Source organism: Pogona vitticeps, chromosome 1 (assembly GCF_051106095.1).
Source record: "Pogona vitticeps strain Pit_001003342236 chromosome 1, PviZW2.1, whole genome shotgun sequence".
Taxonomy (NCBI): Eukaryota; Metazoa; Chordata; class Lepidosauria; order Squamata; family Agamidae; genus Pogona; species Pogona vitticeps.
Genome location: NC_135783.1, coordinates 39,787,831 through 39,859,919, shown reverse-complemented (window position 1 = coordinate 39,859,919; position 72,089 = coordinate 39,787,831). Strand labels below are relative to the sequence as shown.

The 72,089-nt window shown below is 42.5% G+C and overlaps 2 protein-coding genes and 1 long non-coding RNA gene across 6 annotated transcripts; 2 read left to right on the top strand and 1 right to left on the bottom strand.

The window, feature by feature from the left end:
• Nucleotides 1-24,851: 24,851 nt before the first annotated feature.
• On the bottom strand, nucleotides 24,852-27,144 carry LOC140706887 (uncharacterized). Its single transcript, XR_012086806.2, has 2 exons — nucleotides 26,139-27,144; nucleotides 24,852-25,785 (listed from the first exon to the last, which is right to left on the bottom strand). It is a non-coding gene; the product is annotated as an uncharacterized LOC140706887 (long non-coding RNA).
• A 6,746-nt stretch (nucleotides 27,145-33,890) lies between these two features.
• Nucleotides 33,891-45,625, top strand: YPEL5 (yippee like 5). 4 transcript variants are annotated; one of them, XM_020793113.3, is made up of 5 exons: nucleotides 33,891-34,057; nucleotides 34,220-34,290; nucleotides 34,664-34,827; nucleotides 41,894-42,065; nucleotides 43,520-45,625. In XM_020793113.3, exons 4-5 carry the CDS (start codon nucleotides 41,925-41,927, stop codon nucleotides 43,742-43,744), a joined length of 366 nt encoding a protein of 121 aa, XP_020648772.1. In that variant the 5' UTR covers nucleotides 33,891-34,057; nucleotides 34,220-34,290; nucleotides 34,664-34,827; nucleotides 41,894-41,924; the 3' UTR covers nucleotides 43,745-45,625. The 4 variants fall into 4 exon arrangements, with proteins under 4 accessions (XP_020648772.1, XP_020648774.1, XP_020648773.1 ...); XM_020793115.3 differs by lacking the exon at nucleotides 34,220-34,290; XM_020793114.3 differs by lacking the exon at nucleotides 34,664-34,827.
• A 4,406-nt stretch (nucleotides 45,626-50,031) lies between these two features.
• Nucleotides 50,032-64,855, top strand: LOC110078687 (ankyrin repeat domain-containing protein 9-like). Its single transcript, XM_078383015.1, has one exon. It carries the CDS (start codon nucleotides 54,942-54,944, stop codon nucleotides 55,833-55,835), a length of 894 nt encoding a protein of 297 aa, XP_078239141.1. The 5' UTR covers nucleotides 50,032-54,941; the 3' UTR covers nucleotides 55,836-64,855.
• The last annotated feature ends 7,234 nt before the right edge of the window (nucleotides 64,856-72,089 follow it).

Sequence of the window (72,089 nt, the reverse complement as noted above, 5' to 3'; positions counted from 1 at the left end):
ATGATGCACATTTTCTTTTCTGGTCCTTGTATTTTCTGGTTCTTCAATTGCTGATAGAATTTTTCTTGCGCTTTGTTTGATGCATAAATGTTCACCAACAATATTTCTTCTCCATCTTTAAAAACTTCCACCATTAATATTCTTCCATTTATTTTTATTTATTTATTTATTAAATTTATACCGCCATCTAGACCAAAGTCTACTCTGGGTGGCTAACAATAAAAAATGGAATAAAACAATATAATAAAATAAAAAGCAGCAATAGTAATATAGTTCAAGATGGGGAAAAGAAAAAAAATCTGTTGAGGCATAGACTAATTTAATAGACCCTTTCTTCTTTTGTTGATCAGAGGCTCTAAAGACTTTGCCCAATTTAGGGTTTTCTAACAACTTTTTATCTACTTCCAAATATGGGTCTCTTGAATAGATATAATTTCTACCCTGGCTTTGAAAAGTTTATTAAAAATTTTCTTTCTCTTCTGGGGTGAGTTCATCCCTTTAACATTCACTGACAGTAATTTAATTTGTTTAGACATCTGCACGGCTTTTACTTAATTGTATCCTTGGTTTTATCCTTGCCTCTAGTTCTTCTCGGTGAAGAACTTGTCCTTTACGTTCTACTTCTTCTGGTTCCTCTTCTGAGTTCTCACTGAAAAACTGTAAGTCGTCTTCTATCAGCTTCAGTTTATGTTTCATTTCTTTCATAAAATTCCTGGCCTTCATTTTACTATTCAGATTAAATCTTCTTGTCTCCCAGTTTAAAAAAAAACTCCCTTGGGTATTAATATTTTAGTAAGGAAGAAGTATTCTTTTCTTTTTTTCCACATGCTCCAAGGCACCTGTTTCAAAATATTGATCTTAGTCCCTCTGATTGTCATGTCTTTTTCTCTGTTGACTTTCAATATTTTCTCTTTCACTGACCTTCTCAAAAACTTTATATGGATTTCCTTTGGTAGCTTATTTCTTCTTGTGAAAGCATTCTCTGCTCTATAGATTCTCTCTATTGATTGTTGCAGCTCTTCCTGGGTTATCCCTGTTTATGTGGCTAATTCTTCCTATATCAATTTCTCTAAGTCTTCTGATCGCTCTTCTTTGTCATGAGTGCAGCCGAAGATCTGGAACCTGAAGGGTTAACTGTGGCTGAGGAGAATGCTGAGCAATTAGAAATACAAACACCTGAATCACCTTCAGATTCTCCTCCCCCAGTAGACAGGCTGAGGGCCAGGCTTCGGGGAAGACTTATGACCAAAAGGTCAGATGATCGCTTGAAGGCTACCCACAGAAACATCCGATCAACTAGTCCTGAGTACTGACAGGATGTAAAGGCTTCTAGCAGTTCAAGGGGCTGTTTTACTATATAAACAGCTCTCAGATGGCTGAAAATCCGTGGAAGCAACAAGTTAAACTTCTGGCTTGCATCCATGCTCCTGGCAATCTTGAATCGTGTTCTCTGGACTCTGACCCTGGACTACGTTGTGCGTTTTGGCTCTGGACTCTGACCCTGGACTACATTGTGTGAGTTGGCTTTGGTATTTGGACATCGGCTCTGCATTCCTTGAATTCCTGACTTTGGACTGACTTATTGGACTTTGCTGTTGTAACTCCCAGGAACGTGACATTCTTCCACATTCTGTATTCAGGGAAATATGAGGCTTTGTCCATTTCTAAAATCAGAAGATGTTCCTGATCCTTATTTTTTTCTTCTTTAATATTTTATATTTCTTGTTCTGCTTCTGTTAATCTCTGTTCCACTTTCTCAAGTGCCTGTGTGAAAATGTCTATCTTCTGATTGTTACTTTCAATTCCAACTCTGAAATCTGTTCTAAGTTCTTGCATTTGTTCTGAAAGTTGTATAATAATATTAGTTTGCATATCCTTCATTGCATTTTTGAAAGGATCTTGGTTCATGAGTTTAGTTAGGTTCAATGCCGAACCAGGTGATTCTTCCTTTTTCAATCTTGTAGTCATCTTATATCTATTTTACCAATTTGTGGGAGGAAAAAATAATTTTTTTAAATCATTGTACTATCTCACATTCATTCTAGATCCTCAATTTGCTACATGTTTTACATTTTAAGGTAAATACCCACACGTAATATAATTCAGCTTAATAAAACTCCTCAATTTGCTTATGTGGATCTAAGGCAGTGATGGCGAGCCTATGGCATGTGTGCCACAGCTGGCACGTGAAGCCCTTTCTTCTGGGACCTGACAAATCTTTTGAAGTGGCTGCAGCTGGGATTCCCCCTTTCTCTTCCTGTTCTGGGTCCCTTAACTTCCTGTCCATCCCCATGATTCTCCCTTTAGCTTCCTGTCTGTCCCCATGATTCCCCCTTTAACTTCCTGTCTATCCCCATGATTCCCCCTGAAACTGCCACTTCCTGTTCCGGTTCTGGCTTTCCGGGCGGCATGGCAGCCACTGGTTTCTTCCTCACCCCCTCATTTTGGGCACTCGAGCCAAAAAAGGTTTGCCTCCACTAATCTAAGGTATAAATCTCAGTTATTATCTTGTCATAACTTGACCACCAGAGAGCAGTAGTGTATTCAAAATTAAAAGCTAATTGTTATTTTGTGCCAAATAACACCAGGGGTACTCAGAGTACCAAAGTTCCAGACTAAATGCTGCCTTGTCCCATTTTGACCACTGGAGAGCAGCAGAGTGTCCAAGATTAAGACCTGTTAGGGAAAAGAAGCTAATTTCTTCCTGTCTGGGAGAGCTGGCTTGGGGGGGGGGAGAAATTCAGGATTAAAACAAAAAAGGCCCAAGGCTCTTTCCAGCACCTTTGGAAATATTCCAGACAAGGTATCCAATATAGTATCTTGTAAGGGGGGGTCAGAGAAGATAAGCTGCATCCAGTTCTTCACACCCAGTAAATCAGTCAAAAATGTTTCTATGCTGTCTTCCTCCTAGCAATCTAGAAGGTGAGAGGGATTAAAAGCAAAAGTTCAGTTTGAATCCGGATCTGTTTTTTCCCCCTCCTTTTAGTGTCTAAGATTCTTCCTTCTTTCCAGCTGTATGTTATCAGGTGGCCAGACAGTTTAAACACTGCATTTAAAATGTTATTTTCCTTCTCTTGGGCTGGGGGGGGGGCTGGGAGGGTTAAAGCTAAGAAGCTTTGAAAGTTTGTCAGATGATCCACCCCTCCCCTTTTCCCCCCTCTGCCGATGTTACAGCTAGAGCTGTTACACATTAGTTCTTTTGATCCTCCATGTCAATTAACAATCTCTCTCAAGGATTTTTCGCCACCTGAAAGGCTTTACCATAAAAAGAGGGCTTCCATGCCCTTCATCTCCTTCTTCTCTCCTTTTCTTTAGAAAGGGATTCCATTTGTGAAAATGTTTAACAGGTTGATAGTTCTTATTTAATTAGTTATATCTCTGTATATATTCCATCAGGGCTGGAGCTCAGTTAATCACTTACTTCCTTCGTGATACCAATGTTCCTGCATGCCCAAATCTCCTGATTCGGGCATGCTACGCAGCTAAATCACCAGAAAGATGGCACCAGCTGGATCTTCTGTCTAGGGAGAGAAATCACCCAGAGAGTGGGTTGCAGCCCATCCCCCTATGATCCCTCAAACCCTTGCGACTCAGGGGGGGTGTTCTCCCACACTTCCTTGCCTCCGATTTCTTCAAGGGGATCTTGATCCACTGTATACAGTAGGTATTTCTTGGAGCCCTGAGAAGTCCTGCTGCTCCCGCCGCTCGCCCTGCCCCTCTCCTAAGAGTAGTTTTTTATTACATGCAGGAATCTTTCAAACAAGAACAATAATGGGGGAGCATATTCCCACTTACAGTGTAAAGTGCTATGGGCCATTCTCTTATTTTATATTCATTTATTCATTTGTTTATTTACAAGATTTTTAGCCGCACCAGTGGTCTCTGAGCAGCGTACAATATTAAAACTTTAAAAACATTAAAACCATTAAAAATAGGCAATATTATAATAACCCCATCTAAGGCAAGTAAATGGTCCTTTAACCTATCTGGTGAGCACCTACCAGTAGCACTTCCAACTTGTCTGGATTGAGCCTCAGTTTATTGACCCTCATCCACTCCATTATCGAGTCCAGACATGAGTTCAGAATGGTGACTGCCACACCTGGATTGGTAGAGAATGAGAAGTAGAGCTGGGTGTCGTCAGCATATTGTGACTCCTCAGCCCAAACCTCCTAACGACCTCCCCCAGTGGTTTCATATAGATATTGAATAACATGGGGAACAGTATAGAGCCCTGAGGAACCCCATGAAGCAACCACCATGTATCAGAGCTACTGTCCTCCAGCACTATCTTCTGGACTCAATCAGCCAGGTAGGAGCGGAACCATTGTAAAATGGTGCCTCCCATTCCCATCCCAGCTGTCACATACAGCACTGATGGTACCTGTCTGTCATGGGTTTGGAGGGAAAGTTCCATCCTATGGGGAGTGGAAGGCGGGACATCAGGGGGGAGGAGCTGTACTGTATATATTTGGGGGAAGTCCTTCGTAAGAGAGCTGACGTGGAGTTGGAGTCTGTGGGTCAGACTGAGTACAACTGTTCGTCAGATAGTACATACCTGATAGGTTCAGGTTTCTATCTAGGTAGCCAGAACGGATAGGTTCAGGGTCTGTGCGTTACCTTAAAGTGTTCCGTGGGAACCAATCTGTTGTATGTGTATGATTGGGACTATACCAAGTTCCAGTATCCTATTTACCTGATCCTTTTATTTACCCTGTTTGTTTTTTCAATAAACCTTGTTCTATTGTTTAGTAAAATCCATTCCTGGCCTGGGTGACTTGGGAGAGCGAATGGTTGGTGGCAGCATAACTACAGGGTGGGATACTCCAGTAGGTCTGGGGTTGCTACACCAGCCAATCTGCCTAGAAGGACACCATGGTTGATGGTGTTGAAAGCCGCTGAGAGGTCCAGGAGAATCAACAGGGATGCATTCCCCCTGTCTTTTTCCCGGCAAAGGTCATCAAACAGGGTGACCAAGGCAGTCTCTGTCCCATAACCCAGCCTGAAACCCAATTGAAATGGATCTAGATAGTCTGTTTCAACCAGGAGAGCCTGGAGCTGCTCAGACACCACATGTTCCAACATCTTGCCCAGAAAAAGGAGGTTCACTACTGGTCGGTAGTTGCTCACTAGACCTGGGTCCAGATTAGGTTTTTTTAAGAGTGGGTGAATCACTGCCTCCTTTAATGGGGTGGGGACTACTCACTCTCTTAATGAGGAGGTGAAGACCTCCAGTATCCAGGTGTGAGTCGCATAGTGGTGGTGCAAACCGATCCAAGCACCCTGTCCACATCCTTGGGTCATAACAACTGAAACTCATTCAATAAATTATGACATAAGTCCAGAGCACTGGAAACAACCATAGGCTCTGCATCAACAGTGGAGTCCGACTCTTTGCAAATCTGAGCAATTTTTCCCTCAAAGTGTGTAACAAATTTGTTACAGCGAGCCACTAAGCAGTCTGGGACCTCCACTGAACCATTAGGCTGAAGAAGGTCCTGGACCACTCAAAATAGTTCTGCTGGACGACACACTGAGGAAGCAATATGGCTGAAGAAATGCTGGTGTTTCACCAGCCGTATCACCACAGAGTAGGCCTGATAATGGGCTCTAAGCTGTGTTTGGTCATAGTTGCAGCAATATATCCTCCATCTGTGCTCAAGCCGTCTCCCCAACCATTTCATAGCCAGAAGCTCTTCTGTGCACCATGAGGCATATAGGCTCTGTGGGCAGCGAGAGGGCACCTAGGCACGATTGTGTCAACCCCCCGGGCCATCTCCTTGTACCACAAAGCGACCTGGTTTTCGACAGGAGCACTGACCATGTCAGTTGGAAACTCCCCTAGAGCATTCAGGAATCCTTCAGGATCCATAAGTCTCCAGGGGCAATCATTTTAATTGATCCCCCATCCCTGCAGAGGGTAGTAGTGGCAGAGAGTCTAAGCTTTACCAAGAAGTGGTCTGACCATGACAACGGGGTCAAAGATAAACCCACCACACCTGGATCACCATCCCCCCATCCAGTTGAGAATAATAGGTCAACCGGCAGCAACCCGGTATTTTTTCCCTCTGAAAATTCACCCGAGCACAGATCGGATGTGGGAGCCATTTGGCAGTGAGCTGTGAGCAAGCCCCCCCCCCGAGGAGAGGAGAACAAGCAATATGGTGTTGAAAATATGCAACAACAAAGTAAGTTGAAGCCTTTGATTTATGAACAACCCCATTAAGCTGAAAAAGAAATCAGAGTGAAAATATTTGGCCGAAAGAAAACAAGGAGCGGCGAGTTTTGCTTACCAGCCTGCTTCTTCAAAAATGAAACTGACTCTTAAACAGCAGGCTGGTTCAAGGCCTAAAGAGAGACAGTGAGATGGAAAAAAAATTGTTTCTGAAAAAAATCCCAGAGTGAAATACCACTGGACAAAATTTAAGAGACTGAAATTTTGTGAATGCTGTTTAGCCTGGACCTTTCTCCCTAGACAGTACGGGACACTGATAATAGAAACTTGTTAGATTTTTGAAGAAGAAGGAATAAGCTTTTAGAAGCAAGAAAATAGACTGAGAATCATCATCGAGACAATGTGGGTGACTGGACTGAGGAGCTAGGAAAACCAGGACTGGAGTTTTTTTAATTGAATCTTTGGATTAATGGAAAGAACATTAGATGGATTATAAGGACATCTATTGGAGAGACTGCCCCCCTGTGACTGCTGTTTAGTCTGTATTTTCTTTGGCTGGACTATGTGGGACTCTGATATTAGAATTTTGTTAGGTTTCTAGAGAAAAGGGGATATTTTTGCCATGGTTGTATTTTAAATTAAAACGCTGTACTGCAGCTAAAACTGTGCTCACGACCTGGGGTTCAAATCCCAGGTAGCCGGCTCAAGGTTGACTCAGCCTTCCATCCTTCCAAGGTCGGTAAAATGAGTACCCAGCTTGCTGGGGGGGGGGCAATGTGTAGCCTGTATAATTAAAAAATTGTAAACCGCCCAGAGAGTGCTTGTAGCACTATGGGGCGGTATATAAGTCCAATTAATAAATAAATAATAAATAAATAAATAAATTGTTGGGCTAAAAGTAGATTTATATATTATGATATCTGTGTAAGGATGGGAGGAAGAACCTAGGGGAGGTTTATGATTTGGTTTGGTTTGTTGATAAAATAGTGGAAACTTTGGAAAGATATTTGAGGGTTGGCCACTTTGGTGAAGGATATAGTATTATTTATACAGACCCTACTCATTGGAAAGATCAAAATGGTCTCAAAAAAATTAAAATATCAAATGTCGGGGACTTTGTCTGCCCAATCTCAAAATTTGGGAATAGTGGCACAAAAATCAGACAAAGCATGGCAGATTGCCATGCAAAAGATAACAGCAGGATTTCAGCAAGTAAATGAACATCTTAGCCAGATAGAAGATCGGATGAAAGAGAAGTTATCAGATGTTAAACAGTTAAATGAAGCTACTAACTCAAAAACTGCTTTTATTGAGTACGATACCAGGTAACATAGATGGGATAAAGAGTTACCCAGTGAGCTATTTAGCTACTACAGTCAGAAAATGTTATGTTAAAATTGGACTGCTGTCCTGAATTCATCCTTCTCTTCCAAAAATTGGAAGAAAGCGGAGTTACGGAAACAAGAGGAGCTTACTGAGAAAATATGGAAAGCGACAGAAATGGATATTATTTCAGACGTGCTAAATGACTGTCCAGTTCAAAAGGAAATTGAACGATTATTTTATTTTACAAATGGCTTCGACTTCCTGATAGTGATGGAGTAACGTAGATGTAAACTAAAACATAACTGTAAGTTGATAGCTGCAGGGTAATCAAATTGTAAAAAAAAAAAAAAAAGCAGAATGTTGATATGTTATTGAAATATGAATGGATTGGATTATTGCATACTTTGTGTTCTCCTATCCCCATAACCCTTTCCCTTTCCCCTCACTTCCTTTTACCTTTTGTATTCCCTACACTATTCTTAGTTGTTAAAAAATAAATATTAAAAAAAGAGACAGAGAATACTAGGTCAGGTGTATGGCCTTTCTCATGAGTCGGGCCGATGACATGTTGAGACAGCCCCATGGTTGTCATGGTGCCATGTGTGGGAGTGCCATCACCAAAGTTGCTAAGCCACATTGTCGTTGTAGTGAAGACATACTCTCCTAACAAGATGCAGCTGCTTCTGAGAGACATGGCTACCCATTCTTCCTCTTTCTCATAGTGATAGGGAGCTAACTTCAAAGCCTTTCTTTGGGCCAATCTTAACGGAATTATGTAACCACTGTCCTATTTGAACTTTGTCAACTATATGTATACTGTCAACTATCTGTGAGCTTGTAAGGTTAATAAAACACAGTCCTCCTGGGGCAGGGCAGTCATCTTATTCTTATTCTTCTAAGACTATCCCCCATCAGGAGCACTGCTGGCAGACATCCTTGTGTGTGTGGCTGACTTCTTTAACTTCTCTCTTTAAGACTATTTGCTTTCTTAATCATCTGGTGATCACCTAGCCTATCAGCCTTCTCATTTCGTGACCCTACAGCCATGAAGTCCTGAGCTTCCCCTGTTAAGGTGGCCTCGGCATAGAGGTTGAGGTCCCCCAGTACCAAACGTCTGGGGGTCCTCACCACCAGATCCGAGATCACCTCCGTCAGCTCACGTAGAGAGACTGTTGGTAGGCAGCAGGGTGGGTGGTACAGCAACAGAATCCCCAGTCTGTCTCTTGAGAGCAACACACAATACAGGCCCTCTAGACCAGGGGCCCCCAATGGTGCCAGTCCGTGGGTTTCCTTGAACTGGGCCCCAGACATTGATCTCCCCCCCCAATGCACGATGGGCGTGTCACGCTTGTTGGTGGGTATGTCATGCTTGTGGATGGGGGTGTCATACTCACAGGGTGGACATGTTGCGCTTGCAGGTGGGTGTGTCACGCTTGTGGGCATGCGCAAAAGAGTGACACACCCCTCCAGAAGCACGGCATACCCACCCCGCAAGTGTGACATGCCGTTCCGCAAGCACGACACAGACACCTGTGAATGTGACATGGCCACCCGTAAGCACGGGGGTGCCCCTGCCCCCCTCCATGCACAGAGCCCGCACTCCCAACCAGTCTGTGGTCTGAAAAAGGTTGGGGACCGCTGCTCTAGACCACTTCCCAAGGGGACAGGGAGTCTGGAAAAGTGGAAGGAATCCTTGTAGACTAACACCACACCTCCTCCCCAACACTCCGGGCAACCGGAAAAAGGATGTCAGCTGACAGCGGCCCAACCACAATCCCACTGTCTCTCACACAGTAACCTGTAGAAGGGAGATGGTCTTCGGCTCTCCTGAGCACAGGAATGCAGGAATTCTATCATTTCACTGCTTACTGGACTAATTCCCTAAAGGAAGTCGCAGGTTTGCATTAAAAAGACCTGAGCAGGGCAGCTGAAGACAGGACAATATGGAGGTGTCTCATTGATAGGATTACCATAGGTGAGAGGTGACTTGATGGCACACAACAACAATAACAGAATTGCTGCTCATTCCCATGAAGTCTGGAAAAAAAAGTCAGCCTTCACTTATGTGTTTATTGCAATTTATAAGAGATCTACATTTCTCCAGCCAAGCTTTTAGAGATGGTGTAGAATAAGAGAAAAATCAATGCTATTTTAGATCCAGTGCTGGAGGCATTCAAGACAAAATTGATCAACCATCTGTCAGACCTGCTTTGATTTAGATTCCTGCCTTGAGCAGGGGGTTGGGGTCAATGGCCTAATAGGCCCCTTCCAATTCAGTTATTATATGATTCTATGTTTCCTTATTTATCTGCCTTTGTACAGGAAGCCAGGGAGATCTACATACATACACAAGATGTAGATATGCCTCTTCTCCTAATCCTGATAATGCCCCACCTCTGAAAAAGGTATCACAGAGATCAACACCATCTCTTATCTCCTGTCATCTCTGGTGCCATCTTTCCTTGGCTGCCAGACATCAAAGAAGATGTAGCTTCTGCAGTAGAGAAAGCATGGCTCTTGTAGCAGCCACTCCATCACCACTGCCCGCCAACATATGGACAATCTTCAGAAAACGGCTGTGCTGGCTAAGGGGTTCTGAGAGTTAAAGTCCTAAAATATAACCTTCCCAAGTTTTGATACCAGGTCAGACTGGTGGTTCTCCTAAAAGTGTACTGTTTAATCTAGAATGGTTCTCCAGGATGGTAGTCAAAAGCCTTTTGCATTAACTGCTGATTGCTTTAAAAAAAAAAAACTAGAGATGCCAGGGATTGAACTTTTGTCTTTTGTCTCTGTTGCTGAGCTACGATTTCCTCCATAGATGTCTGTAGAATTTGTCAAACTTCCATTTTGAAGAGTACAACCCCTAAAACAGTGGTGGTGAACCTTTTTGGGCCCAAGTGCCCAAACTGGAGGGGGGGACACCCCTTGGCAGGCCGTGGCAACAGTGGTGGAGGAATCGGACGTGGCGTTGGCAGAACTGGAAGTGGTGGCAGAAGGAGGGATCCTGGGCACGGAGGTGCCTCGAGACCCCACTCTGGATCCACCGCCAGCACCAGCTGCTCCAGATCCTGGCCCACCGCCCGTCGAAGCTCCAGCTCTTGAGGTTTGGCAGCGGAGGGGGGGAATAGCGATCCAGCGACTTATGGCTCGCGTACCCGCAAGAAAGGGCTCTGCATGCCAGCTGTGGCGCATGTGCCATAGGTTTGCCAACACTGCCCTAGAACATTCCACTCCTAGGAAGACAATGGGCATTCTGGGAGCTTTAGCCCAGAACACCTCTGGTTGTCTGCACATTGTACTGCTGTATGAATATATCCTATTAAACAGGCCAGCTCCTGCTCCTAAAGGGATTGATAGAGATGTGGGTTTTCCTTTGTTAAAGCTCAAGCTAGTTTAAAAGGTCAGTTAAAGTACCATGACTGCATTTCCTGTCCTCAATTTTTCCCGAGGTTCATTTTCTGTATGGCCTTCAGACAAAATACTTGCAACCAATAGCTAAACATTAATGTTTTTTCCTTCCTTCTCCAGAGTGTTCAATTTTTATGAAGGGTGACTATAACTGCGTCAGAAATAATCAGATTCCAGAAGGATTCAAGGTTGTGTGGGCTGAGAGTTGCAAGGCACTTGTCTGGAAATATGTGCTTATTGTTGCCTGCCTTTCAGTTGTCTTGAAAAACAACAGAACAAACAGTGTACTATTCCCCAATACACAATGACTCAACAATCTCTTCCACCTCCTCCTCTCAATATGTTACTAAGTGATGCATCTCCCAAAGTGACACCATTATTTCATTTGTGCACGGATTGGAGGCAGAGATTTTTCAAATAAAGCATTTACAGAAATAACCAGCAGCAACAATTTAAAAAAAAATCATGTGTGGGTAATTAAGAAACACTCAGCTTATGAGCAAACTGTCCTTTACTGCTACTTCTAATTTATTTAATTGGAACTGGAAAGAGCCATCTAGGAGGATTATCGGAATGTTGATAGAAAACTGAGCTGGAAGGAAAATGCATTTCCTTCTAGCTCAGTTTTCTATCAACATCATGGGGGGTGGGGAAGAAAGAATTCATAAGAGCCAGCTGGGAGATGTACTTAAAAATCTGATGCAGTTGAAAGATTAGTTTCAGATATGAATATGGATTTCAATGTTTTAGTAACTCTATTACAGAAAAAGTTCAACATTGCAGAGAACAATACATTTACTCTCCAGATCTGATCTTCTTTTTAAAAATTTCCCCCTTTCACTATGGATAAGATCTTACAATAAAGACAACTCATTAAAATTTGCAAATTTAGAACTCCTGAGTGATTACTCTGTTGCCAAATTTTGAATCTGGTAAAATCATATTTTGCCATGCAAAAGAAGTACAGAGATTCACAGAGGAGAATAACTACAAAGTTCCCCAGAGCCCACTCCTTTCTCATTAGTTGGCATTTATGAAGAGTGACTCAATAACTCATTCTGAGACATTTGCAGGAGAAAGAATTTTAAAAAACCCGTGCCTTTGTTTACTTACCGTTGCTTGAAATTAAAGACCTGTTTTTACTGCACACATTCTCAACTAATGAAACAGATCAACAGCAACAAACATCTGCCACCAACTGATGAAAGAGAAGGATAAAATACTCAGCAAAGATGCACTCTCTTTGAATTCAAAAGCTGTAAAGAATGATTGGTTAGTGCTGGATGGATACACAATCACCACAGGCCAGAAAAGTCCCTGCCACTCACTCAAACCACAGACAGCATTTAAGGTTGCAAATCCAACAGATTGCAAGAATGACTTGAAAATGTTACTTTTCTGGACTACAAGTAGCCATATTATTATGAGATTCTGGGAACTGTAGTAAAAAATGTACCATTTAAAGCTCTTACATGTAGGTGGATCAGATGTCTATAAGCAGAGTTTGCTGGACTATATCTGGCTCTACAGCCAGAGGTTGGGAGTTCAATTCCCCCCTGTGCCTCCTTGACAAGGGCTGGATTTGAAGATCCATAGACTCTCTTCAAACCTGGTGGTTTTAAGATTATAAATTAAATTATTCATTAATTTAGAACTAGAGGCAAATATCAAATGCCTATTCATCAAAGGAGCAACGTACTAACAGAATATCCACTGACTAGGAGGCTAAAGAAGGAGAAATGTTTGAAATGCCTCTTCCTTGTCTACAGCCTGGAAATCCATTGCTTCACTAGGAAGAGGATTAGTCATATCAAAAGTTACCTAGAATTTGAAGAATGAAGTGCCATTTGCAGAAATGCAAGAGGAAGAAAAACTGGGCTGAAGAAGCTGTTTTGAGGAAACATTTTCCAAGTTCTGCAGAAGTCAGCAAGCAGAACAAGAGTACTTCTTAATCATAACCAGAAGGGAATGCCTGTTCATACAGACGAAAGTAGGTTAGATATAGTCCATTAACAGTTTTCGCATATAAATCAGTATCATTTCCTTTAATTAAGTATGGTAACATGCAGGGAACTGATATATTTTCTGTATTTCACACCCACAACTGGACAGATGAGCCATCTGGGCTGACCAAAACTACGAGACACAGTGGCTTGAACCCTACTGCAGAGACATATACGGGAAGATGCAGAAATGGCAAACTAACACTTGTGAATGCAAGATCTTCTGTAGTGATTGTATACAGGCTGGGACATAGCTCATTAATGAGGTGCTGACCATATTCCTGGGTGCTTGTGCATTCAGGTATGCAGCCAGGAACACAACCAGCACCTCATTAATGAACATTTATAAGTCTGGTCTGTAGATAATCACTACAGTAAGATCTTGCTTGGCGTACTGCCTTTTGTTTGGGGTACCGCATAAGAGAAAGGATGCTGTACGGCTGCAAGAAAGCTGAACTGCACTTAAAATGAACCCTGAATCAAGGTGACTACTTTCTCTTCTGCAGGGAATCCTATCACAAAGCTCCAAACATCTGCTACAACTTGGCAGTGGCACAACAAGCTTATTATTATATTGTAGTAAATCAGCCAAATACTATTGAACAAGAACATCATTAAAAGTATTGTATGCATTAGGGAAGTAGCTCGCCCGAATAGCCAGATGCTTTCTAATTAGCAGCTTTCATTATCCTTGACCTTTTTGCTCACTCAGGTGGACACAGAGAAAAGAAATTATCTGCTCTGTTTTAACATGATGAGAGTGTCAAGTACTCATCTTCATCACAGATAGTGTTTGTTGAAGGAAGGCCTGAATATCTCAGGATTTTGGAGGAAGACTCATGCCAGCTATTCTTGTCACTTCTCTACACATAGCAAAAGCCCTGCACAGACAACTAACAGTGCACACACACAGTTCTCTCTCTCTCTCTCCCTCTGTGTGTGTGTGTGTGTGTGTGTGTGTGTGTGTGTGCGTGCGTGAGACACACACACACACACACACACAGAGAGAGAGAGAGAGAGAGAGAGAGAGAGAGAGAAGTATTTTTATAAATGAATGTGTGCATCAAAGGATCAGTTCCTAACAGAAAGGGAACAAAAAGATATCCAATAATAGAAGAACGTGTAAAACCCATATGTTTCTATCTGCCAATGGGACGGGCGACATTTGCCCCCCCACACACACATACACAGCCCAAATGTGGTAGCCAAGCACCCATGGGCCCCCTCTAATCTGAATTTCTAAAATTTTATTTTAAAACTTTTGGCTTAGAAAATCCCATGATGCCCTCCAAGGGTTATGGAGGAAAATTCATTCCTGTTTTGAACATTCCTCAGAAACTGGGAAATCTACAGACAGATATAGCTATGCCATGGGTGTTCCCAAAATGCTATATACACAAGATTTTTTAAGCAATCCTTTTTTCTATGGAAAAAATAACAGGATGGGGCTGTGGAAACAGATGCAAGCCTCATGAATAAGGGGTGTCTAGACCCTGGACCCCGGTCCACACCCAGTCCTGGCCCCAGCACCTGTTCTGGAGGACTTGGAGATCAGGGATACAAAGGGCTCCACTATAGAGCAGATTACAAGATCTATTATTCGAGGAGACATTTACCTGGACAATCTTCAGTGAAGCTCAATACAAAAGGAATTTACACATGCACACCCAAAAGCCACCTGTGACAACTGATGTAGGACCCTCTATGAGGACAATGTTCCATATGTATGGTTCCACCCATTTTCTACTCATAACTCACTTCTCCTGAGAAGAGGAAGTCATATAGGAGAGCCTCACTGACTGAAAGCAAGTAGAGTCGTATATGGGAGCAAACTTCTCCTCATTAGTACAGGTCTCAAGATGTGCAACTCTTTAGTCCAAAAATCTTGAATTAAGTCTACAAGATCTGCTGAAATCTGCAAAAATAGAGGCTATGGCTTCTCAGTGAGTTTCTGTTCATATGGGGGGGGAGGTTTCAGTATTTTCTGCATATCAGGACTGTGGACATGATGATTAGGTCTATCTGGTTTTATTGGGCTCATTCATTTTAAACCCTAGTTTGAATAGCTGAGTATGGTGGCCAAGTGTCCTCCTGCATAGAGGACAGTTCTCCCTTTAAAAGGTTTTCAGAGAACAACCTTCTGATTGAAGAATCCTCCATTTGGAAAGTTGCACGGTGCATTTCAAAGAGCCATATGAAAGGAGTACAGAAGCCTTGCAGTTGCTCATCAACGCTTAGAACCTGGACAGCAGCCTGATGAGGCACATAAATCGCAATTTTTACCGCTATGGTGGAATATATTGTACATCTGTTAAGTATCAACCATTATCAGTTAATTCAGCTTTTCTCAAATTAGAAACCCATCCCACTAAGGGTGACCTGAATATGATTCCCAAGGTATGCGAGTGTTTAAGGATTTTACCACTGGCATTACTCAACGAGTTTTCATGGCTGAGCAGATATTTGAACTCAGGTCTCCTGAATCCTAGTCTGACACCCTATTACACCACATTGGCTGTAGGTGCATTTCTTTTTATGTCTGATGCTACAGTTGTTTACTTGTTGAGTGTTCTTTTACAGATGCCAATGGTTGGACTGAAACTAAAATTTATTTTATTTATTACATTTCTATCCCGCCCATCTAGTGACAAAGCACTATGCTGGGTGGTTATTTATTTATTTATTTATTTATTTATTTATTTATTTATTTATTTATTTATTTATTTATTTATTTATTTATTTATTTATTTATTTATTTGATGATGTTTTTCCTTCGGCCGGAATGGATTAATTGGTTTCCAATGTATTCCTATGGGAAATGGTGCTTCAACTTATGAACGTTTTGACTTACGAACACCATTCCAATACAGATTGAGTTCATAAGTCGAGGCAATACTGCACTAAAAACTAATGAAAAGAAACCCAGAGGGAGCAGCAAACCAAATCCAACTTCAAACTCTTAGATCTGTGAGATTGTCAAAGGGGGAGAATGTTCCTAATGGCTTCTTTGGAAAGCACAGATTTGACATGTTTCCTGAGGGTCAGAAGGAAAGGAGCCTGACATATATCAGCAGGCAACATGTTCCATAGTATTGTGGCCACCACTGAGAAGGCCTGGTTCCTGGTAGTAGTTTTCTGGGCCTCTCTAGGGGTGGCTAGATAGACTGGGTAGCCAGGATAGACAATCTTAAGGAGAAATGCTCCAACAGGTAACAAGGTCCCAAACTGTTAAGGACCTTGTACGTTAGCACCAACACTTTGAATCTGGCACAGAAGCAAACAGGAAGTCAATGCAGGCATGCCAGGATTGGGGACATATGACTGTACTTCAGTGCTCCCGATACAAACCTAGCTGCTGCATTTTGCACCTCCTGAAGGTTCCATGTTGCCTTCAAAGGCAGCCCCACGTAGAGAGAATAGTAGTAGTCAATCTCAGAGATTACCAACCCATGGACCAGTATAGTTAGCAATCTCCTGTCCAGAAAGGGCCACAACTGTGCAAACTGCTGAAGACTCTGCCACAGCAGAGATTTGATCCTCCATCGAGAAATGAAGAAACAGTTAAGTAGTATCTTCTCATTGAACACACACACATCATAGCCCTTCTACCGGAATGAAACGATAGGAAGCAAATCTCCCCATTAGTGGAAACATATTTTGGCTTGTGTCACAGCCGGCCCTCATTTTTCACAGCAGTAATCCTTCCACAGGTACAAATATTCCGTTAACTGTTTTGGAAAAAAAATTCCCTCAAATATTAAACTTACAACAAGCAAGAGGTTTTTTTCCTTGTGAATTTTTTTGGAGTAGTGATAAGATGCAGAGCTGTAGCTAGCAATTACCACACCGAGAGTAAACAGCACAAAATGTACTTCCAAATCAACTCAGTATTATTTTCACATTGTGAAATGGCTGTGAAAATAATACAAGTGGTATTTACAGTACTGATCACCTTGCCAACATCTCCCTTCTCCAGAAGGGGATCAGCAGCATTGTCAGATCTGCAAAAACACATCAGAGATGTTTTTAAGAGATAGCTAGCTTTGCATACCATATACAGTATATTATTAAATGGATGGTACAGGCTAGAGGTCTGTCTTACTGAACCCTGAGTAGACACACCCTCCACTATCTAGCCCTGGCATAATTGACATTTTTGTTACCTTCTCCTCCTGGCAGCCAGGTGTATCTTGGCCTTATCCTATGCTAGTAGATCAGGCTGTTAGGCCCATCCCTGAACTCTGGGTTTGCCCTCTAAATCTGGTGCCCTAAGGCAAAGCCCCACCTGCCCCATTCTACATATGGCCCTGATAAGCAGAGCTGTCAAATTCCTTTCCACAGAAATCCTAAATTTCTCATCCCCAACTCCATCCCATATTACTTTCCTGCACATTTTATTTTTAAAGCAAGAACAATGAGTTATTCAAATTGATGCATGCCTACTATTGATTAAAATGGGTTTACAAGCAGTTTTGGAACAGGGGCACTTTTAATTCATTTAAGTGTTGTATATATCCCCCCCCCAATGCTCTGCTGGTCTGAAAAAAGGAAAAAAAATCTGATCACACTTGCCTCCAGTTCTTTGTTTAATCTAAGAGGTGTGGAATCACATAAATCTTTTTTTTAATTGATGAAGTGATTTTTTTCACACAGCTTTACTTAGGAATGCATATGTGGAAAACCTGCCTGTATGCATAGGGCAACAGTGACATCTAGTGGTCAGAGTATAATCCATATTCTCATTGTTCTTTCTGCATCTTCGCATGAAATAACAGGAATGAAGCAGTTGCTTCAATGAGCCACGCATTCAGGAGAGGGGCAATGTTCCTCCCTCCTGTTTCCATTTCTGTGTTCCCTCTAGCAAAGGGCATTTGTTGTTAATGCATCTGGCATATGGAACCTGTGTAGATGTCACTGATAAGCAGGCCTGTTAGGGATGGAGCACTGGAACAAGAGCTGCTAGATAGCTCAGTGATTTAGGCAGCCAGAGGCTGGGAGTTCAATTCCCCACTGTGCCTCCTTGACAGGAACTGGACTCGATGATGCATAGAATTCCATTCAGCTCTGCAGTTCTAAGATTATTATTAAAGGTAATACTCCGACAGGTATATCATAGGTGTCTATTAAATTAACATTTGTAAATTTACTGAAAATATACAGTACATGCTCAAAATGAGTTAATTTATTATTTCAGTCCTCAGAAAGGATAACTAAATAAGAGCATGTGTCAAAAGGTTCGTAAAGTGTTTTAGGTGGTTCACCGACGTAAGCAGGAACGAGAGGAGTCTGTGGTTCTAAAACAGAACGATTTTTATTAACTTGCAACAAAGGAGTATCAACTATAACTTCTGTAGGTTCCAAAACGTCCCAGTCATGTAACTTCTTCTCAACTTGTCCATATGGATTTACTACATAGTCTTGCTTCAAAACCGGGGAGCCGGTCCAAAACGCTCCTTGTCTGTGGGCTTCCGAAGGGGGGCACTTCTCACGGGGCATATGGTCCCACAGCAGGGGTGGCGAGCCCAATCCCTCTCGGTCGGAGGTTTGTTGAAAGTCATGTCGGGACGTACCACCTTCCTCCAAGGACCGTGTCCCCGTGGGAACACCACCACTGTCCATTCTGTGGTCTCTTGGATGGTGATGCCTCCCTGTTTCAGTGTGGGGTCTGGCAGTAAATCACTGACCTTAAGGTTTTGGAAGTCCTCCAGCAAGTTCTTTACTTCCTTTGCCTTAGATTCCTCCTTAGAATCTCATTTCGCGCCTGTTACCACTTGAAATCCTGCTCACTCGCTCCTTCCTTTATATCCTCTTCCCACACGTCAATCCATTGCTCCTCCCCTTAACCCTTCCTCCTCTGACAAGCAAACCTCCGTTTTAACCCTTTCAAGTTTACTTCCTCCTCCTACATCACTCTTTTTCACTATCTCTCCTTTGACATTCACTTCACTTAGAGGAGAGGGCACACTCGCTGCCTCCTGACCTTCACAGCATGTCAGGCTGAAATGTTAAGCCAGGGATCTCCAACCTTGGGCCTCCAGATGTTCTTGGACTTCAGCTCCCAGAAATCCTGGCCAGCAGAGGTGGTGGTGAAGGCTTCTGGGAGTTGTAGTCCAAGAACATCTGGAAGCCCAAGGTTGGGGACCACTGTGTTAAGCAGTTTGAAGTTATCCAGGCAACACCCTCTAAAGTGCTTTGCCCAAAACAAAGATATTTACTTTGAGGTGGCACTTCTCACATACCTCTGGGTTTAAGAAAGTCTTCTTCAAGAAAGAATGCATCACCACTCCTTGCAAGGAAGCATACACCACTCCCTCCTATAATGGCTGAAACTCTATTGCTTAGCATAGTAAGTCACACTAGATTAGGCCCATTGAATCAATGGAGGTTTGGTTAGTCAACTCCTCCATAAATTCCATTGATTCAAATAGATCTACTCTAGTTGAAACATCAATACCAGGCCTATTTTGTCTGTGGCCCAATACGAAAAGTACAGACCTTCAGAACTGATTGCTTTGGCATATGTCTCTCTCCCCCACCCTCCAACCTTCAGTCTAGACTGCTGTTCTGCTAAATCACCCTAGTAGACAAAGACAGGCCAGAGTAACCCTGCCTAGGTCATTCATTCAAGTGTGAATAATATATATCACTCTTTCACAACACGTTTCACTAAGTGCTTAAGTTCTGCTGAACTGGTAGCTTTCTTGAAGCCATTTTTCTGCCCAATGCTCATAGTTAACCCTACAGAAAATTCACTTCTTTTAGCACTATCAGCAAGCCAGAAAAAGTATAGGGAACTATACTGCCAGGTTGATGGTTTTTGTGTATTTAGAGACCTCTTGGCTGGCCTACTCCACAATGGCTTCTCTGAATGGAACATTTCATTCCTTCGCTGTCTCTGTGGACTCACACATATGTGGAGTTACATACTATATATGAATCTCTTGGTCCCAGTACAACCTGTTTAAAGTTTAAAGTTAGCTGGTTCTCTGTTCATCCTAATCTCCCTGCCAGTGGTGAGCCTTCCCACCCATTACCACTCCATGAGACTTTCTGTACTCTTCAAAAAGTGTGTGGGCCGAGGAGCTAAAATGTCGTTGTCAAGCATTGGTAAGAGTCACAATGCCCAAGCCTGCAAACACAGCACTGCTTTCACACCACAGGATGAAAAATCTGCAACACTTGACTAAGAGTATTTTTGTTGGAGGCTACAGGGATGTGATGGTGCCGCTGGTTAAACCACAAATAGGCTCTGGGCTGCAAGGTCAGAAGTTCAGCAGTTTGAATCCATGCGACAGAGTGAAGTCCCGTTGCTTTTCCCAGCTCCTGCCAACCTAGCAGTTCGAAAGCATGTAAAAATGCAAGTAGATACATAGGTGGGAAGGTAACAGGGTTCCATGTCTAGTCACACTGGCCACATGACCAGAGAAACTGTCTTTGGACAAACACTGGCTCTGTGGCTTGTAAATGGGGATGAGTCGGACACGAGTGGACTAAATGTAAAGTGGAACCTTTACCTTTACCTTACAGTGGGAAGGTAACAGTGTTCCGTGTCTAGTCGCACTGGCCATGTGACCACATAAACTGTCTACAGACAAACACTGGCTCTATGTCTTCGAAACGGGGATGAGCACCGCCCCCTAGAGTCAGATATGACTGGACAAATTGTCAAGGGGAACCTTTACCTTTACAGTTGTCTTCTTTGGAGACCAAGCAACAACCAATCAAATCCATGGCCATCTACAAACATCTCCCACCAACCACAGAGATAGGCCTGAACCAGAAAACTGGTGGTTCATGGTTTGTAATTAACCACAAACTATGCACCGTGACCCCCTGGCAAAATGACACCAGTTTGCAGTCTGTTTTTCCAGTTTGTGTCTCAAGGAGGGACCTAAGACCTCCTCTGCCCCCTGCCTGCCCCCTTCCCACTGCCTCCATTGTCCTGCCTGACCCTGCTGTCATTACTACCACAATCCTGAGAGACAGTGGGCCCAGTTTCCCTTCCAGGAGCTGGGCCTGCCATTTCTGCACATGAGCCCACCACCCAGCTGATAGGCAGACGCTGCGCAGAGGCAGCAGGCTTCCAGGGAGGGTGGGGAATCCAGGCCTGCTGTCTCTGAGGACAGTGATGGCAGCAGCAGAAGAGAAGCCAGCAGCGGCAGCAGGACCAGATAGGGACGTGATGGGGGCAGTGGGAACGGGGTAAGTGGGCTTCCCATTTTGCTGAATGAAACAAAGTGGTGAGGAGGGGAGGGATTTGCCGCTTTGTTTTGTTTCAGCAAAATGGGATCCTCAAAGTGGACTAGCCCGATTCATCAGTTTTTCTGGGTTGTGGTTCGTTTTGTGCCCATCTGTAATCACCGCCACCTCCGTATCTATCATGCAACTGACACAGAGACTGTCTCTCTTGGCCTTGGCCTCATCTATCCTGACCCCCCTGATATGAGGTCTCCCATATATCACAGACAGAAAAGGAGAGATCTTCCTAGATCTTGAAAGCTGAACCAATGAAAAAGAAGAGGAAGAACAACACGAAATGAAAAGAAGATGTGCCTCTTTGCCCCTCATCTCATCTGGATGACAGCCAATCTCCTACACAGAAACTGTGTACTCTATAACCTTGTCAGTACTGGAGGAGGCTGTACTTTTCCCCTTGCCCACACTTGAAAGTAACTCTCCTTCCCAGCTAACCCTGGGCCAGGATAAGCCCAGACAGTATCAGTATCATCAAAAAGTAGTATCAGTTCATTGCTAGTCCTCAGATTCAACAACACCACCAATGACCCACAGGATTCCTTGGCCGAGAGGGCTCAGAATGCTTTAAGGTGCTAGTCTAGGGGCTTGCACATTCATATCACTTTCATCCTTCTTGCTTTCAATATTCCATATGGGATTCTGCTGCTCCTTTCCATCATAAGGTTGGGACTGGAAAACAGTGTTCAGCACTGGAGAGCCATGCTCTCCTTACTTCCAAGAGGCTACCTGGGACAAAGTCATAGGTCTCCCTATGATCACCCCGCACTATGGCAACCACACTCCAAACACTGGATACCATCATTTCAATGAAAGCATCTGCTCACAGGAAACTGAGAAGCCCAGCTATACCCACATGTACAACTGTGGCTCCAGCTCTGCTACGGTTACATATACAGCACTGACAGAAGCTGAGTTTTCTCCACTGCTGCCTCCCTTCAGTCCACTCTCCTACACCCTCCCAAATTTGGCATCATCCAGCCTAGTGTTGACTCTGATATTAACTTCAGTCACTCTGGACACTACACTGGCCACTTCACCTTCCTTACCACCAGTTCCTATGAGGCAACAGGGGTCTCATCAGACTTGCCCTCAACAATACCTTCAAGTCATCCGGACTGCTTCCAAACTGGAAATGCCTGTAGCAGGCTCCTCTGAGTCAGACAACTCCAATTCATTTCCACCCTCTGAACAGGCTGCCCTCATATTCCAAGCTGATGATGTGGCAACACCAACCCATCCTCCCCACAGAATTCGTGAGAGCTTTCTCTGATCAACTAATCTCATGGCATCTGCCTTGGAATGCAACATCCAGAAATAGCCAAATCCAGTCTTCAACGTGTTTTTTTTTTTAAAGAGGGCACAAACCTAGATGGGCAACTCTACTGGCAACCTCCATGTTTCTGTCCCTCCCCTATATAGTAAAACAATCACAGCAGGCACCTTCTTCAGTCCCATTAACTTTCAAGAGAATTTATCTTCTCTACCAGGTTCAGGAAAAGGACTCGAGGGTTTCTGTTTCAACATCCACTCTTTTGACTCCAACAATCATGGACACAGCACAAAGGAGGTCCAGAAACAATCTGCATTCTACATCTGCAGGGGGAAAAAAATAAATTTACCCCTTTCCTAGCATATGGCAAATTGTGGGAAACTTCTGCTTAATGGTTGTAGCTAAATTCTGTTCCAGTGACATGCATACACTCCTGGCAGGAAGTGGCAGCTCCCAGCGAGCAGGGTAAACCCTCATTCTGCCCTTTCGCTTAGAGGTAGAGCACAAGATCAAAGGGTTTCTCCAGCCAATCCTGGTTATGATTAGGTAACTAGTATCCTATCTGAATTCTCACAACATACTAGGTAATCATGCTAAGTTAATAAAAAGAGTTCTCAGGGCATTGCCTTGAGGCTCCGCTGGCTGGGACATCTGCTTGTCAACTCCTTTGTACTTTCTCTAAGGCAATTAGCCTTCCTTTGTTCTGTGATCACCCACAGCAAACCAAACCACACAACTCTGATGGGTGCCTATCAACAGGTTGTTGTTGTTGTTTTTTTTTTTTGAAAAGGACTCAGGAATGTTCCACTGTTTACCCGAGGATCACCACAAGACAGTTATCCCTTTATAGCCCCAGGGAACACCAAATGTGGGATCTTTTGCCAAAGATGAGCTGACCCTTGGTGCACTCCAAAGGTGATGCATTTCTCTACACCTATAGCAAAACCTTCTTCTATGTCTTCCTGTCATTCCCTCTGACCTCCAGAGTCCTCAACAAGCTCTCTCTGATGGGGCAACATGAACTGCATTCTGACAATGTGTGGGGGGGGTGTTCCCAGTAGCCATGGTTCACACTTCTCTCTGACCATTAAGTGCCTCCAGTTACCTCGGCAACAGAACCCTTTGATTCCGGCTAATAAGACAATATGCCACCCAGACTGCCCCTCCATCTACCAAAATTTGTAGTTTCCATGCAGATGGTGTGCACCTAATTTTCCCCTAATTCCCAAGGATTTCAAGCAGTTTCTTCCCAGAGGATTTTACAGTCCCTTTGAGTAATCAAAAGGAATAGCCTGTTGGATGTATCCATGTTGTTGCCATGTGCTATCAAATTGCACATGGCAACAACATGGATACATCCAACAGGCTATGAATTAATGATTTGTCTCTCATTAACAACTAGAGACGGGGGTATTCATATTCGGAGACTGTGATCGGCGAGCCACTCTTTGACCTGGCAGAGAGGCTTGTCATCCTGCCTCCTTCCAGGAGTGGCAAGCTGATTGCAATCTCGGGAGCCATTGGTAGGATTGCAGAGGTTGTGGCACTGGTGGAATTGTGAGTGGATCGTCCAGCCCCATGGGGCTAGACCCTCATTATTGCCACCTGTGCAGGAGTATTTGTATATGAATACCCCCCATCTCTATTAACCTTGCTCAGATTCTGCAAACTCAAGGACATGACTTCCTTCACTGAGCCAAACCATCTCATATTTGCTCTTTCTCCTTTCTTGTTACCTTCAACCTTTCCCATCTTTGTCTCTTCCGATGACTTTTGTGTTTCATAATGTGCCCAAAGTACAACACCCTTTAGCCACTCTTGTTTCTAAGGAGACAAGGTTTATTCGTCTTTCTGGCAGACCAGGGAATTTGTAAGCTCTCCTACAGCCATATATTTAAGACTAATCTCTTTTTCCTAATTGCCAGCTTTCTTCATTATTTATCTTTCATATCCCTACACAGTTAATGGGAAGAAACAGAATGAATGATCTTGGTCGGTCTCCCTTAGACTTGAGGATCTTGTCTGATTCCTTCACTTATGCCTTTTGAAGTTTCAGTCTTCTTCAAAACACCAGTATGGGTATCACCTATAGAGAGGCCTTTACACAACCTAATCTTATGACAAAAGCAAAACTTTTAAGATATCAAGATTTATTTTTTAAAAAAGGATTGTGAATTAAGGTCTAAAGAAGAGCTAGAGACACAGAATATTTACATAGACTGGTGGCCCAGAGCACAGCTGGAATCTAGATATACTAAAGACAAAACAGAGGGTTTTTATTCAGAACAAATGACATTTGAAAAGCTTTTATTAGGTTCAAAAGATAAAATAGTTAAGAAAATGTATAATTATCTGTTAGAAATCAAAATGCAAGATGAAATGGTTAAAGAATGTATGATTAAGTGGGCACAAAACATAGGGCATAATATTGATATTGATCAATGGTTGAAAATATGGCAAAATAATATAAAGCTTACAAGATTGGTTAATTTTAAAGAGAATATATAAAAGATGTTTTACAGGTGGCATATGACTCCAGAAAAATTGTTGAAGATGTATACAGATGTATCAAATGTATGTTGGAAATGTGAAGCACATGTGGGAAGCTATTATATGTGGTGGTCATGTAGAGTAGCGAAACAGTATTGGAAAAAGAGTACATGCTGTGCTGCAAAAAAAAAGATTGCTTTATAAGGTTCCATTAATCCCAGAACTGTTTTTATTGAGTATGATACCTGATAACATAGATAAGGCAAAGAAGTATATAGTTATATACATAGTCCCTGCAGCTAGAATTCTTTATGCCAAAAACTGGAAAAATCCGATGGTACCGAAACATGAAGATCTTATAGAGAAGATACGGGAAACAGCGGAAACGGACATCTTACCAGAAGTGATGAAGGACTGTCCTTTACAAAAGGCAACTGAAAGATGGGACTTATTCTACAAATGGTTTGAGTCATCAGACATCGCTTGAAGAACATGCATTAAAATGAGAACTTAAATCTGGAAGGCAGAAAATAGTAAAAAGAGCAATTTGGAATTTTGATAGGGCAATATGTATAGAATGAATGTTAGTATGTCATTGTTTCTCATCTTCCCCTTAACCTCAATCCCTTTTTTCTTTCCCGTTACCCTATGTTAAAAATAAAATATATTTTTTTAAAAAAAGAAGTTTCAGTCTTCTTCTGATTTCTTGACTGCAGTCTCCATTTGGATTGATGACTGAGCTGGAGTATATAAAATCAACAACTTCAATTTCTTTGTTGTCACCATTAAATGTACATAATTCTTCTGCAGTCATGATTTTTCTCTGTATATGCAGCTGCAATGCTCCCTTCTTTCACCTACAATAGCACAAAAAAGAAAAGAAATGGTAACATCTAATAATGAAAGAGAGACCAAAGCCCCAGGATGGGTAAAAAATGTAGATTTATTACAGTTTAAAACTTGCCCAACATGTTTCAGCCTGAATAGTTTATGGCCATCTTCAGAGGTGATAATTTGTGGTGTACAGTATATTAGATTTCTTAATGTGTTGTCTCTCATTGTTTTCTTTGTATAGACTGTAATAAATCTTCATTTTTATACATCCTAAGACTTTTGTGTCTCTTTCATAACTGAACCTTCAACAGTAGCCATTTTAAATCATTTCTGTTTTCTGCCAGTAATGTGGTGTCATCTCCATATCTTCACTTACTTATTTTTCTTCCATCAATTTTCACTCCTCCTCCACTTGAATCTAATCCATTTAATCAATCTTTCTGTACTAGACATGAAGGCAATAGTTTGATTTCCTTAATATGGGTGGACGGCACTGGAAAAGACACAGGAATACTGTCAATATCTATGTAGGATAGCCCTTCTCCAGTCAATTTTCACTTGTGTGCATTTATCTCTACAGATGTAATCATTCTCAACATTGACATACCACAGCACAAATGTTTTCAGTACAGGGCCTGATCACACCAGCCAAATGTACTCTAGTCAGGTCACTGCATAAATTTCTGGTCACAAAGTGCATGGCCATGATTGAACCATTTTCCTGGCCAGCAGTGTATCTGCAGTTTATTTCCCCCTCGCCAAGGGGGTTGTGTTATTTTGTTCTGATGATGTATCAGATCTTTCCTTACAAGTACTGCATGTGTGAATGTTGGTTCTTTTTCAGTAACAAGTCCCCAGAGAAGGTGGCCACCATTACTGCCACACAGCTGCCCTACAACTATTTTTTTTATTGTGGCTGGTATATCAGTACATAGGTAAATGTATGTCAGTGGCTTTACACCTGGCAAAGTCCTTCAACTCTGCCAAGTATGTCACCTACTATAATATATGGCATGGGGAAGCTGGGGCCCATTGTGTGAAATGCAGTTCTTCAAGAGCAACCAGCATCACAGATAAATTGTTCTCAAATGGGAACCCCTTCCCAACATATTGATGTATTGATAATATTTTTCAAATATATATATAAAGTAAGTGGCTGTACTGCCCTAGGAAACAAGAGAGAAAACAAATCAGCTCCTTGGTCTAGCCATCCATAATGTTTCAAATTATGCTGCCTCTCCCTGTCCTAGCAGGGCTCTCTCCTGGAAGGTCCAGCATGGTGCGGCCTGCGGGTGGAAGGACTGCCTGGGGAGAGCAGAGCGGAGGGGAGAGGCAACAGCACTGAATGGGAGGCAGGCACTGGCATGCAGGGATTCCCACTCGCCTCCTCTTCCCACTCTGTCAGGGGTCCTAGGGCAATGGGGCAGGGGTGCACCGGGCTCCTCTTCCCAGGGATGGTGATATAGGTGGGAACTTAAAGATGCCTTCCGCACCTGTGTCGCTCGCTTGCCCCATGGCCGGCCGTCGGCACTTCCCGTGTGGGCTGCCCCACAAGGGGCACTGGGGGAACGGTTACCACGAGCAAGTGAGACATGCCCACCTATGAGGGTGACCCACCCCCAGAGTGAGGAGGCAGAGATCCATGTCCACGGCCCAGTTTCGGCCAGCCCGAGGACCGGCAGTGGGCTGCGGACCGGGGGTTGATGACCCCTGCTCTACACCACAAAGAGAATAACTAAACTGCAAATCTGTCCAGCATTTCTTACATCCATTCCACTCAGCATCCTTAAACTGAATCACATATACTGCCCTCTTGGTGCATGTTTGTAAATTACTTGGCTAACATCAGAGGTGGAGAATGTTTGCAGAGCTGAGGAACATTTTTTCAGATACATTGGCAGCCCCATTCAGACACTCAAAGATGATGATGATCAACGTACCCTCTAATTTTCAGCCCTGCTGGGTGGGGCTCAACCCAGACAACTTTGCCTCTGCATGCACGACTCCACCCCCACCATCCAAGTTCCGGCACAACCGGAACCTAACACAATTGCTGGGCAAAGGAGGAAAACAGCTGCACTCAGGGAGGCAGAGACACACACGCATGCGCCCACTTTAGAGGGAAACTTGATGATTATAGTTTGCTGTTTTAGTTTTTGAAATGATGGTTATGTACTGAAAATATAGGTTTTTATTAACATCTGTGAAAACTGTTTCTAATATTTATTTTGATCTTCTTAGACATCCTTCAGTCTCGAGAGACTATGGTAAAGGCCTCTGTATGGAGGACTTGGAACAGCGTCTAGTGTGGCTGAGGAGGCCAATTCGAGAGTGACAATCCCTTCCACACTGAAGACAAATACAATCTGTCCCCTGTCCAGCTCCCTGATTTTGCTGCTTCGGGGACTGCCTCTTTGCCTTGGCCTGCTGGACAAGGGTCTCTTCAAATTGGGAGAGGCCGTGATGCACTGCCCATCTCCAGGCTGAACAGTCAGATGTCAAGGTTTCCCATCTGTTGAGGTTATTTTGATCTAGGATAGTGGATTTTGTAGTGGTATTCCAGCAAACAAAATAGATAATGGCAGGAAAAAAAATTCTGACAGCTTGGCCATCATAATTGATCTTTCCTTGCAATACATATAATTATAGGGGAGTGAGGTAATTTTCCATAGTGCAGTCATTCTAAGCCCAGAATGATAAATGAAAAGTGTTTTAAAATCAACCAAGCACAACACACACAAAAAAAGGTTTGGAATTGTCTTGAAGGTTGCCCAGCATCAGAGGAGGAAAAGGTACAACTGGTCCCCAGTTACATGGGCACCTTGGTTTAATTTTACATAACAAGAGACTTCAGCCTCCCCAGAATATTTATTTATTTATTTATTTATTTATTTATTTATTTATTTATTTATTTATTTATTTATTTATTTATTTATTTATTTATTTTATTTCTATCCCGCCTATCTGATCATATTAGACCACTCTAGGCGGCTTACAGTAAAAACAACAATGTAATTTTAAAACTTTACAGCAGAAACGTAAATAAAAAAAAATAAAGAACAGAATAAGAAAAAAGATCGTCAAGGGTTTTCTGTTGGGAAGGCCCGCCTATACATCAATGTTTTTAGTTGTTTCTTAAAAATGCCCAGCGAGGGAGCCGCGCGAATCTCAGGGGGCAAGTTGTTCCAAAGGCGAGGAGCCACCGCCGAGAAGGCCCGGATTCTGGTCTTTTCCTTTCGGGCCTCTCTCGGCGTTAGGCTCCTCAGCCTTATCTCCTGGCTCACGCGAGTGACACGGGTAGATCTAGGTGGGAGAAGGCGTTCCGCCAAGTATCGAGGTCCTAAACCGTTTAGGGCTTTGTAAGTAAGCGTTAACACTTTGAAATCAATGCGGAATCGGATGGGCAGCCAATGCAATGCGGCCAGAGTGGGGGAGATATGTTGGTATCTTCTCAGCCCACTGAGTAGTCTGGCCGCCGCATTCTGCACCACCTGTAGTTTCCGCAGCAATCTCAAAGGTAGCCCCACGTAGAGCGCATTACAGTGGTCTAATCTCGAGACTACAAGCGCATGCACCAGAGTGGTGAGAGACCCCACATCAAGGTAGGGCCGCAGCTGAACGGACCACGGACGCCACCTGGGTCTCCATGGTGAGCGCCGGGTCAAGATGGACACCCAAGCTACGGACCCCATCCCTGACGGGCAGGGTCACCCCCCCAAAAATGAGGGAGTTTCCCATGTCCCCAGGTGTGGGGGCGCCCACCCTCAGTACCTCCGTCTTGTCCGGGTTCAGCCTCAGCCCGTTCTCCTGCATCCATTCCTGTACACCCTCCAGGCAACGCCGAAGGGACAGAACGGCATCTCCTGCAGCTGGAAAAAAGGAGATGTAGAGCTGTGTGTCATCCGCATATTGATGGCACTGCGCTCCACACCTCCTGATGACCCCTCCCAGCGGCCTCATGTAGATATTAAACAGCATTGGGGAGATGATCGACCCCTGTGGGACCCCACAATTAAGGCACCATGGGGCCGAAACATTCTCCCCAAGCTGTACTCTCTGGGGACGGTCCTCCAAGAAGGAACGGAGCCAAGCAAAGGCCCGGCCACCTATCCCCAACTCGGCGAGCCTCCCCAGGAGGATACCATGGTCAATGGTATCAAAGGCCGCTGAGATATCGAGGAGGACCAACAGAGACACTTTGCCCCTGTCGGCCTCCCTCAATAAGTCATCACACAGGGCGACCAATGCCGTTTCTGTCCCATGGCGCGGCCTGAAGCCCGACTGGAATGGATCCAGGGCATCTGTTTCATCCAGGAACGCCTGGAGCTGATCGGCCACCACCCTCTCGACTACCTTGCTTAAGAAAGAAACATTGGCGACGGGCCTATAGTTGCCAATTTCGTCCGCCGCCAAACTGGGTTTCTTTCTTATGGGCCTAATGAGTGTTTCCTTGAGGGCAGAGGGAAATCTACCCTCAAGGAAAGACCCATTAATTATTACAGTAGCCCATTCCGTTGTTGAGGGCCTGGCTGCCTTGATTAGCCAGGCCGGGCAGGGGTCCAAAGAGGAGGTGGTGGCACGACAGCGATCAAGCGTCCTGGCCACAGTGTCGGGCGATACGGGCTGAAAAGAGTAAAAAGACACCGGGCAAGACGGAGCGCTGGACATCCCAACTCGACTCACTGTATTCAAAAAAGGAGCGAGATCCCGGCGGATGGCCTCCACTTTGGATTTAAAAAATGCTGCAAATTGGTCCGGGGTAAGACTAGGGGGAGGCCTATCTCCCGGGCCAACTCCGGATAGGTCACGTACTATACGGAATAGTTCCGCCTGCTGGTTGGATGCCTCACTTATCCGGTTAGCGAGGTAAGTTCTACCGGCAGCCTTTACCTTAGACTGGTAAAGGTTAGTTGCGACCTTAACAGAATAGTCTTAGGAAAAGCTTCAACTCCACACCCCAGGGCCCATTCATTCATTCAGTGTGCCACCTTTCTCAAGACAAGCTTACACTACAAAAACATTAAAAACACAATAAGAAACAACACTTAAAATCCAAACCAAACAGTATTTAAAACCATCAATAAAATCAATTTAAAAATCTCCAAAATCAATATATGCAGCATTCTTAAAACCTCTAGCTATTGCTTAAAAGTGTGGCTAAAAAGGAAGGTCTTTGTGTGATGACAGAAGTACAAACTCAGGTTCAGAGTTTGGGTGTACGGTATTTCTGGATTCATGCCTGAACTTGGATGCCCAGGTTTCAGCGGTGGCCAGGAGTGCTTTTCCAGTTAAAACTAGTGCACCAGTTATACCTAGCTACAGTGATGCAACAACCTCCGATATGCAGATGACACCACTCTGATGGCAGAAAGTGAGGAGGAATTAAGGAACCTTGTAATGAGGGTGAGAGAGTGCAAAAAAACTGTTTGAAGCGCAACATCAAAAAAAACTAAGATCATGGCCACTGGCCCCATCACCTCCTGGCAAATAGAAGGGAAAGATATGGAGGCAGTGACAGATTTCACTTTCTTGGGCTCCATGATCACTGCAGATGGTGACAGCAGCCCCGAAATTAAAAGACGCCTGCTTCTTGGTAGGAAAGTGATGACAAACCTGGATAGCATCTTAAAAAGCAGAGACATCACCTTGGCAACAAAAGTTCGAATAGTCAAAGCTATGTTTTCCCTGTAGTGATGTACGGAAGTGAGAAATGGACCATAAAGCTGACCACCAAAGAATTGATGCTTTTGAATTATGGTGTTGGAGGAGGCTCTTGAGAGTCCCCTGGACTGCAAGGAGAACAAACCTATCAATTCTAAAGGAAATCAAGCCTGAGTGCTCACTGGAAGGACAGATCCTAAAGCTGAGGCTCCAATACTTTGGCAATCTCATGAGAAGATAAGACTCCCTGGAAAAGACGCTGATGTTGGGAAAGTGTGAAAGCAGGAGGAGAAGGGGATGACCGAGGATGAGATGGCTGGACAGTGTCATCGAAATGACCAACATGAATTTAACCCAACTCTGCGAGGCAGTGGAAGACAGGAGGGCCTGGCATGCTCTGGTCCATGGGGTCACGAAGAGTCAGGCACAACTAAACAACAGTGATGCATGCTTTAGTTACATCCTGCTTGTATTAATGTAACACACTCTATGTGGGTCTGCCTTTGAAGACAGTTCAGAAACTTCAAAATACAGCAGCCGTACTATTGACTAGGGCCAGTTACAGGGAGCATATAACACCCTGTTACAACAATTGCATTAACTACCAGTCTGTTTCTGGGCCCAATTCAAAGTGTTGGTCATTACCTATAAAGCCCTATATAGTTTGGGTCCAGGCTACCTGAAGGACCATATCTCCCCATATGAGCCTTTTTGGTGTTTAAGATCATCAGACAAGCCCCTCCTCTTGGTCCCAATGCAAGCACAGACACGGTTGACAGGGGCACAAGAGAGGGCCTTCTCTGTTGTAACTCCCAGGTTACGGAGTGTTTTCTGTTCGAAAATCAGGCTGGCTTTCTTCCTTTTTTCCTTCCGCCAACAGCTGAATACCCATCTTTTCAGGTAGGCTTTAACAATCATGATTGAGTCCCTGAGTGCCTTTTAAAAGTTAAGAGTTTTTAATGTTTAAAGGTAAAGGTTCCCCTTGACATTTTTTAGTCCAGTCGTGTCCGACTCTAGGGAGCGGTGCTCATCCCGTTTTCAAGCCGTAGAGCCAGCGCTTGTCCGAAGACAGCTTCCGTTGCCACGTGGCCAATGTGACTAGGGAATGCCGTTTTACCTTCCCACCGAGGTGGTACATATTTATCTACTCGCATTTGCATGCTTTCAAACTGCTAGGTTGGCGAGGAGCTGGGACAAAGAAACGGGCGCTCACTCCATCATGTGGATTCGATCTTACAACTGCTGGTCTTCTGACCCTGCAGCACAGAGGCTTCTGGAGTTTAGCCCACAGCGCCACCATGTCCCTTTTAATTATTCAACTGTATTTTAATTAGCATACATTTGTTATAATGTTATAATTCTGTTCTTTTTAATATTGTGAACTGCCTGAGGTCCCCTTATCAAGCGAAAGGGGGCCTATAAAATAAATACATAAATAAATAAATAAGAGCGAAACTGAGCTGGCTTCTTGGGACAGTGCATCCCAGTGTCTAGGAGCAGCCACTGAGAAGGCCTTCTCACATGCCTTCACCAAATGAGCCTGAGATGGTGATGCAGCTGAGAGAAGAACTTAAATGCCAAGAAGGTTCAAGCAGGTACTTTAAGGGCTTTCTAGGTCATAACCAGCACTTGCAACTGAGTCCCTAAACAGACTGGCAACCATCTGTGCTTTTATAAAATGCAGATTTTATGTTCCCTCTTAGTAAACTAGGTAACTGGCTGCCTAATTAGGTAACTAAGAGTTCAGTTCCTCACTGTGCATCCCAGATAAGCCAGCCTGTTCGTCCTTGGGCAAACTGCACTTCTGAGTACTCTCTACCTAGGAAACTCTAAAAAGTGTGCCGTAAATTAGATTTGATAGCACACAATGACCCAGCCTGAGGGAGGGGATAGTGACAGGCTAGGACCCAAGAGCCCTGGGTTCCAAACCCTGCCCAGCTATGGAAACTTAGTTAGGGTGTGTGGAGCTGGTAAAGCCACACATTAAATTTTTCACATACCAAGCCCAAAAGTAGCTAGAAGTCGATTCCGACTTGACGGCACAACAATCATATAGTACTGTTACCTTTGAAATATTTCAAAGGTAACAGTACTGTATAGCTCCCTGTAACCAGCACTCTTTAAAAGCACTTCACGCACAGTGCGTTGACGTTACCTCTGAAAAAAACCATAAAATCATAATACAGTCTTCATCCCCTGCTGGTAAACAGCCACAAACAACGTCACCAGCCAAGCAAGAGAGAGCAATCGAGCCTTGAAGCCTCCGCAAGCTCGGCTCAACTTAAACCCAGCCTTTGCCCATCACTTTACAGAAGCTCCTCCCTTTTCTTATCCACGTGGCGCCAGTGTTTGTGCGCTCCTAAGACGTCCGGACTTGGGCGGGGCGAGCGGCGGCACGTGCTGGCCCTTGGGGCGTGGCCGCCCGTCAGCTCGGCGGTGAGTGGCACGGCCGGGGGCGTGGCCTTGGGCGGAGCCAGACGGGGGGAGGGGGACAGAGAAGGCCGGAGGAGAGCGAGTGTCTCAGCTGAGTTGTCGGGAGGTTCTCGCGGAGCTCTCGCAATCCTTTGGCCCTTCGGGAGCTGCCTGCCTTCCTCCCTCATTTCAGGCGGTCGTGTGATCACTCTCCGGCCGCAGGTACCGCCTGTTGTTGGCTCGGGGCGTGAGAGACTCTCTGAGGGGGTGTTTGGGGAGGGGAGGCAGGCAGGAGGTTGGCGGCGGAGGAGGGGGGGGCGGGGGAAGCGAGTTGTTGAGGCGGCGGTTGGGTCTCCTTCTCCCCTCCCGTTCCTCTCACCTCAGGTGCACTACCTCGGCTTTAGGCCGCCGGAGAGCCCTTCTTCCTGTCACGGGGGCACCCTCCACAGCCAGAGGTAGGTTGTGTGTGTGTGTGTGTGTTTGGGCGGCCTCTTCCACTGCTTACGAGAGTCGCCCGCGAATCCCTTTTCCCAGGCGTCCCTCTGTGTTCCCACACAGCCACACACATTTTTCTGACTCTTTTTCCGCCTCTCTCAGTGTCTCACACACACACACCCCACACAAAAAACCCGGCCCCTCCCTCGCGTTCTCACAATAACACACAATGGGGCACACAATAACACCGGGGGGGGGGGGGGCGCGCCCTCTGGCGCCCCCTCCTCCTCCTCCTCCCTTCGCATCCTCTCGCCGTCGCTGCGCCTTCTCTCTCCCCTCCCCTCGCATCCTCCTCCTCCTCCTCGTCGCAGTAATAACAGAGGCTCTCTTTAGCTTCGCAGCTTCGGCTTTAACCGCCGCCGCGTTCCCGACTCCTGTCCGGGTCTCGCCCGCAACCCACACGGGGCGCGCCTTTTGTTGCCGGCACCGTCCGCTCTCCGGCCTTCTTTTGCCACAGAGCCTAAACGGCGCCTAATATTGTTGCAACCGCAACCTGTGTAAGTGTGTCGGTGGAAGTTCCTAGGAGGGGGGGGGGAAGAAATCAGCTTCCTCTTTTCCTCTCCCTCGCCTGTGTCTCCTTCCCTCCCACTTACTCCTCTAGAAAGCTGGCTTTGTTGTGTTTCTTTCCGGACGGTCGAAGATTATGTGCTTGGGGTGTGCCTAGGGAAATCAAGACCTTCCAAAAACAACCCCTCCCCCCTCTTCCGGTCTCTTTCTGTTTCCGGTCTCGATCTCATTCTCCTGGTTCAAGACATGTTTTGGGATGGGTTGATAATTCTAATTTCCCGTGCTTGCCTTTATGCCAAGCATAGGAGCTGCTCGAGTGGTTGGTGCCCTGTCATGTTCTTGGATTCTGGAAGTTGGGATCAGTCAAGTCCCCACACCCTGTAAATAGCTTCAGCCTTGTTACCCTAAGTTGTGGCAGTGAATCTGTGAGATAAGAGGTTGCCAAACAGAGCAGTGACTTGAAGGAGAGTTGGTGGGAGAAAATGCTGTAAGGCTGTTGCTCTTGTCTCCAGCTGGTGACTCCAGGCCCACAGGTCTCTCTTGTTAGCTGTTTTCTGTTGTTTGTTGTCAAATCGCCTGTGCTTCTGGAAAAGCCCCCTTTTCAAGCCAGACATTGGCAGAGCTGCTTCTAATTGGATGCTGCAAGTCATGTGACCAGACTCAGGGCGTTCCCCTTCCTCGACTACCGTCTTCTTGTTCAATGTTTGGATAATAGGATTCTAGGACTTTGTGTTCCTGGTGTTTTGGGGGAGGCGGTAGGGAAGCACACTGTTCTTGCAGTGTTCTGCAGTGGTGGGAAGGAGGATTATGCTGCAGTCATGGTGCTGTGCCTTCCCTCATTTTTTTCAGCTCTACTGTACTGTCTACCAAATACAGCAGCTGACCGGGTGATTAAAATGTTATCAGCATGCAGCAGATTGTTTCACTCTCCTCTCTTTTTTTGCTTCTAATGGCTTCTTTTTCATTCAGTATTCTGGTAAATGTGTAAATACCTGCAAATGGAAATTTTAAAAACTGAAGCCCCATCCCTGGGAATTTATCAACTGACAAAATATTTTATGCAGCAACATAAACTTTTGTGTCATTTAGGGCTTTTGTATTTGCTTTGCTGCCGCTTCTTTTTTCCCCCCATTGAATCCAAATATTTTTATCCAGCACTACAACTCAAAAGGAATAGTTTTTCTGGATTTGTTAGCATTTCACTGAAATCAATAGCTGGCTCAAATAGAATTTGAATCAGAATGTTCAGGGGGAAAACCTCTTAAAAAGTTTTTTTTCTTTTTTTAAAAAAAGTCTTCATGTTTTTTACAACAGCCGTATAAGACAAGCTAATGAATAATTGGTAGAGGAGGAAAACTGGCCTAAATTTAGCCAGTGAGCTGCAGCCTGGGATGAAATATGAATCAGAGACTGGTCCTCCATATGCTGTTGAATTCAGTTTCCCATCAGTCCTATTCAGACTAGTCAAATGGTAATGTGTGATAGGAGTAGTAATTTAACATCTGGAAGACCAAAGGTTCCACCTCTGTGCTTTGAAACATTGTATGTGAACAGGTCTTCCTTCATGATATTAGGAGAAACAAGAGATGTGTCTCCAATTACATACCCTTTCCCTGACATCTAAAGTAACATCTAAAGCTGGAGAAGGGGAAGGTTTAGCTCTGCAGATATTGATGGGCTACATTTTCCTCTATTCCTTATCATTGGCTATGTTGGCCAGGGCAGATGGGGCCTGTAGTCCACCCCTAATCTAAAGGTAAATGATACTGGCCTGACTCTAAGACCACCTAGCTTGGAGACTATCTGAGATTCTTTGGGCACTGCATTGAGTTTTATAATGCGAGGAGACAGAAATGTATTTAGGCTAAGGAAAAATATTTCTTATTTCTCCTGAACTCCAGAGATTGTCTGGCAGCGTAGTTGTAGATGAGGGCAGTAATTCAAAACTGTAAGGCCAGATTACTCATAAACATGTTTGAACTTGTTTATGGGTTCAAATGTAGATTGCAGAGAAAATGTGAAATGCCATAGAAAACCTCCCCCTAGTTTTAAGTATAGGAAATGGTCAAAGGACAATGGTGGATAAACGTTAATTCAATTTATTTATTTCTTTATTTATTTGATTTATACCCTGCCCATCTGGCCCACCTTCCCCACGCTAGGCATCTAAGAGTTCTGTTTTTCTGGTCCCACAATTCAAGCCTTTGTTACATTTTCTGTTTGAGCTCTCATATTTTAGGCAGGCTCTATGCTGTTCCACTTTAGAAAAGCAGTCCTTTCTGGTCACTTTCAATCATAGTTGTGACCATATATCAAAAGTATTCTAATAGTACTCAATTTTGAAAATACCCCATAAAATTGCCATCATCACTCACCAGACTTTTTCAGTTGACAGATAGGTTCCTCCTTGGAAGCAGTTCTTATATTTACCGTAAACAAAGTTGCAGATGCTTGTTTATTTTCTTGTTGATAATATCTCTAGGATAATTGATTTTCACTTCTAATAAAATGTTTGGTACATTTGAGATGCAGGAGTTTTCTTGCATCTGGCCTACTGGTTGAAATCCTGGTGCTTAGTGTACTAAATTGCAACTAGAGTATGCCCATTGGTTTGGAGGAAATTATGGATCAATTAACTTACCAAATCTACATTGATTCACTACTCTAGTTGCAATTTACTATGCTAAGCAATGCTATGTTTGTGTTTTTTCCTAAAATACTTTTATAGGCCAACACTTTTTGCAACTAAGATATAATGGGGGCAACAGCAGCATCGCTGTTGTGACAAAACTCAATAAAGTATGTATACAGTCTCAAGTGTTGCTGTTGTCTTTTGTGTTTCCTGTGGGGTCAGAAAAACAGAACTCTTAATGCCGCAAACATGGTGTTAAGGAGTTCTTTTGAACTTTCTTCATATACTTCTACACTTGGGGAGTTTCAGTGGTGGTGGGTGGAGTAACAGGACAGCAAAAAGTTTTTTCAAGCCATTGGGCAGTAGGTGAGTAGCCAGTGAACAGTTAACACATGAACTACTGAAAGGGAGGAATATTTTGTAGATATTTTTGAATAAATACTGTGTCACTATTACACAGATTTGGCTTGGATTCTTCTGCTTTTCAAGGTCTGCACAACTTGGTACTGAACATAGAAAAGCAAGACTTGGTAAAACATCAATAATATCTGCACAATCTGATAGGAAGGGAAACGTTTATTCTCTGTCCAGGGTATAGACACTCAGTATAGAATACTGTACTACTTTTTGGTGGATAATTCTCTCTTTTGAGCAAGAATTTTAATTTGGATCAACTTTACTGGTCTCTTCATTCCATCCCCGATCTCAATACAAGCAGTTTCTAAAATGTACCCGCAGTTCAGAGTGAGAACAATACTAATGTTAATACTCATTGGCATATCTACATGGCCTAGTTTTAATATACTTTTTATCTAAACTCTAGATATAGCCAGAAGAATAGCCAAATTGACAGTAAAAGATGAAAGGAAAGTCATGATGTACTTTGTACTTGATGAATCATTTCTGCAATTCATTTTCAGTACTTGTGCCAAAAGGTCTTTTCTCTTCCTGAGCAACTGACATCTTTTTCATTTGGATATATGGACAAGAGTTGTTTAAGGAGTGCTAACAAGACTTCAACAATTTGAATAGATCAAGTCAACATAGCAGCCACATTTCCTATGTTCTAATTTGGGCCTAAATAAAGGCTTAAGCAATACTTTGTATCAGAAACTCCTGGCTGCCATGCAGATTTCCATATTCTCACCAGGACATGCCATCACCCCCGTTGTTTTACAGCCATGTTTATTCTAACTCGTGGGTCTTCAAACTACAGCCCGCGGGCCACATCTGGCCCCATGGCTTTTTTTATCTGGCCTGTCCATACAGGTGGGTGGGAAGGCAGGCGAGCCAGAGTGTGTGTATGTACACATACGCGCACACTCCTTCGGCCCTCAAAAATATATTATGTGGCCTTCTATGTGAAAAGTTTGGAGACCCCTGTTCTGACTTATCAGACTCACAACTTAGGGGCTTACATCAGGCATTGGTTAATAAAATTCACATCAGAGTTACCGGTAAATGAGAAGCAAACCAGCAAGGCCAGATTATTCTTGGGTACTAATCTCCTAAATGATCTAGTACTAGAACGGAAAGCAACTAAACATGATTTGTTACTTATAGCACCCATCTAATGTCTCTCCAATGTAATGTCTTAGGCCATAATACTTTCCTGTCACTTTCCAGCTAGAGTTCACTTACAGCTCACTGTGCATGAGAAGTGTTGTTCCCATCACACCAATTGCGGAAGTAGCCCAGCCAGTGCTTGCCTGCCACCCTCCACTGCCAGCCACACTGGCAATGAGACAGGATGATGAGTATCACCACTCAGCTAGGCTACCTCCATAGTTAGCACAACAGGAATGACACGGGCTGTGAACATTGCACGGTGAGCAGTAAGTGGACCAGCCAGTTCTGGGGGAAGGGTCTGCTTTTGCCAAGCACTTGTGGTGCCAATATTCATCTCTGGCCACAGCATGTCAGCTATCCTCATGTACCAGCAGTGATGTTCTGTTCAAGACAAATTGATTAGTCTACAAAAAAAAAAAATGGGCACAAATCTTATGCCAGAAATATCAATAGTCAGAAGGCAGTTTGGGAATATTTCAACTAACTGTTGTATTCTTGCTGACATTAAGGTAGCCATTCATGGATAAAGGGATTTCAAAGAAAAACCTCAGAGTGAACCTACTGAATTAAAAGTTAATGGGATATTCATTTCTTTCACCTGTTGTTTGGATTGAGACACCTTTGCTATGGATGTTAATTATATGCCCAATTCAAGAGTAATTGTACTATCATTACTGTTGCTTTGTGTGTGATTATGGTAATTACTGTATATAAGATAAAGCTTTAATGCAGTTATCATAGTTTGTCCTTCTCTGACTCCTGAACACACTGCTAAAATGAAGTTTTCTATTTGTGTCATTTTTACAGGATGACAGTTCTAACTTTTAACTAGAATATTAAAGTTAGTGACCAATAGAAACACTGTTGGTCACTTTGCCATATGGATTCAGACTGTAGATTTTATTAGGCATACTATCCCTAGTAGAAGTTGGTAAAACAAGATAGATTAGTCAGTAGTAGATAGTAGATGCATTGTTCAGACAAGATTGCTATCATTCATAATAAACCAAATTTACCATCTAAATTGTTAAAGGGAAAACTCCCTCTCTGTTGTCAAATGCTTTTTTATTTAGATGTTAATACAGTAGGACCCCCGTATTTGCAGGATCATTTTTCATTGATTCACTTATCCATTGTCTGTAAATATTAAAAGAAAGTTTTTAGAAATATATTTTTTAAAAGATGAAGTTTCAAGATGTGGCCAGTAGAAGGAGCCAGAGACTATGCTATGAATAGTGTTTGTTTTTAAAATAGTGTTTGCTATAATCCATATTTTGTAGGATCCACGGGAGGGGGGGTTGAAACCAATCTCCCGTGGTTATGGGGGGGTGGGTGCCTTACTATTTAAATGTTAAAGCTCAGACATTACTAGAAATGTGGAACTTTTCCACGTAGGTGTTTTTGTTTGTTTGTTTTTTGTGGTATATGTAGTTAATGCTACATTTTCTGTAGTCTGAGCTAATGCCCATCTATTTTAAGTGTATCTCTGTTTAGTAGAGGAAGATTGTTCTGGTCTGTTGCCTGTGGAATATTTAGACTTCTAAAACATGGAGGGAGGTTTTGTTCCCTTACACAAAAGTTCCATTCTTCATGGCATACGTTACAGTGGAGGCAAACCTTTTTCTGCTCAAGTGCCCAAAATGAGGGGGTGGGGAAGAAACCAGTGGCTGCCATGCCGCCCGGAAGACCAGAACCGGAACAGGAAGTGGCAGTTTCAGGGGGAATCATAGGGACAGACAGGAAGTTAAAGGGGGAATTATGGGGACAGACAGGAAATTAAAGGAGCTAGAACAGGAAGAGAAAGGGAGAGTCTCAGCTGCAGCCACTTCAAAGAAAGGGCTTCGCGTGCCAGCTGTTGCACGCGTGCCATAGGTTCGCCATCACTGGTTAGGAAGTTAGAGGACCTTAAAAAAATCATTAAATCACTTAAGATATATATATTCAGGCATATCTTTGGCAGTTAGCTGCTGAAGATAGCACTCTTAATAAAAGGGTGCTGTACTTCTCAATGTATTTCTAAACTGCTTTTTATTCATTTGTTTCACTATTATAATTTGTTTAAATATCACTTTCTGTGATTCTCATCTGTGCATTTGCACTTTTAATATTTTTGTGTGAAGCAGGATACTATTTCCTAATCTTAGGGTCTGGGACCCTAAGGCTGTGGTGGGTTTGCTAGTCCATGGTCCCCACTATAAACTGAGAAAAATTAGTAGAGTGAGTAAAATCAGAGGTAAGAGACTCTGTTGCTGGTCATTTAATCTAGCCTCTATCATGTAGGAAATGCATTACTGCAACATATCTGACTTTGTAATCTTAAACAAAGTCTGTTCCACTATCAGGTAGCTTGCATTGTCAAAGTTCTTAATAATCTTGAACTGAAAACTTTTTTTCTTGTAATTTGTACCTCTTGGTTAAGATCATATTCTCTGTAGCAACAGAAAACAAACAAGTTGCCTTGTTTGTGTGACAGTTCTTCAGATATTTGATGATCGGTGAAGTATTTAGGGCGCTGAGTGACCTGATCGTTTCTCACTCAGTTGGCACAGAACCTGTTGGCCATATTAGATATTGTCAAATATAGAAGGCAATAGTCTTTGTATTTTCCTGGTGAAAAGCAGATTTAGTGGGATTCAACAGAGCAGTGGAGTTATTTTCCCCCCCACCAAATAAACTCCATTGCTGCTTTTCTGTTGATAGGACAGGGTTGGAGGATGCAGGGCACATTCCACATACCTGAGTACTTTCAGTTGCGGGTATTCAACAGATCTTCTTGGAAAGGCTCCTGTGCTCTGATACAACATTTTCAGATGTTTTATAACTCTGACACAATATTTTCTTCTCTCATTTTCTAGCATTCTACTTTTTCTCCAGCATACTTGAAAAATGGGTAGGATTTTCTTAGATCACATTGGTGGTACTCGGCTGTTCTCCTGCGCAAATTGTGACACAATCTTGACCAACCGATCTGAGCTCATATCTACCCGTTTCACAGGAGCAACAGGACGAGCCTTTCTATTTAACAAGGTTAGTTGGGGATCTGAAACTGCTTTAGTGTCACTGAAATGAGCTCAAACCTCGGCTCCCCCGCTCACCAGTTGGCATACACTGTGCTTCTCCTATTCTTTGCGCAATTGTCCAGTCACAGCAGGAGTGTGAGCTTCCCTCCTCTTCATGCAATTGTGACTGGACAATTGCATGAAGAGCAGGAGAAGAGCAGTGCATGCCAGCTGGTGAGTGGGGGAGCCTGCCAGGAGAGTGGGGGAAGGGAATGTGCATGCTGGTGCCATGCTGGTGAACCAGCACAAACTTCTAAACCAAGGTTTGTCTAATTTCTAGTCACTGTGTTCCACTTGTGAACTGAAAGCAGCAATTACTGAAGAATTTGCAACAAACGTAAATGGGAACTAGCTGATGGTTTCAGCTGTTGGAAGCTAACTTGGAATGTTGGAAAATGACAAGTAAATAACTGAATAAAATTACTGTAGTGTGTGAAGCAGGTCATAATCCTTAATTGGCTTTGGTTGAGTGTATTTTAATTCAGTCCCTCCCCTATCCCTGTTGATTTTGGATGGCCATTTCATTCCTAATGAAATACATGAGAGAATAGGGAGCATCTTGAGGTGTGACTGATGCTTATTGTTGGTACAATGGTGCCTCGCTTAACGATTTTAATTGGTGCCAAAAAATTCATCGCTGTGGGAAAACATCGCTAAGCAAAACGTGTTTTCCCATAGAAATGCATTGAAAACCGGATAATCCGTTGCAATGGGAATGGATTGCCGTCCTTAAGCGAAAATCGCCATAGGAAACATCGCTAAGCGAAACGCGGTTCCCCCATTGGAATGCATTGAAACCTTTTCAATGCATTTCAGTGGGGGAGAAAAAAATCACCAAAAATTCAAAAAGAGTCAGAACAAAGCCAAATTTGGTTAACAAAGGGTTTATTAAGTGCACTAACGATTTCAAGCACTCTAAACCCTTTTAAAACAATTTAACACCTTTTAAAAATAGCAAAAACGGAGCTGTCAAAAACATCGCTAAGCGAAACAGGAGGACCTAAACTGTCATCGTTAAGCGAAGCAAGATCCCGAACATCGCTATGCGAAATTCCCCCATTGGAAACATCGCTAAACGGAGCACAAGATCTCTCAAAAAACCTCATCGCTAAGCGAATACATCGTTAAATGAGGCAATCGCTAAGCGAGGCACCACTGTATTGGGTAATGGCACCTTACTTTGTTTCCCTTCCTCTAAACAGTTCATAAGCCTATGACAGCTTCAGTGGCAGGAGCAGAGTTCCATATGCAGCAGCATACTGCTTTTATACAGTGCTCCAGGAATATTATCATTGATAGTGTGCCCACAGAAGAAAACCAAGGTTCTAAACTATACAATCCCACAGTTGTCTAGTGATTGCAGAATTTCCAGATTCTCACTCTAGGTGCTTCAATTACCTTTGTACCATTTATGTACCACAGGTGGTAAATCTGCAGTACAGCGAAGTCCAGGACCGAGTCATGCTTACCGGACGCCACATGGTTCGTGATGTGAGTTGCAAGAACTGCAACAGCAAGCTAGGCTGGATTTATGAATTTGCTACTGAAGACAGCCAGCGCTACAAGGAAGGCCGCGTTATCCTGGAAAGAGCTTTGGTCCGAGAGAGTGAGGGATTTGAGGAGCATGTGCCATCTGATAACTCATGAATGAACATCCCCTTGTCTTTAGGCTTTCTCTGTTGAAACTTTAGAAACGAGGAAAATCAACAAAAAATTTACTTACATACAATGTCACCTTAGCATCAATGCTGGATTCATGAACAACACAGAGGGAATGATTGTGAGAATTTCAAATGGAACGTTCCTTTTTTTTTTTTTTTACTCCTTTCAGTTGTTCATAGAGAATGTTGTATGACTGTTGTAACTTTGCCTTTTTTCCTTCAGTCTCAGACATTTAAACATTTGAAGTTAAAAATTGTCTGAAAGGAAAGGAATTTGGTTTATTTCTTTTTGTTAGAGATAAATCAGTTGAATTTTAGTTTTTCAAAATTAATTGCATCAAAAGGACATTTTAATCTAAAACGTGTCTTTTAATTTATTTCCAACTCTATCCTAAGTTTTTAGTTCTTTTTTGAGCCAGTCTTTTCACCTGATCTGCTGGCTTAAGAAGTAAAATTTGTGATGAATGCAAAAGGTCTAGTATTTAGTCCAGTTTGTGCTGGCCGTTGATTCATGTTCTTGTTTGGGTTCATTGATAGTACAGGGCCTGTGCTTGTCTTTGTCTCTTTTTTTGTTTGTGTGTAACCCAAAGTTGTTGCCATTCCTCATTTACCGAAGCACCCCTTCCATCATATGATACATTGACTATTATATTTTTTTTAATAGGAAACATCTGTTATGTTTTCCCAGTTTCCAGATGTAACTTAAGATGATAATATAAAGAAATGGCTGTCCAGTCTTGTGTTGCTTTGAAACTGTGTTGGTAGTGATGGGGTTTGAACCATTGCTGTAGCTGCAGCATTCTTCCTTCCTTTTTTTTTGGCTGACCTTAGCTAGGAAGGTTGCAACTTTTGTTCTTAGAGCTACTCTCACCCTTTAATGTGTAGCTTTGCGTTAAAATCCTGGCTATAAGGAAGTGGGGTATGCCAGCATGTACAGTTATGCATTACAACCAGGCATCTGATCTATATCTGATTCAAACAGCTAACAACTTGTTTTCAAATGCTGCTTCTGATGCCAAGCTCTAACTCTTAGTTGTTGTGGTGCTGCGCCTTTACTGCTTTTACCAGCACAACAAGCTCATATGGCTGTACTTAAGTCGTTGAGTTACCTGGTGCTTCCTGTAGCAGTTACTTGTGTTGCAATACTGGATCTTGCTCTTCTGAGCAAACCTTTCTGTAGACTCTGTCCTTCCTCAGGAGTGCCCAAACTTTGCTGCCAGCATGGCCTGCCCAGTTAATTATTTTTTTTAATCTGAAAGCTGCATTGTGGATGATTAAACACAATTTTGTACCCCTTTGTTCATACTAGATATTCCATAGACCAGGTATTTGCCTTACTGCAACTGAATCTTAAGAACTTGTCAAGTTCTACCAGTCAGCAAGGAATACAGAGTATCCATATAGAAAGAAAAATAATGGTCATTACTTCAGTTCTAACCACACTTGCAGTGGCTGGGATTGTTATGGGGTGCCACTGCAAGTGCCTTTAGGAATTTTGTTCCATGAGCCCTACCTCCCATGTATTGCTAGAAACTGAAGGGGAGTTATGGTTGTACTTTCCACACTCCTTAAGTGGCATTCTGGCCATTGAGCTGCAGTTTGGGCACCCCTCTTAGCTTGAACTTTGAGTAACTAATATGCAACTTAGAGGGAAAACCTGTAGATTTCTGTACTGCAACTAAGCTGAATCAGGATACTTAAACAATAGTGTACTTGTGCCTCAGGTGAGTAACCTTTACTTCAGTAGATTCCCATTATTATACCAGCTGAATTTCACTAGCCTGGCAACTTGTCATTGGCACAGTCCTTGATGTAATCTACATGTATTTTTGATGTTGCAGTACAATAAAGTATGTTTTGCCCTGCATAGTCTCCAACTCTATGCTTTACATTTTTAAAATATTCTTCAAATATTATTTCCTTTGAGTTTATTGGAGTTGTCGTTATTTGCTGTTAAGTCACCTCCAACTTATAGCAACCCTATGAATGAGAGAACTCCAGCATATCCTGTCCTCAACAGCCCCGCTCTACTCTTGTTTGTTTGTTTGTTTAAATAAATAAATAATATATTTGCCCTGCATTTCTCCTTGAAAAGGACCCATGGTAGCTTACAACATTGAAAGACAATACAGTGGGGTCTTGACTTAAGAACGGCTTGAGTTAAGAACATTTTGACTTAAGAACTGCTCTCATAGGAAAATATGGACTTGACTTACATACTTAGATTTGAGTTAAGAACTGAAAAAAAACCACGTGGGAGGCAGGGAAAGTGCAAAATTTGAACTTTCAGTTAACTGTTGGCCAGTGAAAAGGGTGCCTGTCTGCTTCCTCACTCCTCCCAGCGTTTAGAGAGTGGATTGGGAGACAGTCTTCGGACTGCCTGGTACTGTACTGCCTGGACTGTCTTTTCCCTGCCTTCCCTGAACCTTTCTTGACCTAAGAAAAAAAGAAACAAAATATCCCCCTCTAGTGGTCGAAGGCAGAATAGCAGCTTCCCATTAGTTTCTATGGACGGAAAAGAGCAGATACGGATCAAATGGTTTTCAATGCATTCCTATGGGAAATGCAGATTTGACCTGATAACTTTTTGACTTGAGAACCGCCTTCCAATACGGATTAAGTTCTCAAGTCAAGACCCCACTGTATTTGAAGTTGGAAATAATGAATATACATTGGTGATTGACATCATTAAAAATAGTATTTCATTAAATACAGGATTTGAAGCTAAGAACAGTTATTAAAGAGGCATCATATTATTAAAATACAAAATTAGAGCTAAGAACCCTAAGAATACAAATACCGCTTAAAATGCCACTTTGAGAAATGGAAAATACAAAAATGGAAAACAAATAGTACTAAAGATCCAGTCAAAGCAGTAATGCATAATCATCCATTAAAAACATGCACGCACATACACTGGTAGCTAGTTAATGTAGAAGGGCTTTCCTGAAGAGAAAGGTCTTTGCCTGCTTTCAGAAGGGCAGCAAAGATGGACCAGCCTGGCCTCCTGTGGAAGAGAGTTCCAAATTCTGGGAACAGCAACAGAGAAGACTTCTGTGTCCCCACCAGACACATCAGTGAAAGTGATGGGACCAAAAAAAAAAAAAAAGGTCTGTTCTGATAATCTCAACACCCAAGCTGATTCATAGTGGGAGATACGGTCTTTGAGATAGCTTAGGCCCAGGCCATTTAGGGCTTTATAGGTTAAAACCAACACTTTGAATTGTGCCCAGAAGCTGATTGGAAGCCAGTGAAGCTGCTGTAACAGGGACTGTGTAATCCCTGTAACCAGCCCCAGCAATCTGGCTCCTGCATTTTGGACCTGTTGGAAGTTTCCTGACATGTTCCATTGGCACCCCCGCATAGAATGTGTTATAGTAATCCAGCTGGAAAGTAACTAGGGCATGTGTTACAGTGGCTAGATCCCTTAAAAAATGGACATAGCTGGTGTTTTAGTTGTTTTAATTGTACAAATGCATTCCTGGCCACTGCCGAGATCTGGCCAGGCTCAAGAGATGAATCTAGGAACACCCACAAACTGCGCATCTGTTTTTTTCATCTGTTTCTTGCAAACAAGCCTGTGGTTTCTTCAGGGAGTCCACCTATCTTGTAATTTAGTCCTCCTCTTTTCCTGCTGCATTCAGCCTTTCCCAACATTATTGTCTTTTCCAGTGAATCCTATCTTCTCATTCTGTCTCAAAAGTAGGAAAACCTCACTTTCATCATTTTTGCCTCCATGGGTATTTCAGGCTTGATTTGATCCCAGTTACTATGTATGGGTGTGAAAACTGCACCTGACAGGGAAAAAAATGATTTCTTTGAAATACAGTGCTGGAGGAAAGCTTTGTGGATACTCTGGACTGCCAGAAAGGCAGACAGGTGGGCCCCACACCAAGTCAACTGAACTTTTTCTGGAAGCAGCTGAGGTTGTCATACTTTGGGCAGATCATTAGAAGGCAGAACTCACTGGAAAAGACAGTAATGCTGGAAAAAGCTGAAGACTGCAGAAAAAGAAGAAGAACAAAAATATGAGATAGATCGGCTTCATAAAATAAGCCACAGCCTTGAGTTTACAGGAACTGTAAATCAAATAAATAAATAAATAGGGTCAGGATTAGCTGAAGCTGAATTGGCATCTTGACAACAAAACCAAGGCACCTTCCGACATCATGCAGGCAGGCACCCAGTGAGCCCCCTAAGCCTAAACCATTCTATTGTCTGGCTATATATTGACCGTCAGAAAAGATTAACCAGGTCTGCAAGATTATAAACGGGCAATCTGATTTTAGTCTGACATGACTGATGCCACAAAAACTCATATTGAAATATAGCTTGTCATAGCTTGGGGGTGTGTGGATCTTAATTACTAAGCATTTTAAAGATCATCACCTACACTTTGAATTGGGCCCAGAAGCAAATCAGAAGACAGAGCCTTGTTTTAGTGAGTGAGCCACATGCTCCCCAGTCATCATCCATTTGTTAATGATCTTCCTGCTGGTTTTTGGAACCATTCAATTTGACATGTTTCAGAAGTGCCCTTCTACTAAACTTGGAGAACTTAGACCATTTCTTCCTGTGACTGATGAGTGAGTTTTCTTTTGCAGGACGGGGCACTTTGTGCATAATTTGTTTCCTGTGTATAACCATGTAGACAAAACCAGCTGTGGCACTGATGTATCCCATTCATATGTATAGGTATTTTTCATTAGTCCCTTCTGCAGGGACTGATGACTTTCCAAAGCAAGACTGAAAGACAATAGGGAAGAATCCCACCTAGTTACTCTTGAAAGAAAATTCTAAGGCTTGGAGGAATCATTGAAAATATAATCACCTCAGAATTAGTGATATGTAAATAGTGCAAGCAATGAGAAATTAAATCAATACTTCTCAATGAAAGAGCTGATTGTGGTAGGAAATCCTTGTAAAATACCACCCTTCTCCAAGCAACAGCCCTCTCATTCTTTATGAGCCTTACTTCCATTGGGTTGCTATTTCCCCATAATATTTCTGAAACAATTGTGCTATTTATGCCACTTTACTATACTTTAGGTATAGGGACAGGTTCTATTTGTCTTCAGTGCGGAAGAGATTGTCACTCTTGAATTGGCCTTCTGAGCTGCACTAAACACTGTTCAAAGTCGTCTATTTAGAGCACGTTACCACAGTCTTTCGAGACTGAAGGATGCCTGATAATAAACTATATTTTTCCCTATTTCCCCAATGCAGCTATTTTGTATATTTTAATATGTGTTCAGTATATCTCCCAAGTGGAATAACTCTTATGTGAATACAATATACCCAGCCCAATCTGTGTCAAGACACATCATTGCCGTGGTTCAAAGATCCCTTGTAATGTTTCTCAAAATGTCTGAATTCATACATGTGCTTTCAGAATGTACACACTCCATAAAGTGGAGTGAATCCCCTGCCTCAGAGGAGCAGCAAACTGCATGCAACTCCCGTTGATGAGAAAGTATCCAGCAGAGTTCACACCACCACTGTGGGAGTGTGAATAGATCTGGGCTGTAAGAAGAAGAAAGTGCTACCTATTGTGGTCTCGGCTGGGTGGTCGCCATGTTAGATTCTTCAGCGTCGGCCCCCATCCTAGGAACGTACTGCTTAGCCTGCACTTCCTGGTCTAAATACATTCTCGCCTTACCCTCCCTCCAGGGAAGGGAAGGAGAAACGCCAGGATCTGTGTCACTGTTAACCCGGACCTTATTTCTCTGGACCCTATACCCTGCGATTAACATCTTCACTCCAACACCTCTATTGCAGTTAACATCAGTTTTATTAAGCCCAAAAGCAACATCAAATTGGGCAAAAGTCGGAAGGACAATGTCACGAGGCAGAGGAGGATCGATGTGGACTTTATGTGGGGGTTAGCACTTGGGTGTTTCATATTTTTAATTATTTATTATTAATTTTTATTTATTCACTTTTAATTTAAGTTTTCTATGGGGCATTGTTATTGGGATTTTTTTTGTATCCCTGATGCTGTTGAATGGCAGGTCTGTGTCCAATAAGGCCCAGGTAATACACGACCTTATCCTGGAGGAGGATGCAGACCTGGCATGCATAACAGAGACGTGGATTACCGGGGAGGCTGGTCCTCCCTTGGCCCTGGTCTGTCCGCCCGGTCATGCCATCCAGCATCAGGGTAGCCTGGAGGGGTGGGGGGGAGTAGCCATTGTTTACAAATCCAGCTTACAGGTTACCAGGCGTTCCTCGGTGGTAAAGCCGGGTCTAGAGGCACTTCACGTGTCAATAGGGGCCAGGGATGGAATTGGGATTTTGCTGGGCTACCGTGCCCCCTGCGGCCCAGCCACTTCCCTTCTGGAGGTGGCCGACTCTGTCTCCGCGGCATTGTTGGGATCCCCGAGGGTTTTGGTCTTGGGCGATTTCAACGTGCATGCGGGGGCAGAGGCTACTGGGCCAGCTCTTGAGTTCCTGGAAACCATGGCTTCCTTGAACATGTCCCAACATGTCAACGGCCCCACCCACGTGGGTGGTCACACATTGGACCTGGTTTTTTCCACCAGTTGGAGCGGTGCAGAATGCAGCAGCCAGACTCCTCACTGGAGTGAGGAAATACCAACAGATCTCTCCTACTCTGGCCATGCTGCACTGGCTGCCCATCCGTTTCCGCATTGACTTCAAAGTGTTAATACTTACATATAAGGCCCTAAACGGTTTAGGACCTCGATACTTGGCGGAACGCCTACTCCCACCTAGATCTACTCGGATCACCCGCACGAGCCAGGAGGTGAGGCTGAGGAGCCTGACGCCGCGGGAGGCCCGGAAGGAAAGGATACGAAACCGGGCCTTCTTGGCGGTGGCTCCTCGCCTCTGGAATAACCTTCCTCTGGCGATTCGTGCAGCCCCTACGCTGGGCACTTTCAAGAGTCAATTATAAACAGCCATTTCCCAATATAACTGTCATGCATATTTTTAATTCTGATTATTTTGTATGCAAACAGATACCCTCTTCTGCTCACTTGTTGAAAAACAGGCCTGACAATTGCTTAGTGTTTGGGTGAGAAGTGGTGAACTGATGAAAAAAAGGAGTCAGCTTCTGGGATTTTCCCTTGCATGGTGTCACTTTGTGAATGATAGTGAACAGAAGAGGGTATCATGTAGACCATCGACACCTGCCATTGATATTGTCAACATTCAGGCTGCCCTTTGCTAAGTAAAGTTTGGCATCCTTTTTCCCTCTGACAACGTGGCATGATATTGTGCAGCAATACTGGGCCATTTCCTGGATTTTTGAATAGTGTGTACAGATGCAGAATATCCCACATTCATAAACCAGAGGTTTTAAAAAGAATTGAATCAGCAATGGTTTCGCTGAGTGGGCCATTTAATCAGGTACATGCAAGGAAAGGGGCTGCATTCCAGGAAAGTGAGTTCTAAATGAAACAGTCATCTTCAAGTTACTGCAAGACTCTTGCCTGTTTTTAATGCAGCACACTGGTATGGCTACCCTCTGCTTAGGTGTGTGCCCTTGCATAATACTTACTTAGTGCCTTGAAGTGAACTACACACTAGGAAAGATCAACACATGTTTTAGCCTTTAAGATGCCACAACACTCACTGTGGCTTTTGATGCTAAAAGTAATGCAAATCCTTAGTTAGGCATCCTTCAGTCTCGAAAGAGTATGGTAACGTGCTCTCAGATGTCAGGGTTTCCCATCTGCTGAGGTCCATTCCTAAGGCCTTCAGATCCTGCTTGCAGATATCCTTCTATAGCAGCTGTGGTCTCCCTCTGGGGCGATTTCCCTGCACTAATTCTCCATACAGGAGATCTTTTGGAATCCGACCATTCTCACAACATGCCCAAGCCAACGTAGATGTCACTGTTTCAGTAATGTACACATGCTAAAAATTCCAGCTTGATCTAGGACTACTCTATTTGGAACTTTGTCCTGCCAGGTGATACCAAACATGCGTCAGAGGCAACGTATAAGGAAGGTATTCAGCTTCCTCTCCTGTCGTGCACAAAGGGTCCAGGACTCACGGCAGTACAGGAGTGTGCTCAGGACAGAGGCTGTGTAGACCTGGATTTTGGTATATGTCATCAGCTTCTTATTAAGCCATACTCTCTTTGTGAATCTAGAGAACATGGTAGCTGCTTTGCCAATGCGTTTATCCAGCTCGACATCTAGAGAGAGTGTCAGAGATCATTGAGCCAAGGTACACAAATTCATGAACAACCTCCATTTCTTGCATGGAGATGGTAATAGAGGGAGGTGAGTCCATGCCCTGGCCCATGACTTGTGTTTTCTTCAGGCTGATTGTTAGTCCAAAGTCTTGGCAGGCCTTGTTAAAACGATTCATGAGTTGTTGGAGGTCTTCAGCAGAGTGGACAACAATGGCTACATCATCAGCGAAGAGGAAGTCCTGCATTTCAGTTGGACTTTGGTCTTCGCTCTCAATCTAGAGAGATTAAAGAGTTTTCTATCTGATCTAGTCCGGAGATAGACACCTTCTGTTGCAATTCCAAAGGCGTGCTTCAGCATGACAGCAAAAAAGATCCCAAAAAGGGTTAGTGCAAGGACACAGCCCTGTTTCACTCTGCTTCGGATGTCAAAGGGATCTGATGTTGAGCCATCAAAAACTACAGTGCTTTCATTCCCTCGTGAAAGGACCTGATGATGTTAAGGATGATTGCTAATGCAAATCCTATCCCCTACAAAAATGGTGGAACAGAAAACAAGTTTCATGTGCACTGCTGATTTCATTTGCTGAAGGCAAAGTCAGGCAGACTTCAAGTTTCCAGAATCTGTGTTCAAGGGGAAAAATCATTTTATTCTAAACATCTACACTCTGGTCTAAAAAAAAAAAAATGAAAATTAGATTTGTGTCTAAGATGTAAACACACATCCACACCCACACACAGTTTTGTGGCACCTGAACAGCTAAGCATTTTATTTGATTTCAGCTTTTGTGAAATGCAGCTCACTGACAGATCTAGCCCAATCAAATTAGGAATTGTTGAAGATTATGTTTGTTTTACTTGTTTGATGTGAAAAACTAGAGAGCTTAAGTCCAAAATAGTCCTTTAATATATATCCCAGCTGTTCTTGGTTTGCAAACAGACACCACCCAATAACCACATTACAAAACATGTGTTCGTCTCCTGGGAAGTTCAAGCACTGAGTACTTGTATGTAAGGGAAGCTGCTGCTTGGAATATGTGTGTCATGCATGGATATGTAACCTTCTGTTTTTAAAAATTCAGGGAACTCAATCCTTAAAAAAAAACCCACACACAGTTTATGAATATGCGATATTGTGTTTCTGTATCCACAATTCAAAACATTAGGAAATGTCCCAGGATTGCTATGAAATATCATGTCTGTTAACAGGGAAAAAGATGTCAAGCTTTACATTAAAAAGCACATCCTGAATGTTAATAAACTGGAGGTTGTTTTGAAGGATTGAACTGTTATAAAAACATCCACAATAATAGCTCTAAACATTTCAACAATCATAAGCAGTTACATAAAAACATAACAATGGTAATTCCCTTTGCACACTAACATAGCAAAATAACACTCTTTATCTAATTATCTGAACACTGTACAGTATATTTCCTAGAACAAATAGTGAAAAACATTCCCACCTAACACCCTCAGGGTTGGTAGTAGTACTGCTACTACCATTGTTGCTGCTGCTGCTACTCATCATCATCATCATCATCATCATCTTAGAACTGCAGAGCTGGAAGGGACCCTATAGGTCATCGAATCCAGACCCTGTCAAGGAAGCACAGTAGGGAATCAAACTCCCAACCTCTGGCTCCTTAGCCAGAAGCCTAAACCACTGAGTTATTGGTATATCATACAGGATTCTGGACCAGTAGTAGTAGTAGTAGTAGTAGTAGTAGTAGTAGTAGTAGTAGTAGTAGTAGTAGTAGAAGAAGAAGAAGAAGAAGAAGAAGAAGAAGAAGAAGAAGAAGAAGAAGAAGAAGAAGAAGAAGAAGAAGAAGAAGAAGAAGAGAATCTTGGGTATTAGGGAGTCAAATGTGAATAGATCAAACAACAGGAAGGGTAAATGGTATATTCCTCATAAAACTGTGCCATCCCAGTAACAGAATGATTTGTTTTAAACTATCTCCCTACCCACTTTTATAGAGCTTACTAGAGTTGTCTCAGACCCATGGCTGTGGTCCGACATCTTGGAATCAAAGGGCAAATTAGATGATGCCTGAATAAATGAATGAATTTTACGTAAGTGCTTCCCTGTTTGTCATAGCATGGGATTTCCCCCACTATGTATGATCCATTTAGTATGTTTTGCTTAACAACAAAATAATCTTAAATCTGCAGACCTGGAAGGGATCCTATGGATCATTGAGTCCAACTCCTGTCAAGGAGGCACAGGAATCGACCTCCCAACATCTGGCTGGCTAAACCACTGAACTATCCAGCAGTTGGTCCTTGAAGGAAAACCCAGGTTTAGTTACTACTATGATTCCTCAGGCACATACTTCTGAGGAACTCCCACTGTTAGATTAAGCAGTTAATGGTGGGGAATACACATCCCCTCATGATCATTTGATTCTGTGAGGCAGTCATCTGTCAGGTGAAGAACAGAGCTTATGTTTCCATACATTGGACTGTCACTGAGGGACAGCATCATGCACATTTCCCTACCATACTGGGAGCACTGAAACATTAAGATGCATGGCCAAGCCATGAGGCTCTATCATAATATTTATCATAGCAAAATGTCTATCTGATTGGATCCAGGCAGCAGGCATGGAATTGCTTGTCTTGCAAAGCTAATTATAGTCCCCTCTAGATAGCTCTCTCTTCACTTATGAAAAATCAGAGCTTATCAGTATTCCAGGCACCTACATACCCTGCACAGAAGTGATTACATTTACTGCTGCCGGCTTGTCTGGCAATAGTTAACCGAGCTGGTGGGGTTGTGCTTACCTCAACAAAGCCAACGCAGTGCGAAAGGGAAAACAATGAATGGGTAGAGATGAACAGCCTGTCAGAGAGGAGAGCGATGCTTTCTGGCGAGTGCAGTCCAGGCTGCTGTGTGCAAAGACGGTCTGAAGGTTGCAGCAGCTTTTAGGAATCAGCGTTCCAACGGAATCTCCGCCTGCATCTGCTGCAGGAAAGACTCCATTCTGCACACAAGGCTCCCTCGTTGATCGGTCTTTGAGACATGGCCAGCAGCAACCAGGCCAGTTTACAGGATGCCCAGAGCCGGCACTGCAAGTTCCTATCTTATATGTTCTACCAGGCTGTCCGGGATCACAAGCCTGTGTGGATGCTGGAGGACATGAGGACTATGGAGTATTTTTATTGGGAAGAAGATGCCAGCCAGAGGACGTATTCACCTTCAGAAGCACTGCTATATGCTGTGGTGCACAATCACCTACCGTATGCCCAGTATCTGCTGTCTCATTTTCCGGAGGAGGCTCTCAAAGTCCCCGGAGATCATTTCTGCTATTGTCCATCTTCGGCTCCTCACTTGGCCATGGCCGTCACCTATGACAGGAGAGACATATTGGGGCTGATCATCAGCATCGCACACAAGCTGCCCAGCCTGAACTCTTACATCAACAGGACTGGCTGTTTTCACTTAGAAGATGGGAAGACTCCACTGCATCTCGCCTGCGAGCTTCTGAGGTCAGAGACTGTCCTCATCCTCCTAGGCAATGGGGCCTCTCCTCTGATCGAAGACAGCAAAGGGCTCACCCCACTGGATGTCATCCTGGAGCAGATGTGGGATTCCAAAGTCAACGTGGCATCGAAAAAGCTCTGCCTCGATTACCTCTTGCTGTTCATGCCTAACCCACGGTTCAAGATGCAGAAAGTGCTACAGAAGCATCCCGAGCACTGGACGCTTCTGCTCGGAGAGGACAAGTTCAACAGCCTGGTGGGGAAGGTGCCTCCATCTTTATACCTTCAAGCTATGCAAACCATCCTCCGGACTCTGCCCCCCTCCCATTTCCCTAAAAGCATCCAGGAGCTACCGATACCTCAGGCATTAAAACCCTTACCTGGGTTGAGCAAAATGCCATCGACTAAAAATATGGTAAATGTTTCTCCGTAATCTTTTATTTGCTTTTTTAAACATCAAATTCAAATGTAACTTGTTAAATGGGATTTTCAGGGGTGCTTCAGGCTGCAAACCAAAACCCAAGTATAATCTTGCTAGTTCTTGGTGGGACTACTCTCCAGTAAGTTAAACAAAGAGTGATGCCTTGTGAGAATTTACTACCCACCTGCAACTGTGTTTTTAATGAAATCTGGGCAATTCCCCCCCTCCCCTGCCTCCGGTGTCATTGAAAATCCTAACTGTTAACATATTTTATTAACTGTGATTGTTAAATATATATTAAAAATATATGTATGTATTATGGATTGCAAGCACAGCACTTTCAAAAGGGTGGGGACCCTTACCCGTTTTGTTTCATGCATGTGAAACATTAAAAGGTTTCTGATCTACATGTTGCCCATGGAAATCCATGTAGCAGAAAACTATCCAGGTTTTCTTTTTTAAAGGGCAATCTATCCGGTGGGCATTTGTATGGACTTGAATTCCAATTCTGCTCATAGTTTGCCTGCTTATCTCCCAACTGAGATGCAGACAGCATGATGTGCAAGACTGCAGCCTCGGGCTTCTATCAGATCACTGTGCTATCATTGTAGCATGGGGTAGGGTTCAACTGCCACATAATGTACCAGCACTCTTGATCTGTTCTTTTCATTTTTTTTTAATGCCACAGCCCTGGGTACTGCAAGGAACCCCTTTGGCTGCAGATTTCTGCTGTGTCATTTCTTTAAAGGGTTGGGCCTCTTAAGTAACCACTGGCTGGAATGGTTCTTTTGGAAGGTTTGAAAGGCCCTGTCTCCTGGACATCAACACTGCTTAGATTGCTTTTTAAAGCTGTGTGCATTGGAAAGGGTGTTTCCTCTCCTTCTGACAGCTGAAAAAAAATGGAAATCATTGTCCCCACTCTGAGTTCCCCTCCCTTCATGGGGTCTTAGTTTCAGAATTGAAAAGAGGCTGCCTTGTTTGCTGGTATTTTATTTATTTCATTTATAGCCTGTCTTTCTCCAGTGCACGATCCAACTCAAGAATCAGTAGATGTAGTGATTACTTGTGATCAGCAGAGACAATAACACCATTTGCCACACTCCTTAGTAGCTATCCTAAGCTTAGCTACAATTCAAATAGTAGCTGGGGAAGAAACGGGTTTTCCCAAAACCATTGATTTATGCTGTCCTTGTAGTATAAAACAGTTGTAGGTGGTTTGATCCCGGGCAATCAATTAAGGGCTATTAGCTTTACAAAAGCTGTGCATCCTGGTGGGGAGGAAAAAAAGTGCTAAAAATCACATGTTGGTATTAATCCAACAGTGGCCTGCATCTTTGGGCTCTTTTTGTGGGGAAAGAGAACTAGCTTTGGGAACTGTCATAATAAGCACTTAACCACTGCCTAGTACTCAGCGATCTACATTTTCTTGTCACTACAAGGATGAATGGAGGAAAATGAATTTCCACACTTTCCAGGAAGCGATGAAAGATGGAGTGTAATCAGAAAACTGGATCACACAGGCAGCAGTGGTAACTCTAAAATGAGGTGCAGTGCCTTAGAGAAGTGATGGACAGTGTGTGAGTTCCTCCCCCCTCCGCCAGATGTTGTCAGACTGCAGTTCCCTTTGCATTGGCTATGATGGCTAGGGTTCATAGGAGTTGGTGGAAGCTGAAGAGGCTTTGTGTGGTGTCACATGTAGAATCTTGGACTCCCATGTGGGAAGTTGAGGTTCAAGTCCCCAATGAGTCATGATTTTAAGTGGGTGATCTTAAGCCACTCACGTTTTTCTTTCTTTTATTGTTATGAGTATAAAGCAGGAAGAACAACCATGTACATCATCTTGGTGTATATCACTGGTTCTTAACCTTTGTTACTCAGATGTTTTTGGACTGCAACTCCCAGAAGCCTTCACCATCAGCTCTGCTGGCTGGGGTTTCTGGGAGTTGCAGTTCAAAAACGCCTGAGTAACAAAGGTTAAGAACCACTGGTGTACATCACTGGAGGAAAGGTGGGAGGGCCACATGTTTGTCTCCTCCTCTTAAAGGAGGAGATCATGTCAGAGAATACATGAAATGAATACTGAATATATCTTCCTGCTTCAGCAGGGAGTAAGACTTGATGGCCTTGAAGTGCTTTCCAGCTCAAATATTCTATGAGCTTATGCCAGTCTTTGCTGGAAAAAGTTGAGGTTGGCAGGAAAAGAGGAAGGCCAGATATGAGATGGATTGACCATCAAAGAACCACAGCTTTGAGTTTACAAGAGCTGAGCAGGGCTGCTGAGAACAGAACATTTTGGGGATCACTCATTCATAGATTGCAATAAGTCAGAGGTGACTTGACGGCATGAAACAATAATGACAGTCTACTTCGCAAGCAAAGTGTTGAATTAATTGCTGTGTCTGCCTGTAGTCACGCTGCTGCTCTCTCTTTGTTCTCATCCCAGTTTATTCTTCTGGCCACTTGCATAGCTTAGCTAAGCAATGCCTATCAGCAGTCCTATCCCACTAGTATCTTCCAGTTGACACTATCTCTGCAGATTCAGTTACTGATCATCTGGAATATACAAGGCATGTCAAGGACACTATCCTAGTGTTCTTCCTCTACTTACCTCTGCACTTGTTTACAGCACTCTTGTGCATCTAAAAGAATAGAATGTGACCTTCTGGAGTCAGTGAGATGTTCCCCTGTTAGGGTGGCCAAGTGTTCTGTTTTCTAAAAGGCATTGCTCTAGTTGAATGGGATTGTTCCAGAGACTGTCACAACCACAGCAGACAACACTTATGAAGAATCCCCTAAACTACACCAGCTGCTAAATCTGCAGTCTATCCTCATAATTCAGAGTTGTTTTTCTTCTCTGCTAGTTGAAGGGCTAATGGGAGTGATTACTGTTAAGAGAGTTTTGCAGAAAATTCTTATAGCGAGTCTTGTTGAACATTCCTAGCCATCGCCAGCCACAGCTTTAAATCAGTCTTCAGAGGTTGGAGTCATACAGGCAATATGGACCAATTTCTGTTCATACTTTTTAAAAATCCGGTTCAGGTCACATGGTATTTAAACATGTGGCTGTGTCCACATGCAACAAATGGAAATGAATTTATTTTTGGTGATCTAAACTGGTTTTTGCATCTACACTGCTGAAACGGAATAATTTCCTTTCTGTTTTAGGAACACATTGTTCTTAAAGATTTTGATTTTCTTTTCTTTTTTTAAAAAGCATTGATAAATTGAGTGTCTAGGAGGTACCTTCTGGTGTCATAATAATCACTTGAAACCACGGGGGAAAACACTGGAGAGGTGACCCCAGCTGGTTAATGATTAAAAAAAAAGAGAGAGAATGGGTTGGGAGGCTTTTTTGGGCGATGCTCCTGTTGTGTGAACTGTCCTCCATATTCAGGTATGCTCACTCTGCACCACTGGTCTTCTGCTGCTCCGCCAGCTCCTTCATCAGCCGAATGGAGAGAATAGGGTAGGTGGTTATAATGTGGAATGTATTGAGGAAGTGATGCAGTGCCACCCAAAATCCACATAAGCACAAATTAAAACGACAGCCGTGTTCACATCCACAAAACTGCATCAAATGTAATTGATTTTAGGAGTGAAGTATTTTTAAAAGCCCCTGCCAGACAGCTGGGGAGGGGGACTTGCTTTGCAGGACATATAAATCAATTTTACCCTGTGAAATGGTAAAATCTAAATTGATTTAAGTTGCTTAAATGCAGTCAAGAGTCAAATAAGGTGAGAAACAGAAGCTGTGTCCCATTCTGTATGTGTCAGATTGATGGAACGACAGGGAGGTTGCTGGGACTGGTCTCCAGCCTCGGAGACGTCACCAATTTGAATATGAAGGGGAAAGACTTTGCTGGTATTCCTTTCATTTCTGAAATTGCAGTTTCTGTTTTGGATATCATCAGGGGAAAGATTACGTCACCATGGCGTGAACATAAAGACAATACTAATTAACTAGGATCCAGTGAGAGGCACTGTTGAGTAACTGCAGAAGAGGATGGATATATTCTCTTTGCCATTTTTCATACAATTTTAAAGGCAGGAAAATCCCTCAGACGAACTAAACTGCAGCAAATTTGTTTAGAATATAAAGGATTGTATGAAGGTAACATTAAATGTCCAGGATTTAATTTTTGGGATGCAGGATGGATTCTTGGCACAAAGACCATAGAAAGGAGCCTCAAAGGATGGTACTCTTAGGCCCACAGGAACCATGTATAACAGTTTCAGGGATTGATGACTCATTTTCCATGCAGAGAGGGGGCTTCTCACCCTGAAACTGTGAGTTGAGATGGTCGCCTCTGAAACCACAACTAACTGCTCCCTAAGCCCCACTTTCAAGACATAGTGAAGACCGCTATTGGCCATCAGACATTTTTAGTCAGTCTGTGGTGATGCCTATGTTCAAAACTGATCAAAGAGAAAAATTCTTTCTAATAACTTTAGTTGAGCCTTGCTCTCCACAGCTGGCAGAGCAAGAAGTCAAAACCAGAAATGCAGTGTCTGTGGCTTCCCAGATGTTCCTGGACAGCAACTCCCATCAAAACTGGCTGGTAGCCACACTGGTTAGACTCCAGGTGATGAGAGTTGCAATTCAACAACATTTGCGGAACTACAGATTCCCCACCCCAAGGTCTTCTGAATAAAGGAACATTGTAGCACTGTTAGATTCGATATTTATTATAATCTGTGAGACAGTGGTGATTTAAATGAGAGACAAGCCATTCAAGGATCTTTCCCTCAAAAGAAAGTAAGAAAGAACTTCATGATCCTGTATATGTGAGCTGAGAACCCAAAACAGAGTGTGAATTGCCCAAAGTGGGGACGGGAAAGCAAAAAATAATAATAATCTGCTACATATTTTGGTGGTACAAAGATTTGCAGAGCGGAGGCAATAAACCATTTCAAGGGCTATTATCTGACTAATATCTTTGCCTTCTCCTGTGAAGTTTACAGCATGCTGATGAGCAAAAATCAGCAAACAATAGTTTTCAGAGCATAGAGTTAAACATTACATAATTTAATAATATCTACACATGAAGCTGACATTGAATGCATACCTGCAAGTTCCGTAATCCAAGGTAGGCTTTAAACATGGCTAGAAATGGAGGCACAGTGTTGGACAATACATACCTGCAAATACACATATATATGTAATTGTAGCATTAACACATTAATGGTAGTAAAGAAAGAAAGTCTCCTTAATCTAGTGCATGTTGCAGTCTTCCCACAACAGGAGCAAAGGGCTAGTTTCAGAAATGTGTTCTGCCTCTCTGTAATCCTTCGCAGTACTGCCCGTTGTTACTGATAACTTGTTTCTGATGCCTTATCTTCCACTCCTTTGCCAGTTATGACACATACACAATACTAGTAGCATCGACTTGGCAAAATATGTATCAAAGCCTTAGTCTTCTGAAAAGCTGTTGAGCCACAAGAAAAACTGGTTGGAACACAGAGTTAGTAGTGGGAGAGGCCAAGGCCAAATATTGGTGCAGTTTAACATACTGCAAAATTGTATAACACACTCTCTCTATTTCTCTCTTTCAGTCTCTCTTTGCAGCAGCTTTTCAGTCCACATGAAACAGACCATAATCTGAAACTCCCCACCTCAGCAGAGTATCTATACTACACAGTATCTACACTACACTACTCTCAAGTCCCATTAGCTGCAGCCAACTTTAATTGTCACAGCTCCATGCAACACATTGCATTCTCTGCTAGAGAACTTTAAAGCACCCTTCTTGATTTATGTCAGAAAATTCTATGGACTTCAGTCCTGCGATTACATAAGACGGAGCCATGACAGTTAAAATGTCATCCAATTGGTTTTGCCAGCTCATTGGTCGTAATGGTATTGGTGTCTTTACTACATATTGGCTGATGTTCTGTTGTTTAGCGTAATAAGTCTCATCTAAAATAGGCCCATTGAATCAGTGGAGTTTATGGAGGAGTTGACCCATCTAATCTCTACTAATTCAGTGGGTCTACTCTAGTTCTGACTTACTACACTAAACAACAGGATTTCAGCTGCTGTAACCTAGTAGATGGATTGCTCATTAAGAATCAGAGATCCGGGTCATGCCCAGCCTCTGTTTCTGTGACATAGCACTGCTATAGATGCAAGTGATTCTGTCATCCACGGAAATGCATAGACTGATTGGCTCCTTCCAGCATGTATGACTGCATCGCATTGAGTGTTAGAAATACAATGTTATTCATTCCTCTCTGGCATACCATTGGTAAGACTATGTATGAACTACAGTGGACCCTCTACTTACGGAATTAATCCGTATTGGAACGGTGGCTGCAGGTCGAAAAGTCTGTAGGTCGAGTCTCCATTGACCTACAATGCATTGAAAACCGATTAGTCCCATAACCAGCCGTTTTTGTTCCATTTTTGTTCCATTTTGGTTTTTTTCTGGTCTGTAGGTCGATTCTCAGGCTGCAAGTCGAACTTAATTTGGTGGCCAGAGAAGTCTGTAACTCAAAAAGTCTGTAAGTCGAGCCGTCTGTATGTCGAGGGTCCACTGTAAGTCATAGTATCCTGGAAAGAAACCAAGGATTGTAACACATCCCCTATAACTAGTTTGTTTGTTGTAGTAGCAGTACTTTAATGCAGAGATAAGTTTGTGGTACCCCAAAGGCTTTGGATCTCAAGTTCCATTAGCTGCAGCCAACAGTCAGGAATGATCAGAGTCCTTGCCTAAAGCATTTAAATGGGGACATAGTTGTTGTTGTAACTCAACTCTCAAAAGATCTAGCCAGTATGGTCAATGACAAAGAGTTCTGAGCATTGTTTGGGAGCCACTGATTTGGATGGATGTTCCATGGTCTAATGTCTTGCTTTTTTTCTTGACCAGAATGAAGCATTTCTACAGCCAAATTCTACCTCAGGTCCAATGGCATTTAGTTTTGTTAATGTTTTGCTAAATATCACTCCACCATGGACAACTTTCAGTGATAAGCCTTCCATTCAACAACCACTTTTTTGTCCAGTTATCTGAACTTTCCTTGCAGGGGGCTGGGTTCTAGTACAGGGAGAATCCTTGCATTTGCATGACAACAGAGTAGTGGGTTTTTTTTAATTATCATCATGAAATAAAATGTGTGTGGAACCAAAGGCTCTTGCAGCATACATTCAAATTGTTCAGGCAGAGGGGAAGAGAAAAGAAGAAAGAACATGTAGATAAGTCGTTATCTCAGCAGACTTTTACTTTATGTGAAGCTCATTGGCAACATATCAGAAGAGTGGACTATTCATACGTACATCCCAGTGTCCTTCCAAAGGGATTCCAGAACAATTTTGTGTGGGCCAGGGGGCATGAAATCCTCACACTTGCCTTCAGCATTTCACAGCTGTTGTAGTTACTCCACATTTCTGCATTCACAAATTTCCAGGGATGTTGGCAAGTTTTTGGGTCCAAGTCTGAGTCTTTAGTAGCAAGTCTCAAATTATTTATTTATTTATTTATTTATTTATTTATTTATTTATTTATTTATTTATTTATTTATTTATTTATTTATTTATTGAATTTATACCCCGCCCACCTAGTCAACTGACTACTCTGGGCGGCTAACAACAGATAATATAAAATAGAAGCTACAAGGTCAAGTCCGCCTCTTTAGTACCAAGTCCCGAACTCCAAACCCAAGTCCCTATTAAAAACAAGCTCCTCCCCCCCCAAAAAAGGGGAGGGGTTGGTTCCAAGTCGTGAGTCAAGTCTGAGTCATTGAAAAAAACATCCTGAGTAAAGTCTGAGTTGAGTGACTGTTGCAACTTAAGTATGACTTGACAGCATCCTGCAACTCGAGTCCCAAACCCTGAAAAATCCCCTATTGGGTGCTTAGGAAAATGTGATCATTTCCCTCCAGAGAGCTTGTTAACGGAATTAATCCTGGTGGGAAATGATTCTGCATCAGGTGGCACCTTGATCATTCTGTAGTAGAAGTTGTGCCTACATGTTGCAGTATACACTGGCAGATAAAATGAAGTTTGGTCAAGAAGGTAGCCACCTCAAATCTCATGTCATGTGTAAACTCTGAAGATCCTTTTCAGCACGCTGCTGTTTCCCATAAGCTGGGACTCAGCTCCCCATCTGCAGTATGGAAATAAGAATATTGGTCTTCCTTTCAGTTTTGTTAGAAAAAGTTTAATAATCCTTGTGGTGAACTTCAGAATATGCTCTGAAGAAGCCAATCCCCTGCTTCAGGGAACCCTAAGAACTTTAAGAAACAAATGGTACAATCAGAAAATGAGAAGGGATTTTGGTTGATCACACTGAAAAAAGGTTTCTTTGCTGGGAGTGACCTCCCTTAAAGCAGCCCTCCCATTGCTCCAGCGTCACTCCATAAACAGTAGCTCTGCTGCTCTACAAAAAGGTCCAGCTTGAGTACAGATCAAGGTCTGGGGGAGGAGGTCCTCAATTTCCTATGTGCCATGTGATCACAGGAAATAGTTTACATTGAACCATGCCACAAGTGATCCAAAATGTGAGCTGTTTCCCTGTCTAATTGCACCAGGATTTCCCAGCTCTGCACACCTCAATGGACTGAACTGTGGTTTGTTGATATTAAGGGCTCTAGGAGTTGTGGTTGTTTTGGAAATGCTATTAAAAATGTAAGTTCAATTTTTCCTTCGAGATTCCTCACTCATAATTAATGGCTGATGAAGCCACATCACTTCACATTCTGATTTTTATATTCTGTTCCAGCTACAAACTCTTCCTAGCCAGTGTTCATCATTTAAGTTTAAATTGAGACAATCTGGATTTCACTGAATAAAACTCCTGTTAAATCTGTCAATGAAGGTAGCTTTCTTATAAAGCAAAACCATATTTTATCATTCAGTTTTCTCTCTCTTCTGCTTTACAAAAAAGTGAATATTTACCCGTGTGATTGTATTTTACCTTCTGCATGCTGGCAGATAAGGATTGTAATATGTAATAAAAATGGGCTATACTCTTACTTTGATTACAGAAATTATTTTAAAAGATGATGCTGAACCATAATAAAGTTCCTAATATAAATCTGAGTAGTGTCTTTAAAAAAGAAAAGAAAAACCTATTTGAATTGGATTTTTGTAGCATTTATTTGTTTATATATATATATATATATATATATATTTGAAATGTTGTGTTAATTCCTTTTTCCACTGTTTTGGTTTTCCCACTGTTGTAGCCTACACAGATTTACTACTTTTTTATTACTGGATAAACATACTGTTCCAAAGGGCACACATATACCGCTCTTCAGCAGCTGAGGTGAGAGTTCCATTTTAACATTGGAAGAATTGTGGTAAAACACCTACTCTACTGTCATGACTAGCAGAAGGCAGAAGGGTTGTACCTCTGTGGCCATCTCCACATTTTGTTCTTGGCATCTCCGGGTAAGGCTGAGAAAGGTTTATCTGGTTTACTAATCCACTTTTGATTCCTAAAGTGGGACTTCAGGTGGCTCACTGTAATATTAGAGTAACAAAAATGCAATTCACTCCTTAAGCAAAGTCAACTAGTAGAACAATACAATAAAAATAAACAAAATGCTTCATTGAAGTACAACACCGAACCCAATCAACTGCCAACACCTGCTTAAATAAAATAGTCTTCCCCTGTCAGGTCCAATAAATTGATGCCTAAACCTCTCCCTAAGAGCCCTATAGGACTTATAGGCCTACAGGGAAAATCCAGAAGCCTGTGTTCATCATAGCTGGCGTTTATGCCCGAAGGATTAACTCCAGAATGACCCAAAGAAATATTTTATCATTTCCCCTTCTTCTGGATATCCTTTAACTTATTTGCCCCAAGTAAGACAGACAAACTGAATGTCCAAGAACATCTCTACCTTTTTAAAATTATTTTTATTGAATAGGCATATGCAAACAGATATAAATGTGTTATACTATTGTCAACTGAATATCTAAAAATGATAAAACCCTAATACAATGTTATAGGAGTATGTTATAAGACTATGAAAACTTAATTAACTAAATGAAAAACATAATTAACAAAACTGAAAAAATACTCTTACAAAAATTAATAGGGAGCTTGAGAATGAAATAATAAGACTGTATATAGAGTCTTACAAAATAAAAAGTATTACAGAGGCATATTCTCTAAAAATTATCTCACAATTAAGTTGCATCTATGAAAATATTTTAACTGACAATGTAGTTAATGAACTAAACTAAAACACAAGCAGTTATAAAATCATATCAGTATATAGGAAAAAAATTACACAGAGAGTTTTCTCTCCTCTAATGGTGCTCTCCTGGCATTATTTGCTCCTTTCTCTAGCTATCTTTTTTGGCATTTATATCTTTATTTTTTATTTATTAATTTTAAATATTCCTTTCTGCAGGACTTGGAGGTTTAGGGGTCTTGAGTACCAAGAATTTTTTTCAATAGGAACCACAATTGTTCCTGCAGAGTTTATAAGTCCAGGAACCTGTAACTTAATATATTGCAAGCTGCCACTATGATTATAAAGTTATTGTTATGAGTAAAATTGCTGCAGTGCCTGCAGGGAAAAAGGCCTGTAGCATGAAGCATCTGCAGCTCCAAGATATTGTAAATCTAAGGTCCTGGAATGCCAGAATGTTGTATCTCCAGAGTACTGGAACTGTAAAGAGTGCAAGCTATAAGACTTGCAAACATCACCTCCATATTTACACAAGGCAACATAACCAGTTCAACTGTCATGATTGTCATGGTACCATGAGCTTGCTTGGCTGAAAGCTTGCCAAATGTTTTGCAAAGACTAAAGTGAACTATTGTTCAAGCCTCAATTTAAAAGCATTTTCATTTTGAGTCCTATTTTTATTATACTCCCCTTATTTTTATTAACACTCTGTACATACAGAATTTCTCTTCTTAACATCTCCACCTGCAAAAGAACAACAGGCTAGCCAATTCCAGATAGTGGGGGTGGTCACTGGGAAAGCCTTTTTGCTAGAATACATTCAGTCAATCACCTTTGTTTTATTCCTGTGGTTTCATCTCCATGGCAGTCTACATCCTAAACTGTTTCTTCCAGCTGGTTTCTCAATTAGGGTTCAGTGAATGCATCATACTTTTTCTAGAGAAAAAACTAGTGGGGCAATTTATATGTGGTCTAGAGCAGAAACAAGGGGACAGGTCTCAAGAGCATCAGGGAGTAGTGCTCTTTCTGACACCCCCCCCCCCAATTTGCTTCTCCAGATGAGAAGACAAATCTCAGGATGTGCAACAATAAGGGTATCTGAGAAAGTGGACTAAACCCACAAGAGCTCACATGAAAATATAAACGTTTTTAAGATGCCACAACATTTTGATGTTTTGTTTTCTAGTTGAATAGAAAAGCAAAAGACTGGGGGAGTTTAAAGCTTGATCATCCATCTCGATCCAGAGATGACACCAGAGCTTGGTTCTGAAGGCATCCTTGCACAATATTTGCACCCCAGAATCCCAGTAATCTTAGCAGTGTGAGAAGGTGAATGGGAAGAATAACTCTTGGTGCATGCACTTGAGTCCATTGTGCAGACTGGACCCAGATAGGCAGTGGAGTGCCAGCACCACAATTCATGAGACTTCTTGTTGCACAGATTCTGGCAGCAGAAATGCAGAATTAGGGAGGGGGCAGGAGGCAATCCCCTGTCAGCATATCATGATGGATAAAGGATTTTTGTTATCAGGCTGTACATGTTTATCAAGTGATCTGAATTGCTGGGTATGGAGAACAGCAGAGATATAAATGGCCCTGGTATGCTTCCCTTCCATTTGTTTTCTAGATCTATTTTATTTATTAACCTTTCCCCCTTCCAGGATCTATGGTAGTTTATAACAAAAAGGGGGTCAGCCTAGCTTCCCTGGAAGGGAGTTCTATGGGCTGGGAGAAGCCACTGAAAAGGCCCTGACCTCCAGAGATCCAGACAAGAGAGAATGCAAGATTATTCTTTGCCTAATTCTGGAAAGAAGTAGGGCAAAAATGATGCTGGAAGGATGACATGTATGTACACAGAGGTATTAAGGCAGAAAGAAGAGAAAGAGAAGAAATTCCTGGAATTTTTTTAAAGTGAAGCCAGGTCCATATGGGCAGAGTGTTAGAACTTTTTGATAAACAGGAATTATTAACCTACTTCAAATATCAGATAGTGCACCTGGCTAAAGACACTTTATAGCTAATCCAGATTACTGTCTCTCTCTTTGTTTATGACCTTTAGTTTTCCTAGAATGATAGACAGATGAAGATACACTGAGATGGTGCCTTGATCAGCAAAATGACACACACAAGCCTAAGTAATTGTATAGTCTTGGATGGGTTCCACACATATTGATGAAAACAACATTACCTTTCAAGGAAATTGCTAGCATTGCATACAAGAGTGTTGAAAGCAATTTCATAATTGCAATACACAATTATATTCTTATTCAAAAGCAAGTTTTTTTAAAAAAAAATCCTACCAGCAAGGCTTTAACATTAGGTTCCTACTGATGCCAGCAATTTGCTGTGAGACCCTGAAAGAGCTAATTAATTTCCCTCTTTTTTTTCCTTTCCCAAAAATATCACAGTGCTGCTAATAAAGAAAAGGGTGAACTGAGGCTGTGGCTTAGCATAGTAAATCACACAAGAGTCAGCCCATTAAATTAGGGAGCATTTGATGAGTGAACTCTTCTGTAATTCTTATTGATTCAAATGGGCTTACTCTAGTGCAATTTACAACTGGATGTCAACTTATATCTTTTAATATGCCCTTTTTTACACTATATTGAAGACTATAAATACTCTTGTAATGAAAACATTGAGTGGAGATACCAAGATATTTCCTTCCCCCAACACACACACCCCTAACCAGGCTCCTGAGCCTTTCACTGCTACAACATGATATGTTTTCACTATGGAAAAGGTTTTCTGCCTTGTTCCAGGCACAATTTAAAGTGCTGGTTTTAACCTATAAAGCCCTAAACAGCTAGAGTTTGTACTATGAACGGTGCATCTGTAGTTGGAGCATAGACTTGAATGATGGTTATATTATTATTATTATTATTATTATTATTATTATTATTATTATTATTATTATTATTATTATTATTATTATTATTATTATTATTATTATTATTATTATTATTATTATTATTATTAATTTTCTACTTTTCTATCCATTGCAACCAGAGTGATTTATTACAATATATGCCATTCATTTCATCTTGTTTTATACTCTCTAACATAATACTAATCTAATCTATTCTACTTAAACCAGTGTAGATTTCATCCAGGTATAAAGAGGTTCCCATTTATTATTATCCAGTCTATCATTTAGTGTATCTGTCAAAATATCCATTTCTCAATAAATTCCTTCTTTATCGGCACCTTTGTAGTCTGCCACTTACTGGCACATACAATTCTAGCTGCAGTTATCAGGTATAAGTCAAATAAATTGTGTTTTTTTCGAGTGTAGCTGGTAATATATTCAATAAGAAAATTTCTGGTGTGAAAGCAATTTTAACCCCTAAAATTTTCTCTATCATTTCAAACCTTAACTGTTTTCCAAACCAGACAGAGCTCTCCTGATGAAATGTAAATTAAATGTTTTGCACTGCTTGTCATCTTGGTGCCATAGGTAGGCATGCCAGCCTAGCCTTAAATCATGCTCCTTAATTTTTAAAAGTCTCCCATTTTGCAGAATAATCCATTCCTTCACCCAGAAGAGAGCTGCTGCTCTGTAATAATTCATCCAATCTGGTAGGCCAAACCCTCCTCTTTGTTTATTGTCCTAAAGAGCCATAAGTTTTATTCTTGTTTTTTCTCATCCCAAATTTTATTTTATTTATTATTTATTTGATTTATTTGATTTATACCCCGCCTATCTGGACCGATGGACCACTCTAGGCAGCTTCCAATATAAAATTAAACAATAAAATACAAAAGAACAATAAAATACAACAGACAAACAAACTTGGTGATTATCTTATTTAGTTCTTTTTTAAATATCTTGTTTTAATAATATTGGAATTATCTGAAAGAAGAAAACTAGCTTTGGTATGAATGATGGTTATATTAAGGCTTTCCATGAAGTCTGACTGATATTAGTTCCATTATACCCCATAACTGCTTGTACTACATTGTGCCTCATTGTTAGAGCCACTATCTTCTGAGCTAATTATTTCCATAGTAAAATACTTTGTAATCATTTGATTGAAATTACCCTGCACTAGTCTACTTTTATTCACTCACACCAAGTATTGTGATGTTTATAAATTCCATTTCTTGTTTCAAACATTCCACATTCCAATTACATGCATCATACAGTTTCAGACTTTCCACTTGCATTTGTGAACATCAGCAGCTGAATGTCCTTTAGACTTTAGTCCAGTGTTTTCATTAAAAACAGAATTTAATTCTTCCCCAGGAGCTTCAGTGATATCTAACCTTGCAGTCTCCATCACAGTTTCTTGTCTTATTTTAGAATATCTCATAATAGGAGTTTTAAAATATCAAGAATTCAACAGTGGTTTATCATTACCTTCTGTGCACTACTAACAAACATTAGCTTGAGTGTCACTGCCATTTGCCTATCAAAGATCATCCATCAATGTGCTCTCCCTTTGCCATCTGGTATTTGCTTTGGAAGAGCTTTACGACTTCTATCAACACTGCAATTTTTTTTTCTGCTGAGATATCATGAATTTCTGAAGAGAATGGATGCATTTTAGTCCGGTGTCTCAGCTTTGACCATCAACTACAGAGGACCTGCTAGGAATCCAGCCTCCCAACGGTACTGCCTCATTGACCCATGAAAATCCTCTCATTACATTAAGGTGTGCAACGAAGGGGGAAATGCATGTTTTTAAACCTTCCTTGAAGCCAAATACTGGCTGCTTCTTTTTCAGTGCACTTTGTCCAAAGGAGAATAGTTTGGAGCATGAAGCAGAAATGCAACTCTTCCAGAATGGATTGTTCCAGATTCCAGTGCACCTATTCAAAGATGTTGTGGCTGTACAGAGCTACACATGAGAAATATATTTAACAGGCAATGCTTTCTTGACTGTTTTTGTGGCATAAACCAATAGCAAGATGAAGAACCAGGACTAGAGTTCACAGTAAGTTAGTCCAAAATATGACAAATGCTTCTTTCAGAAGAATAATACATCTTAATCATACCCCAGAAAACCTGTTGATAACATTCACATGGTAAAGACATGTCTACTCATTGTTAATCATTATTTCAGTACCTGCCAATGTTCATGACACAGCACTTCCCTCACTGACAGATACTGTAGTACCAAACCTTTCAGCTTCTACACATAGATAAGATGCTGAAGAACCTCATGTGGTCAATATCAGCTAAACAAATTTGGCTCAAGGCCTTTTTGCTGCCTGGACCAAATATCAAAATGGCACTCTCCTCCCATGCCATGCATAGAAATTGACTGTAGTGGCAGCTGACCTAAGATGCATCACACTTGAGGGCAAGAATAGCTTAGGACAGTGGTTCTTAACCTTTTTGAAAGAAACGCCCCCTTGAGCCATTGAGGAAGTTATCATCACCCCCCTCCCTGAGGTGATGATATCTTACCTACCTACCTACCTATCTAGTCTCCCTCTCCACCCAGGTGCGAGGCAGAGCTTCACGGGGCGAGGATGAGGACCCAAGAGACCCTTTCTTTCCACCCGATCCACACTCAGTGCTCCCTTAAAGGAGAAAGGCGAGACGTGGCAGGTAGAAAGAGCTGGATCATCTGGCGGCAGCAGCAGCACCGGATCTACTGCCAGCACTGCGGCTGCAGTCGCCTTCACAGGTTTGGCTCGCTCCAGCACCCCCCTACCGCCCCCTTCTGTTCTCCCCCACACACACCACCCCTTTTCGTTCTACCGCCCCACTGAAAAATGAAATCGCCCTCTGGGGGGGCATTATTGCCCACGTTAAGAACCACTGGCTTAGGAGCTCCAGGGCAGACTATGTTATACAGATGGATCTGTCTGACACCACATTGCTGCCAATCCCTATCCTTGTATCATCTGCTGCCTCATTCTGCCTTTCAGAGTGGTAGGGCCAGCCCTGCAGCTGATGAAAGACATGACAGAATCCTGGCATCATGAAGACTTGTCCAAAGCGGAGGAGGAGGAGAAGATCTGTTCATGAACTGGTTTGTTGTTCAATGGAACAGGGGGGGGGGGAACAGCCTGATTGTATAGCTTCAAAATTATGGGCCAACTAAAAATAGCTCTTGAAAATTTGTTCTTATGTTCCATAATGTGCTTGAAATATCTACAGATTTTTTTTCC

Coding starts and splice junctions, on each gene's coding strand:
- YPEL5 (XM_020793112.3), top strand. CDS start 41,925: ATGGGTAGGATTTTCTTAGATCACATTGGTGGTACTCGGCTGTTCTCC. Junction 42,066..43,519: donor GAGCCTTTCTATTTAACAAG/GTTAGTTGGGGA, acceptor TATGTACCACAG/GTGGTAAATCTGCAGTACAG.
- LOC110078687 (XM_078383015.1), top strand. CDS start 54,942: ATGGCCAGCAGCAACCAGGCCAGTTTACAGGATGCCCAGAGCCGGCAC.